Source organism: Microchirus variegatus, assembly GCF_963457635.1.
Source record: "Microchirus variegatus genome assembly, chromosome: 10".
NCBI lineage: Eukaryota > Metazoa > Chordata > Actinopteri > Pleuronectiformes > Soleidae > Microchirus > Microchirus variegatus.
Genome location: NC_139811.1, coordinates 27,422,310 through 27,494,398, shown reverse-complemented (window position 1 = coordinate 27,494,398; position 72,089 = coordinate 27,422,310). Strand labels below are relative to the sequence as shown.

Here is a 72,089-nt window from a genome sequence, read left to right as displayed (position 1 = left end):
TTTATCCATCAGTTTAGAGTATCTAGAGTACCTCCAATATGTCCACGCATCCGGGTTACTGCCCCGAATGTGACGTACGTGAAAACCCTATATGGATTTGTTCTACATTCATTTCAATGTGCAGACATGTAGGGTGTATTATATACAGACCTTTGAATGTGTTCTATAATATCCTTTGAATTTGTGCTTTCTGTCTTGTAGAGACAGAGTTCAGTTTTGAAAGGAGCTTGGATTTATCCTTATTCAATAAAGCAACATCATGTTAATCTTTGATGTGTTTTTATATTTATATGGTGTGTATAAATATAAAATTGATTGGATTGTAATCAATAATCACAAATGTTTAGATAATGACAGGGGGTAAATGAAGTGGGCAGTGGAATAACTATTGGTTTCCATTTGTGGTGACTGCTGGCTGAGTATGGAGGATGAAAAGTGCCAAAATTAAATGTGTGAATTAATTCAATCAATCAATCAATCAATCAATCAATCTTTATTTGTATAGCCCACAGTTTACAAAACATAGTTTGTCTCACGGGACTTCACAGGGTTGTTAACATCCTCTGTCCTTAGACCTTCGACCAGGGTAAGGAAAAACTACCAGGGAAAAAACCCTTATAACAGTAAAAAGGGTAGAAACCTTAGGGAGAACCACAGGTGAGGGAGCCACTCCCTGGACGGACAGACGTGCAGTAGATGTTACCAAAAACATACAATACACAATGACAAGAATAAAAAGTGAAAAAGTCTTTAAATGCCAGGATCATCTGGATCACTGGGTTTGTCACAGTCTGTAGTGAAGACTGTTGTGGTCAGAGACTTGAAAATGACGGAGTCCTCTTTCCTGTCCTGACCTCATGTCGTTCACTGGTGTCAGCAGAACTGTAAGAGATTAAACATCAGTTAGAGATGTGCTACATGTGGATTTATGTGCTACATCTCATGGGGGGACATCGGGTAAGTGGTGAGGGATGAAAAAATCGAGGACGAACGAGAAAGTGCGGCTCGTGCGAAGTCTGAATGCTCATTCTAAGTGCATGATGGGAAATTCCCCCAGCAGTCTAAGCCTATGGCAGAATAAATGTGAAATTAAATGTGTAATTAATTAATGAATTAATTAATTAAATGTGTCAAAATACCAATTTATTTTATGCAATAACATATATAATAATTTCACTATTTCATTGATAGTTTCATGTTCAGAAAGTTCCAAAATTAAATAAATAAATAAATGTGTCATTAATTCATTAAATGTGTCATTAATTCATTAAATGTGTTGTTAAATGTGTCATTGATTAATTAAAATACCAATTCATTATATGTAAAAAATATATATATTTATTTCACTATTTAATTAATTATTTCATGGTCCGTGTTGCAGTCATGGATGTATTATACGAACTGGATAGAGCTCCGCCCCTTCGCTTCCGTTCATTCCAATGAAGCTGCTCACCTAGCGCATATGCCAAAAAAGTTTTTGACTTCCGAGTTTATTTCCAGGTTATGGGGCCCATAGAGCATGTGCAGTAGTGTCACTACCATATAAAGATCTATAAAGGCCCGTGTCCATGTCTCGAGGTGTCCTGTGGACACTTTTACAGGCGTCTCTTTTACTATTGCGGTCAATGGGAAAATTGCTTTTGATCTTTTTTGGGGTTTTCTGTTGCAGTACCCACAGTGGCCACCATGTAAAACTTGTCTTCAAGGCAGAGGGGGCGGTGCTCTATCCAGTTCATATTATACATCCATGGTTGCAGTGCATCATTAATTTATTTTATCTGTCAAACTCAGCCATCAAATTCAGTGGGCGGGTTTCTAACACCTGATTGGTTATGCTGCACATGAAGTCAAGTCAAATCGATTCCAGATAATGTATTGATGTAGAGCTAGTGAACACATTCCTATACACTGGGTGGCGCTAGTCACCTCTACGTTGGTTTCATGGATGTATAATATGAACTGGATGGAGCACCGCCCCTTCGCTTCCGTTCATTCCTATGAAGCCAAGTAGGTCTAACTCCGGGCCGGAGTAACCACGCCATCCGTCCCCTTACCATTACGGGCACTCCCCTTACACGCGGGCACGCCTCCTCAACACTTTTCTTACACGCAGGCACCTCTCCTCTGACGTGATGACGTTTGCTTTTGTCGAAACTTTATTTATACACGCGTATCCCATGCAAACTCATTGACAGAGACTTTTTACCACGGTGTGCGACAATAATAGAGACGAATAAAATACTCGCTGACATTTATGAACACATAAGTGTACTTTGTATGCAATTTATGAATAATTAAAGCCACTTTGTAAACTATTAAATAATATAGCCAAACTGCTAAAATATATAAATGCAGATTATACACATACACATAATTATCACGTTTCTGATATAATGATCACGTTTACAAAATAAAGTATCACATTCATAAAATATAATTATAACGTTTATTAAATATAATGATCACGTTTATAAAATATAATGATCACGTTTATATATTACAGTATCACATTATAACGTGATATTGATCCCCAAAAAACATTTCCACTGTGACAGCAATAGCTTCTGTAAAATGTAACGTTTGTGAGTAATTTAATTTATTTTTGCAAACTTCCATGATCACAGCAAACTGTAGGTTATAAAAAGTTGTGTTTAATAGCCTACACTTTTTGAATGTCTTATTAGTCTGTTTGACATAAAAAGTATTAGAACTATAGAAGTCTACTTGTTCTGTTTTTACACTCCCATGAGGTACAACTACGAAATCACTCAACAAAGCTTTCAACAAAATCAACAATAAACTAAACTATTGCTGATTATGTCATTAAGGAGTTGTTACCTATTTCCAGGTAGATATGTGAAACACTGGTATCTGAATCAAACACAGACATCAGTGGATATTTTGACGAATGAAGTCATACAAAAGCTCTGAAACACTCGATTCTGCACAAAAAGTTGTATAACTTTCAAATCCATGTAATGAATACAAGAAATTAATGATATATTATTTTTATTCGTTCCAGGTTCTCCTGCTTCCTCCCACAGTCCAAAAACATGCAGATTTGGGGATTAGGTGATTTGGCCGTAGGTGTGTGAGTGTGAGTGAACGGTTGTTTGTCTCTATATGTGTCCCTGTGATGAACTGGTGAACTGTTCAGGGTGTGACCCCGCCTATCGCCCTATGACAGCTGAGATAGGCACAGCACCCCCCCGTGACCCTTCAGTGGAGGACAAAGTGGTAGGTAATGGACAGATGGATGGAAAACATTTTGACTCAAATCACAGTCGCTGAAGAAAGTCCTCACTCTCTAAAGCGCTCTGGAATCTGGCCAAGAGGCTTTTCGAGTTTGAGCCTTGCTTCATCCGACAGGCTCTGGCTCTGAAGCTGTTCGCTGAGCAGCGTTATCTCACTGATAAGACAAAATGATACAACAAAATAATGAAGTCATTAATGACGCTCACATACATTTGGGAATATACACTGCTGTGAAAGTTGGTTTAACAGTTTTATAAACTATCTGACTTACCTCGAGTCAAACTTATTTTCACATTTGTACATCTCAGTGGCTTTGTCCAGGGAAATGGAGTGTACAACTGCCAGGGCGAATATTGTTGCCTATGTCATGAAGATTAAGATTTAAGATTGTGTTGGACAGTGATCATGTGTTAAAAGGAGACATATGCAGTTATATAAAATATGTAGTCTTTGAATCAGTGTCTGATATCTCAACTCTGGCAAAAGTACATCCATGACGAAAGCCACTGGAGCAGCGTACTTCTTGTCTGTCTTTGTACAATCAAGTACTCCAGACAAGAAGCTCATCACCTTGTCCACTTGGTCGTCTTCTTCAAAAAGAATGACGACCCTGTCCTCCTTCTTGGCCCAGGGAGACACTGTGCTGCCGCTGATGATTTTCTATAAATATATTATAGGTTTTTAGTTTGGGTATTCATATATAAATACAATAAATAAATAAATCCCAAACAAAATGCTTTTTGACAAACTCACTTGAAGGTGTTGCAGCATGCCTTGATCCTCAGTAATTGCTTGAACTAACAGGCAACTGGACTCACGCCGTTTCTTTTTTGCCTGTTGGGCCCTTTCCTAAAATGAAATTATACAATGCATAAATATGCAACACTGTATATATTCAAGTACTTTGAGTAAGACAATTTCTTTCCCTGATTATTTGCACTTCCTTACGTACCACAAGACTCTTTGTGGATGCATCATCGGAGCTGACCATAGTAACATCACTGCCCTAAATGGATACACAGATAAGTTTGAATGAGACAGAACACATCTGTGTGTTTACTGATGTATGAAAGAAATGCTTAGACTAACCAAGTCTTTTGCAGGAAAGATGTACGGCATCTTGCTGTAAATATGGTCATCTGCATCCGATGGCACCTGTAGACGATCATCATCACAATCAGAATTGTGCCAGCATGTGTCATATGCAAATGTTGCAAATCTTCAAATGGCAAATCGGACACTGAAAAGTGTCTGAGTCACATTGCCTCAGCTCAGGGCCTGCTCCAACAGGAAAGGTCATGTTGCTCTGTAAGATAATTTTAATATTTAATATTTAATTACATTTCTTTTGTATTTTTAATAGGGAACATGTTTCATCGACAATCCAGTAGAAATTAACTGGATTATATTTGCCTATAAGACTTTACCTGTCCTAAAATATATGTAGGCTAACTGAAATGAAATAAATTTAACTGTTGACTGTGATTCAACAGAACTTTTTATCTCTAAACGTGAAATATATTATTCATTATCAAATGTTTCATCTTTACAATTGTAGAACTGAGGTCACGTTTTCAAATTAGCAAAGCTGTGTGCAACTTCAGTCATTTAAAGATTTTAAAAAATGACTAGATACAACTAAATAAAGAGCATGTAGTTTATCGTAAACGTTTCTTAGTGGAAAATGTGACTCACTTTGTCAATGTTATAACCTGTATGAGTAAAGGCATTTAAGAAATCATTAAAACAAACTAGAAAAAAAAATCGCTTCTCTTTCTTACTGATACAGTCGCTACGGTTACAACATGTAGACACGAGTCACGACTGGTTAGCAAACTAAACTTAATTGACTCAATCTATAATGTATAAATAACGACAATAAATACAGTGTTCAATGTCAAACTGTGTATTTATCCATTCTTACCTTTTCTTCCGTCATTTTGAGAACTTGTGTAGTTCTGCAGCTCTCCTCTCTTTCTAACTTCTCGCTTCTCGTCCTTCTTCAAATACGACAACGTCATCACGTCAGACGTGATATCTCACCCAATCAGTGTTGAGGAGGCGTGCCCGCGTGTAAGGGGAGTGCCCGTAATGGGTAAGGGGAGGGCTGGCGTGGGGCCTCCGGCCCGCAGTTAGACCTACTTGCCGGAGACCCTGGCGTGACAATAGTCGACGGGATTTTTTTTTCTAAAAACTTTATTTACACACTTAATATATTGAGTATAAATACCACAAGTATCTCCCCACGGAGCTCCACGTTTATACTTTTTCAACTTTTAACACATTAAACACACTATTTAGATTAATATTAACTATTTTACATTAGTTTAACTTTCCTATTTTCTTCATTTTCACAAATGTCTGTGCCCCACACCCTGGAGCTCCACAGCGGGGACAACGACCACCACCGACCCGCCTCCCTGGAGCCCCAGAGTGGATACAACAAGCACCACATACACACCCCCTGGAGCTCTGTTATACTTTATTTTCTGTTACACATTTTTCACGCTATTAACTAATCAAACCTTGTCAAATATCAAGGTTTCTTCCCTCTACTACTACTCACTTACTGTTTATTTGTAAAACTAACTAAACTAAATCTTAAAAATAAAATTAAAAAAGTCGTCATGTCATACAATAAAGGTTTCTATTTTTTATTGTTTGAACGGTGATTATTGTTGTAAGTTTGTTTGTAAAACTAACTAAACAAAATCTGTCACGCCAGGGTGTTGGTCTCCGGGGCTGCAGCTGGGTACTATTGAAAATTTCTCTCACCAACTCCCGAGAAAGTTCCTCCATTATTTCTCTTTCAAGGCATGCTACTTCAGACCAAAGCAATGGATCAGGCTAGATCAGCGTTAGCCCCGCCCACTGACTTTGATGGCAGAGTTTGACAGATAAAATAAATTAATGATGCACTGCAACACGGACCATGAAATAATTAATTAAATAGTGAAATAAATATATACATTTTTTACATATAATGAATTGGTATTTTAATGAATTTATTACACATTTAACAACACATTTAATTAATTAATGACACATTTATTTATTTATTTAATTTTGGCACTTTCTGAACATGGAACTATTAATGAAATGGTGAAAAAATTATATATGATATTTTAATGAATTAATGACACATTTAATGAATTAATTACACATTTATTTATTTATTTAATTTTGGTACTTTTCATCCTCCAAAGCTGAGATGAGGGATGAGATTTAATAAATCCTGGAATTTAGGCTGGTCTGGAGCAGGCTAACTCCACAGGATAAATCTCCAACTTAGGTAACTTATGTCATAACATATCCTGCTTTCTTCTATCCTGCTTTTGTACAACCGGATCTCAGACAAACCAATAATCCTGTCTTAATCCCTTATCCTAGTTTTGTGCAATGGGCCTCAGCAGGACTTACAGATGCTGGGTCACACCAAGCTTTGTTCTTCAGTTTACATATCCTGTTGAGTCCCTGACCATTGGACTATCGGACTATCGGAATAAAAGTAAACATTTTATTTAGGATATGCAGTGGAGTAAAACTAAAAGTTGTTAGAAATATAAAAAACAAAGTAAAGTACATATATGTGAAAATTCTACTTAAGTACAGATACTTTGTTACTGTACATTACAACACTGTCAGTACTACTACAACCAAGTACTCTGCAGACAAATCAGTACTGATTTGAAGATTTAAAGCTGTAGTGTGTCAGCTCCACCCACCTCTGGAGACACAGAGTGATAATGCGTTTCACATTACTACTGATGGAGGGAAGGCGGAAGCATAGCAACTACGCTAGTGAAGTGAAGCAGCAGCAAACTTTAGGTTACAGAGTTAATCCTGGTTCTCTGAAATGCCCCTCAGCTTGGAACTTCTGACTTCCGACTACAATTGGAATGCTACCTAAGCTACTGGAATGAACTTTGAAAGAGACAGTGGGAATATAGACCGTCTAAGGCCATATCTCTGCTAATAGGGCTGAAGGCTGTTCCACCATGATCTACCCCTACTAATACTAATACTTCTACTTCTACTACTACTACTGACAGTAAACCTAAAAGTCAATCTGATGGCCATTTTATTGTGGTCTTCTACGACTCCAACTATAATACTATTACTATCATAACACCATTATTATGATGATATAAAATGTTACTTATACTTGTTTTACAATACTCAGTGCACGGGGTGTTGAACAAATGTATGTCTGTGAACAAACATCATTGTCACTAAAATATCTGCGAGCTCAAAACTTCAACATTTTAAGAATATCTTGCAGTAGACTGGATTTTCTGACTAACTTTTCTGGTGACACTCTATCCCTTTTGGTGCCTTTTGTGGTGGAATATAAATTGTGCATGGCAGATAGACCTAACACCACTCACCCAACTTATACAACACATTGTTTAGCTCATATTTTGTTCACTCTAAAAAGTGTAACATGCAGTTGTTCATTCAAACTAATAACTGTCATTTAAAACAGGTTAGAATTATTGATTTGATTGTAAAACTCATTCTTTTTGCATTTAGAGACATCAAGTTTGATTTAACCTGAACTAAATATAAATCCAAAGGACCCAAAACAAAGTTTTGGATTTCTCTCAATTTATTTATTTTTGGTTCATGACCTGCAGGTAATATTTTTAGTTTGAGTCAAATGAATTGCACACTGCACACTGCTCAGTCAGAGCACATGTTAAAGGGGAAATAAGTAGTTTATAGTGCCATCTAGAGGAGAGGCTGAAATTTACAACAAAGACCTGCTGCTCTGCTCACCCCCTCCCTTCCCTGAGCGCTACGGTATCCGCAGCTGGTCAAATGTCGTCCTCGTTGTCTTTCTCCGTGTCAGCAGATGAGGTTTGTGAGGCGAGGGAGAGGGCGAGCTACCACGGCCGTAGCAGACGAAGCGGAGAGAGTGGAGGCGGGACTTCCGCTACAAGTAAAGAGAAACATGGCGTCTCGCTGCTAACAGTGGCTATGCAACTGCGGTCCGCAGTCATGTTATTTTACATGACTTTTTGAAACACAACGAAAATGAAACAAAAACTATTATACAGCGACTAGACAATGCAGGAGCATATAATATGTATAAAAAAGTGGATTAAACCCATAAATACTACACATTGTACCTTTAAGTCTGGTAGCTCCCTCTCGGCATGCTGGCCAGACGCCTGACATCTGATATCTTTTACATCCGGGGTGGATTTTTTCCAAAAATAAACATAAGTAGCAAAGCAGTTGCTGATAGTTAATGTTTTGTGTTGTTAAAATAGCAAAGAATAGCCCAATTTAAGTACTTGGCGATAGCTGGCATGATTGTAACGTTAGCTAGCTAGCATTTACCGGAAACGTTATGACCGTGAATAATAATAAATATATTTTCTAACCCTTTACAAGTGTCGGCAATGTAAGCTAGTCAAAACATCCAGCTAGTGTGGCTATTACTCTGCTGCTGAGCTCTGTTGCTGGAGAGAAAACACTGGCTCTCTCCACCCAGAAAGGTTTAGGTTAGCCTGTCATTTTCAGAACGATCTGAGCTACTAAAACACTATCGCATTGACCATCGGTTTCACAGTAGGCGCCGTCCTTACCCATGCATCCATGTTTGTCCATGACTTGGAATGGTCTACAAAAACATCTTACTAGGAATCATCCTTCTCAGGAGTTCACACAAAAGGTCTCCATTCAAGTGTTACATTTGTGACAACAATCAGCTTTCCATGGATTATGATTTTTTTTCTTCATATGGTTGGTTCATATGTTTAAGATTAATAAATACATTTAATGTAATCTGTTGGCCAAGTGTCTTTTTTATGGAGTTTTTAAGAAATATATATAACAAATACTTTTTGGGTCAAATAAAGTCCAATAAAATGTGAAAAATATAGTTTGGATATATGTAAATTAAATAACTTGAGCAAAACTGCCAAAATCACACTACCAAGGTTATATATAAATAAATGCAGATATAGAAAATTAAATGAAATTGAATATACTCAAAAAATCTCGGGTTCTTCATACATTGACAGGCACGGACGGGGTTCGAACCCGCGATCTTCGGTTTACGAGACCGACGCCTTACCACTTGGCCACCGCGCCTGACAGTGCCGAGCCGTCACATTATGGGTACTTAATCTGTCTCTACTTTCCTATTGCTATGTTAAGTGAGCTTGAAAACGTCATTGGAACCTGCCAAATGTCCCGGCCAATTAAAATGCGTACGACAAGCATTGTTTCGTCGATTATATTTTCGACGGTCGCCCAAATTAGACAAACAAATGTCAAAAGTCTAAAGGAGGTTTGGAATGCCTTGGCCACCATACACGGGGAGGAGCGAGGAGGGCACATCCGGAAGCAGCTGAAGCGGTTCTGTTGATGCTGAAACAGAAACATATGAAAGTTTCGCGTTTCGGATGTTTGAAAGTTTGTTCAGACTTCGGGAGGAGAAGCTAATGCTGTAAGTAACACGACAGGCATTTCTTGAGTAATTGCTTGGGTTGTAATTGTTTTTGTTAATGTGAGATAAGTAATAGTGTAGCACTTGCTAGCTCTTGCAAGCACATAATAACATACAGTCTCTTCGATATGTATTGGTTGTAGATAATCCACAACCAACATACATATTACATATTACATATAGATATTACATATTACACATATCATCCGGCAAATGTTACTGCTGTGCTAATTTTAGCTTCCACCGATCTCGGTCCTTCCTGTATTTTTAGTTTAAATGACATGGATTTGATTTCTTGTTAGCCCCAACACCAAATCGTGTTGACAATTCTTTAAACTTGCCAAAATCCGTACACAGAAATTATTTGTTGCTACATATTATCATGAGCCACTTGATCAATTCGGCATATAAGACATGGGATGATGAGATTACATATTATTTTATTCAGGGGTTGATAAAATTATATAAATTTTCTGGACCTAAAACATACTCCCGATCACAAGTCCCTGTGTCACTGACATTTTTTGTTTGTGGGGAATTTAATTTTAAATTTTTCAACTTCTCATTGCTTAATTTAAATCATGACATATTCTTGTTCCAGTTTTTGACAGCACCCGATCTCCAGCTCAGCACCATTGTCTGCTTCATCATGCCACTGGTGGTGGATGCCGTGTGGGCACTGTGGAGCATTGGAGCTGGCATTTATGACTACTTCCACACCAGTGCCATGGAGGAGCGGATCCACATGCTGGAACACGCCCTCTCTATCCACCAGTTTGTGATCACAGCGCTGTCGGCAGGCCTCATCCTGCTCATGATGTACATACTGTGGAGAAAATACTAAAATGTCACCTGAGCTACACCAACCAAGGCCTGGCATCCACAAAATACCTTTTACACAGGATAGTTTCCAGCCAGATGGGAAGACAATTGTTTTGGACAGCAAAAAATATATGCTGCCCATTCATGAAGATTAAACATGTTCAGTGACAGTCAGGAGACTTACAGGCAGCAAAATGGAAGGAAAGCTTGGAAAGAAAAAGCTTCATTAGGACATGTTGTCTCTGAGAACTTGATTTGTTGTGTCTCACTGTGTTTTGGATGTTAAACTGGCCTGAGGTTATCTAAAGACCATTCATCCATTATCAATACCTCAAAGTCTACAAAACCTTTTTCCACAATAACCACAAATCGAGAGGCAATTTTGCACTTTAACATATTTTGGTGACAAGTTTATGTGAATCGATTTTTTTCCCCCACCCCTATTGATAATATTCTGAGGTTATGTCCATAACCTTACCATGCCACTTGTCATGTGTTTGTGAAATCATTGTCAAATTTGATGATGAGTAAATGCTAAAATGCAATAGCAATCTAATCTAAAAAGAAGACAGGTTCTATGCCAAATTATTATATTAATAAAATGAAAGCCAAGTACGTTTTTAAGAATGCAAAGTATAGAGAGTCAGGCTACTAATTGCCATGCAAACAAAATATACAAGTGTACAAACAAGTCAATGCAAAAATTGATTCCCGTAACTTGACATAATTATATCCCTATTATACATTGCAATCATGATTTAATCACCAATGCCCCTGAGATAACAAAGGGCCTTAAACACTCTTCTTTGTTAAGTATCTCCACCTCATTGGTGACTCAATTTTTCAGAGCTGAGAGGAGGAGTCATGTGCTGAGAATGAACTGTAACACTGTAACCTAGATTTTGACTTCAATCAATCAATCAATCAATCTTTATTTATATAGATTGATTGATTGAGCTCTGGATTGAAGTCAATACAGAGACACGTACATAGACAGATACATAGATGGAGTAGTGTCGCAAGAACGCATAACCTCAGTTTTTAATATTACATTAAAACAGTGACACAGTTCTTGAGAAAATGTGTTTTCTTACGACAAAACATGCCATAGTCCTGATTATGAATTTATACAGAAGCTGATGCAACTGCAAAAAGGGACTTGATGTAGTGGAAGATTTCTGTTATTGTGTTCCAGTTGCCTCTAAAGTTGGTACTTTTGACGACGTATGAGGGCACGAGTTTATGTAAATCAGCTACTTGGAATTACAACTTTAGTGAGCACTCTAATTGAACCTTCCTCCTTGTAACTAAAAATCGAGACCTCTAGGTACAACTAGAACGCACTTTTATTCTACAGTCCAGTATGTAAGGACTCCTATGCCCACCTTTTCATTTAGTAAGTCAGGGAACTCTGTGGCCTTTGCATTCCAGAAAGGATATAAACACTGTCCTCATCCTTCATTAATGCATCAGGTCTATGTGGACGTTCTGCTACATTTTCTGTCGCCTCTGGACAATGGTGGCGCCCATTAAGCAAGGCCCTTGCCTTCATATTTGAGGCTTATTTTAAGTCACTGAAAATAACTGTTTTAATTTTAAAGCAATTGCACACTGATGGAAACACATTTATGGGTATGAATTTCTGCCCTTTCTAGACCCTCCTAAATATTACACACTGGACCTTTAATGAAGTGAGCATAGTAAACAAGGTGATAATATTTGTTGGGTTGTGAATAAGTTTGTATACGAACAGTTTTAACTCTAGTTTATGGGTGGATGTGACCAATTGTACTGTTACGGTGAAGCAGAAAAAAAACAGATGCCTTTGTCTGCTGTGGTTTGCACTTATTCTGGTAGCAGGTTGAAAACAGTTATTACATTCAAACATTGAGGTATTCATTCATTCATGTATTGCTTTTTAGTCTCTTTGGGCGAGTGTGTTTATTAGTCTGTAGCTCAAATTTCAAATTAAGTTTTAAATGTGGTCAAGTAATTTAATCAAAGATGTTGGTCACTTTTTGCTCCTGTTGCACTTCATTGTCAGTGCACAGTACCAACCACTAACATGGCTACTACTAAAGGGAATGTGTTCAGAGCTCTGAGCCACTTTGTTTTATAAGTGTACCCTTTTTGTTCACATCATGGTTAATGAGTTGTATTTAAATAGAATAATTTTAAACAACTGGTTTGTTTTTTTCTCCACACAACAAACAGCAATTTCAGAGGGCTTTTATTTTGAAATACCACATCAGAATGGCCTGATATTTTGTTATTGAGTTGGTCTACTATCAGTGTGAAGTGGAATTCGCTTGTGGAAAGTTTGCTTTTTAGGATTTAGGTGGAATTTATTTCAATTGTGCTATTTCAGAGGGCTTTTATTTTTGAAAGTCCACATCCATCGTTTTTTATTTTAAAATGACACGCTCTTTCCGTAATGTCTATTATATAAATGTCATCAATTTTGAGTTGAATCCGATAATCTCTGTGAAAGTTATTCCTGAAATCTTAAAGAAACTGTAATTTTTTGTATTTTCTGCCACCACCAGAAGGCGCTGTCTCAGAACGGCCGTTTTTGCATGGACGACTTCAGCAATTGCCCATTATCTACCATAGCAAGTTTGGTTCGGATCGGACCTTCCATCGCAAAGTGTATAAGAGTTTTGTTGATTATGCCCAAAATGTTTTGATTTTGGCATTTAAAAAACCTTTTAAAGCTCACATAGAGTGGTCCTGTTGCACATATGTTAGTTATGGAGGTCTACTTACATATATGAACTTGTTTTTATGGTCAAAAACCTCCTAGTTGCTGTAAACGAGCCGATTGAAATCCTCTTTTCTGACACTGTTCGTCAGCCGCACGAGCAACAGTGTCTTCTGACTCTGGGTCTGACTCTGGGTCTGACTCCGGGTCAAAGTCATAAAAGGGACTGCGGCGGGGAGTCGTGAAGAAGCTATTTTTAAACACTGTTAAAACAATGTTTTGATAATGAGTAGCAATGCATCCACTGCTCCAGAGAGGGAGCTGCACTTCTGAGAGCTTCCAGATACCTGGCCAATCACAACACAGGTGGGAAGGCTCTACGCTGGCTGGCCAATCACAACACACTCTGTCTTCTCGGGCGAGATTTATGGCTGAAATAGCGCGACTGACGAGCGCTTCGAAAATGACAGATTTCAATCGGCTCGTTTACATCAACTAGGAGGATTTTGACCATAAAAACAACTTAATATATGTAAGTAGACCTCCATAACTCACATATATGTGCAACAGGACCACTCTATGTGACCTTTAAAATCTGTGTTAAAATAGGTCTATGCTGCTTTAAGGAGTGCGTTGACCATTAACTACGTGTCCCACAATGCAGGGCGATTGCATTACCGGGAAAAGTGACGGCGTCCTGCCACTAGATCGCAGTGTATCATTGTATATGCATAATGCGACGAGTGAAATTGAGATTGAGACTGTGATCGCAGCAGAATGTGTTCACAAAAGCCCCAACCAAAAGCAATGTGGCAGTGAAAGCTAGCTTTATTGTTGCTGAAGAAATGGACTGTGCTTCAAAGTCTTTTTCTGAGGGTGTGTTTTTGAAGCAGTGCATGCTGAAGGTGTGTGAGCAGGTCTGCCCTGACCAGATACAGACTCTTAAAACTGTTAGTTTGTCAAGAAACACCATCATGGACCGGGTTACATCTATGATTATAAGTAATAAATACAGAAAGTTATTTAGCAATATGTTACAGAGTAGTTACCTTTATTTGACATTATATTTGTTTACATTTAGTTACATTTTCTGTATGACATTACACCTGGCCCTTTGAGGGTAACCATTGTGGCCCTGAGTAACCTGATGTGGCCCTCAGTGAAAATGAGTTTGACACCCCTGGTTTAGAGTATAGTTCAAGATTGACTTTTATGACCTTCTCAACCTAACAAACACGTGTATCAAGTTTCGTTCATGTACGTTAAACCAGAAGTATTTTGTGCTCGGACCCTAATAATAACTCCTTGAGTTTCAAGGACCCTAATAAATAATGAATGTAATTCTCTTCTATTTTTTCTTAATTGTTCTAGTTTTATTTTGAAAGACAGGTTTCCGGTGTCCTCTGCGTTAATCGCATGTAGCAGCTGTGGGTATTGACATGTCAGTGTCACTTGGTCAGCTGATTGCGGTCGTAAAGCCTCTTGACTAAGCTAAGTTGCTATTCGAGTTAGCCTAGCCTAGCTCGGTGTTTGTTTTGTTCGCGTTACCGCGCAGGCAGTAGCTCCCAACCGTGCGCCAAAGTCTTTTTTACATTTTATTTAATAAATAAATAAAAACAAATTCCGTATCACCTCGACGTGAAAATATCGTGCCGTATACGGTCGCTCGTCGTGCGGTGTGAAGTTACCGTCAGTGAAGCAGCAGTTGCTGTTGGCAAGGGAGGGAAGGGAGTGTGAAGTTACTGTGTTCCGTGTCTCTGCATTGCAGCCCGGTCAGTGCTGCTGCTGCTGCTGATGGAATTCAAACACACAACAATGGCGACTCCCAGTTCCAACAACTCGACGACACCGAGCGGACACAACGGCGCCGGATCTGCTGCATCCCATTACCAGCACCAGCAGTCCCAGTCACAGCACATCACCACGATGAGCGGCATGCAGGGTAAGGGAAGGAGAAGACACGAGCTCCCATTTCTGCTACAGTGAAGGTTAACGTTAGCATGGCTAGCCGTGGGAGGCTGAGGCTGAGGCTACTCCCAGGTCTGAAAATCCCTTCCAAGGGGAACGGACCAGTGTTTGTTGTCCCGAGAGGAACATACTGACTTTGAATTGTCCACATCAAAGGAACATAATTGCTCCTTTGAATTAATCTAATGCTCTCGTTGCAATTTTTGACGTTTTTCTGCCCCGTCACGTTCTGTTCTTTACTCGCCAAACCCTGTTAAAATGCGCAATTTGAAGTCCCCATCGATAGTTACGCATTAAATGCTTGACGGTTAGTTTTTTTCCGATCCAACACGTTTGGCATGAATAGAGTTGCTGCAGTGAATTGTTAACAGAATAAATGTACAAATATAGAGCTGCATCTATAGATTATTTTCTATTATTTTCTCAATCTATGAATGTGTCGATTGTCATATATCTCCATTAATGTATTTGTTTGGTCCATACACGTTGAAAAATGTTAATCGTTTGTTTTTCGGTTTTAATGATTACTTTGTCAAATGGAGCAATGAAACCAGAAAATATTCACATTTAAGAAGTTTAAAACACCGAAAGCTGGTGTCATCAAAATTATGGCTCCAATGATTATTCAAATAATAATCGATTATTACCTTGTGACATACACCAACTATGGTGCAACCTGGACATGTCCTCAGTGATGTTACCTGGTGTTACCTGGTGTTTTTATGAAATTTGGTCAGCCAGTCGTGGTGGTAACTGTGTATTCTGGGGATAATCGTGCATTGGGTAAATCTTAAAATTAAACATGAGTCACTTTATTATACGGTCAAGTTCACCAACACACAGTCCTAGTGATTTATTTAATTTAAATTCCACATATCATTCCAGGACTTCACAGTATACTATGTTGATCTATTGTCCAAATATATTAAGCATAGTTGTACAACTACTGTGAACCACAATTGTTTTCGGCAGTGTATTTTTATATTTGTCCCATGGCTAGTCATGACATATTTGAATCCCAAGTTCCCATGTCATTCATGACTTCTGTTATTTCCAGATTTGTCTCACATTTATACAATTAATTTCCCATTCTGGATTGAGAAGTATGGTACTGTTAAATATGCCAAATTAATAAGACCATCAGATGTGAGACATTATTTGAGGTCTTTTCAAATTGGGTGTGCAGCTGGGAAAATATGAAAAGCTATATTAAATTGCTAAATTTGGCTTTAAGGTTTGTGGATTTGCAGGTGTGTGTTTTCTGTTGTTACAACGGCGGTGATTGAATGCAGTGTCTCAGTTTGGTCTGCACTTGAAAACCTGAAACCTGAGGCTGCTCAGTTGACATAAACCTCTGAACCGGTTACTTTCGTTCCCACCAACACTGAACCAAATGCCCATGACAATGTTGTTGTTTTTGTACAAACAGGGTCTCATTTTAATTTTCAGAGTCCAACACCTGCTGGAGATGTCAGAGTGAAACAGGTAATTGCACACTTCATTTGCCTTGGTAGTGTAGAGGAAAATTAGATTTGATTTTGATATTAGTAAAATTATATAAATATTCATAATATTCTGGACTGATTTTTATTCTACACCAACTCTGACATTTTAGTGACTATGATGTTTGGTTGATTTCTCTTAATTATTTTTTCAAATTGCATTAATGATTTATAATTGAGTTGCATGCATGCAAATGTAAATTCTTAGTGCATATCCTAAGTCACCGAAATAGTAACTTAAACAAACCCAAGACTAGTAAGACTTCAGACTTGAATATTTTGATTTAATAGATTTTTTTTAGAATCATAATCTGCCATTTTTTCCTGTTATGTAATCCTGTTTTCAGTCCTCTCTCCCTGACCATGTGTCAACTTTTACCTTTAATGCTTTTAACTAATGTTTCCCATCTGCTGACATGGTGCTGAATAATGGTGAGCTCTTCCAAGATTAGAAAAACAACTGTTTAGTAATCTGTAATCTGCCTCCCTTGCAAAACCATCTCATGACAACAATTCATGCTCTCTCCTCGTTCCTTTGTTGTCACATCTAGAAATCATTTTGCCTCCTTTAATCTGCTGTTACTCTGACTCATGACACAATTCACTGTACTGATGTGCTTAAAGCTGTCCCAAGAATGCGTGTGCATGCTCATATGCATCAATCTCCTGATGATGCATTAACCACGCAATAGGATGTGTTTGATAACGTAGTAAAACAAGGCCAATTTCTGTGATTACTTGTTGACCATAAAGCTGCAGGATTCCTGTCCTGGACATAAGTGGACAATTATTATTATGTTTTATTCCAGGAAAGGTTTTTTTTTTGTTTTTTTTTAAACTCAAGAGACACAACATAGAAACCTGAGAGTCTTCTAACAGATCAGTCTGTGGAAGATGAAAAACAAGGTGGAAAATTGCAGGGTGAAATGTGAAGAAAATAAAAGCTGTCTTCTCACCTCCAGGGTTTCAGATAAACCTGTCTGGAGCTCCCCCAAGTAAGCCAAACCTCTTTTGCTTCAGCACCAACAGTTCTCATCCCTTTGTTTCCGACTGACAGTCTGGTATGGGGGAGTCTGTCCTGCTCTTCTAATTACAACTAATCCCAGTCAAGACTTTTTATGAGTTCATGTGGGCTTGTGCCGGTAGCTAAAAGAAGAGAGAATGAAGTTGACGTTTGTCACTCAATCTCTCCCCTTTTCTCGTTAAGAGGCCATTTGGCTTTTTTCAAGTGGGAGTTTATGAGGTGTTTTTGCATAAATGGGTGTCGCATAGGGAACATGTACTGTACATGCGAGATGGAGTTTACGAGAATCTGCGTCCAATCTGCTTTTTAATCCACCGATAACCAGCATTTTAGGTGCCCTAAAATGTAATTGGGGAATGTTGCCCTTGTATTTTTGTGTATAGAACCTATACGCAACAACTGGGAAAAACGATGATGTCATCGCTGCACCTCTTTAATCCTTAACCCCTCTTGACGTCATTCTTCTTCCCGTGTTTTAACACAATGCACAAGCTTTAAGCTCTCCATACATGCCTGGTACATATATTACAGTGTTAATATATGTTTGGGGATAATTGTGAGGTGAGATATTTGTTAATTTTTCATGTGACTGGCTTAAAAAATGCTGTGTAGCTCACCAACATGGAGTCCAAGCGATTTGTTTTGAAGCACCACATGGTGATCATCTCTGACCTTATTTAATATTCTTGTTTCACTCTACATTTTTAGACAATGTGAGCATTTACCAAAAAAAAAAGATTTTAAAGCATAGTATGTTATAATTAACACAATACAATTGTGACTCTTGATCATTTTGATCAGGATAATGATATAATGAAGTGTTCATATTGCTGTCTGACAGACATTATGTGAACATCTAATTGCACTCCACAGTGCGACTGCATCGAGGTTGTGTTACGCTAACTCAGATGAACTGCTAGGGTTGCACTTGAGCTGTTTGGGTTGCTGGCGATGCTTAAGTACCTCATACACACCCACTTCAAAAACCCTGGGCTATTTTCTAAAAGATATATATACTCGAGAATTCCTGTGCTGCATAAAAAGACTATGTACTATTTTCTTGGTAATTCAGTAACTTCATTTCAAAAGCATCTGTTCTCATCGGCACAAGCCTAATGTTAAGAGCTTCCATTGATATTTTTTAACCCCACAGTGTGATCGATAAACTCTCCCGACATAAACAAAGAAGAATTTTTTTCCCAAACTCAAACACTGAAATGGAAGCTCTACTTCACTGGTTTATCAGTGTGTCACTAACAAAGCCAAAGTAGTGCCTGTAGTCTTGTCACATAACTCCTATTTTCTTTTTTGGCATGGGTGCACTTGAGCACAAGCACTTGCTTGTCCAGACAAGGTACACACACTCAAAAGTTGTCATTTCGGGGAGATGTTTTCCATTGAAGCCCATTGGAATTCAAACACGCATTCTTGTGGTATTTTGGGTGGAGCGTGTGGGGAACGTTGTCCTATGATTCAAGGTGAAATCAAAGCAGTTGGCCTTGAGAAGCATGTCCTTATCAAGATGTTGATATATATACACAAGTGTTCTCTTACCTTTATGTTGACCTGTCGTGGGTTTGTGTTTGCACTCTACATATCTGTGGTCATTTTACCAGCATGCAACATTTCTTTCCATGTTTCTCCATCCAATATAGGATTCAAATGCAAGTTGCACTCCAAGAAAGTAGATGATAGATGAATATGTTGCTGCAGCAGTTAAATTACAGATTTGTTAGAGGTATTCTTATTTCATTTACACCCAGTTCAGTTCAGCACAGGGGGAATTAACTTTGCCAGTGGCTGTACAAAAACAATAAAACAAATACACAATAACAAAACAAGGTCATTAAGGAATAAAGATGCACACAGCACTGCCAAACTGGACTTGAAGCAAGTGCATGTTTCCTCACCACTCAAATTGAAAACATGTTAAAAGGTTAGTCCAGCTCAATTTCCTCAATGTTGGACTTTCACACCCAGATAATGTGATTGGGAGTGGAATTACATCTGCTTAATAAGCTTCTGTCAGACACAAACTGGCTTGCGCATGCTCCACAGCTCCCACACTTGGGCTTTGATAATAATAATTGAATAATAATTGAAGCTCATTAAAATGCATTGCTCACCATTGGTTAGCTCACAGTATTCAAACTGAAGGAAAATGTTCATTAGTTAGGGAATATTTTTCAGCCACAGGCTAATCCACGTTTGGTGCTTTAGTGAGTATGATTTGGCAGCAAGTCCAGAAGAATAACATAAGTGTTAATTGCTGATTTGGGTACTTTCATGGGATTAGTTGACCATAAGAAACAAATGTCTGCAGCAGATATCCAAGGTTTGTTGGTGAGTATAAAGTTTGACTTTGTAATGTTAAATTTGTTGATGCAAGCGTTTTCATTTGTTGACACTTTTCTATGGAAAGCATGGCATTCATGGATATGAACAAATTTGGATACATGTACTTGTCTCTTAATTTTTTCCATTTGTCCCATTTTATGGTTTGTGTTTTTCCTTTTTATTTAACTCACTCATTGTTCTCTCAACTTTATTCAGCGTAAAATCAGATGACGTTGCCGCTTTCTGTTACCAATCAGGTAAACGCAAAGCCCTGAAGTTGAACTTTGCCAACCCTCCAATCAAACCCACGACTAGATTCACACTGAATACAGCGGGGCCACCGTTTCAGAACCCACACATGTGAGTGAACGAGTTCCACTCACAATCCTGCAAGCGCCATACATAAGCCAACAATTTAATCCTTGTTACCTTATGTGTTTTAACTTGAACTTTACATCCCATGTTCAAAATATATCAAATTTTGAATACAAAGTGACAGCCTTAATCTGTTTGTATTCAACTTAGAGAGAGGCTGAGAACACACAGTATTGAGTCATCGGGAAAGTTGAAGATTTCGCCAGAGCAGCACTGGGACTTCACTGCAGAGGACCTCAAAGATTTGGGCGAGATTGGTCGCGGGGCTTATGGCTCTGTCAACAAGATGGTGCACAAGCCGAGTAACCAAATCATGGCAGTCAAGGTGATCATTCACTCGAGGCTGGACATGTAGAGAAACCTCTAAACTGTTAAGACGGTGGCATTTATAGTTTGTGTTCTGTATTTTTTCTGTAGAGAATTCGGTCAACGGTTGACGAGAAGGAGCAGAAGCAGCTGCTAATGGACCTGGATGTGGTCATGAGGAGTAGTGATTGTCCGTACATCGTGCAGTTTTATGGCGCTCTGTTCCGAGAGGTGAGTTGAGGTTACTTTTCTACTTCTTATGTGTAAAAGTGCTGGGGCCTCATGTACAAAGACTTGCATGGATTTCCTACTAAAACTTGGCGTACGCAAACCCAAACTGTCATACGCACAAATAAATTCAGATGTATCAAAGTGTGCGTATGCATGGATCCAAGCACGTTCCCTTTGTACATCCCATATCAACGTGGAATGAATCGCACATGCAGAGGTGCCAAACTCCTCCCTGTCCACCTCATTTACATGTGCAAATCAATTTAAATAGGCCCTGCGATTCACCTCTTTGATCAAATAACACAATGAACAAAGGAAAGAAAAGGAATTTCACACAGTCTGAGCAAGAGATTCTAGTGAATGAATGAACACGCGCAGGGAGATTTTGTTTGGTACACTGTCAACAGGGATAAATATGACAAAAAAAAGACGTGAGTGGGAGTGTGTGTGTGAGTCTGTAAATGCCGTGGGATCCGATCCATGTTTAATTTTTATTTTATTTCTCACAATTAATGAATGCAGAAGTGCGCCGAGGCTGACATTTCCAACTTACGCCCGCTTTTACTAACATGAATACTGAACACATGGAGACGATCAGGGGAAAGCTCTGTAGCTCTAATTTCATCAGCAGAAAATAAAGAAATGTTAGTAGCTGCATTTGCGCATCACATATGATTTGAACATTGATGGAATGAAAATGTTTCCTATTAACTAGGGCTGTCAAAAGATTTACATTTTTAATCAGATTAATCACAGGGTAGCTGTGGATTAATCACGATTAACTACCATTCGTAAATATGCCAAAAAAAATAAAAATTTCTCTTTATATTGTTGTAGGAACAGAGAGATAAATAAAGTATGTGAAAATATAAATGTAAAGAACAATAAAATACTGTAAATAACTTGTAAAAACCTATCCAAACTTAGTAAAAAATAAACATTACATTGTAAAGAACCCACATTATAAGACAATATTAATAAATAGAAAAAATAAAATGCTGTAAATAACTTTAAAAAAAAACTTTAAAAAAACTATACATTGCACTGTAAATAACTCACATTATAAACAAAATATAAAGTATAGAAGTTAAATAGTTTTCTTGGGGTACTAAACCCACAGCAGGAGAAGCACTGCTTCTACTAGTTAGCGCTAGCGTCAGCTAGAATTCTGACGCTAATGTTAGCTGCAGTCTGTGTCCCCGTTAGTTAGACAATGACTGTTAATGTTATGGTTATATCATTATCTGCACCAGTAGCGCCACTTACAACTGTGTGTCTTCCTTTCTTTTTCTTCATCCTCTCTTTTTTCTTCCTCTTCTAACGACCTGATTGATAAATCCTCTTCATTTTCCTTCAGCTTCACACAGGTTAACGTGAGGAGACGTGGGGCCCCTTTAGGGAGGTCCTACTGAGATGTCATTGCAAATCAACCATTGTTGTTTAAGGGGGACGGGGATGCGGCTGCTCACTGATGCATTTAGGCTCCGAGTGTCGGGTGCCCCCCTATCAGCTCGGGGCCCCAAGCAGTTGTCTGCCTTGCCTGTTCATAAACTGCACGTCTACCCGTAGCGTGATGAAAGTGAGAAAGTGCGTTAATGCGTTAAAAAAATGAACGTGTTGATTCCACAAATTAATCATCTTGCGTTAATTTTGGACAGCCCTAGTATTAACGTATCAACGTTAATAAAGTTGACGCCGCTTTTATAGCAATGTGTTTGCAGTCAATAGCTCCGATTACATGAGGGAAACGGGCTCTCGCTGTAAATTTCGCTTTAATGTTGGTCTGTTTAACAACATTGTATGGGAATTTGATGAACCTGGGTGACATTCGGATGATTCAGTCCCACACAGCTGGCATGGCTCAGCTCAGGGTTGACTGGCTCACTCCTGACCGAAATCGACTTATGAGCCAATTATCATCGTTTGCAAGTAAATCCTCGCTTCCCTAAATATTCACTCACGTCGGATTGCACCATTTGCAAGGTGTTAATTGTTCATAACTGTGTCTCTGATGTGCACATCAATTGATGACTACTTGTTTTCACATTATTAACAGTTTCCCAGCATCACCACTAAGTGTCGCCAAAGGAACAATAGCTGTAGAAACGTGCGTACGCCAGCCATGAAGTTGGCGTGGGCACCGCACATTTCCACGATCATTTCACGTTTCATACATCTGAACGTGAGCGTGGAAAAAGATGTACGCCACGTTTTTGTGCGTACGCAACCTTTGTACATGAGGCCCCTGATCTGTAAGTCTGGAAATGCGCGCAGGCACAGACAAGATGTAGCCAATACATCCCATGCTTTCTTGTCATCGTTCTTGCTAAAACATGCCCCAAATCGCTGGAGATCATTGTCTGTGGTGGAATGAAATTCATTTTTTCCATGACCTGCTAACCTCTGAAAGTTGTCTCTGCATTAGCAGCGCACGCCTCTCCCATGAATGATTGGCTGTGTTCATTAAAGTATTGGAAGGTATATTGGCATGAAGGATTTTATCCTTGTCAGAGAAATTGATGGCCATCAGGACAAGAGGAGGATTTCAGCAGAACAAAAAATAGTTCAGAAACAAATAGCAGAAATCATCTTTAATTATTGTGTACTGTTGATGTACAGTATTTCAACAAGTTTTAAGTCATCATTTGCTTCAAGCTGCTGACTGTGTTTCTTGTGTTTCAGGGTGACTGTTGGATTTGTATGGAACTTATGGCTACCTCGTTAGACAAATTTTACAAATTTGTATATTGCTCATTAGATGACGTGATTCCAGAAGAAATATTAGGAAAAATAACATTAGCTGTAAGTTTCTGTGATGCTCATGTCATTGTGTTTCTCAATATAAATATAAAACACCTTATTATCAGTTGCTGCTACTAAAGAGTGGTTTTGGTGTTTTGCAGACTGTGAAAGCACTTAACCACTTGAAAGAAAACTTGAAAATAATACACAGAGGTAATATTTTTTTTTCATGTCTTGTAATACTTAGTATTATATATAGTATAATTTTTTGTGGGATCATTAACTGAGATGTCTTGTGTTTTTTTTCCTCCTTTAGACATCAAACCATCAAACATCCTCCTGGACAGGAATGGCAACATAAAGTTGTGTGACTTTGGCATTAGTGGTCAGCTGGTGGACTCCATCGCCAAAACCAGAGATGCAGGATGCAGGCCGTACATGGCCGTAAGTACTGCCTTTCAAGTACTTTTTAAAGGGAGATGTAAATTAAGAGATACATAACAGGTTCTGTGATAAGAGCTTCTAAGTACCTTCTTGGTGTCTTTCATCCTCTATGAAAATCTTTGGTTTGTGGACCAAATAAATCATTTTGATTGATTTTTTAATTCAAGCTGATTAATCATGTGAAATCCAAAATAATCCCATTAGTAGATAAAAACCTACAATTCTGAAATTAAAAGCGTACATTGTGGCTACTGAGTGTTGATTAGATGATATTATGTGTGTGTGCCCTAGTACAACGTAACTGAAGAGCGCCAGTGTCAACATCACTTATTTTCCGCCTCTGGCTAACGTCAGAACATCAAAACCCTTTATAACACGGAAAAGAAAAAGGTAGAAACCATAGGGAGAACCACAGGTGGGGGTTCCACTCCCTTGACGGACAGACGTGCAGCAGATGTTACCCAAAACATACAATACACAATTACAAAAAATTAGGGGTAACAAGTCTTTAAATGCAAGGATCCATCTGGATCATTGGGTTTGTCACAGCCTGTAGCAAGACTTGGGGATGAAGGAGTCCTCATTTCCGTCCTGGCTTCATCCTGTTCGCTGGTGGCAGCAGAAATTAGTAGTAGCTTCGAAACTGGATCTGGATCCTGTATTTGCTTTATCCTCCACCGGAGGGTCGCGGAGGTGCTGTGCCTATCTCAGCTGACATAGGGCGATAGGCGGACAGTTTGCCAGTCCATCACAGGGCCATGGTGATTACATGTATGATAATAATAATAATAATAATAGTAGTAGCCTCAAAACAGGATCTGGATCCTGCAACCTGCATGATGAAGACACAGAGAGAAAGAGAGGGAAGTAAGGAAAGACACAAACTAGGGAGAGAAAGAACAAGGTTAATGACAATGGCCGCGTTTCCCAGATTCGATCTTTCTTAAGGACTTAAGAAGGAATGGCTAAGAAGGAGCGCTAAGATACGGGTGTTTCCCAGACGCGTTCTTAACTGCCTTCTTAGGAGAAGAATCAAGATCAAGATCAAGATCAAGCCAAAGAAGCTTCTTAAGAAGCTCTTAACGAGAGCTGTTCACCACGGTGGTGCTGAAACTGAATCAATTGACGCCAGGCAAATCGATCACCCACCGCTTTATCAGCGCATAAGTCACACACAGTGCCCCGTAGTCCCCCCACACAGGTGCAATTAGGCTCAGGGGCGCCTGCAGGAATTGATGCTATGGTACGCACCACCATCAACGTTACACAGCCCTATAAAGGCTAAGTTACCTTTAGATTTGTTCTAGCGTGCCGTTAACGTATGGCGTTTTGACAAGCACACCAGTTGTCTACCTTGTTATTGCCCATCTGGAATAACTCCTCTAGCTTTACTGCATCCATCCTCCATCCTTTCTATTGTCGTTGTTTATAAGAACTTGCGATATCCATGATGAGTACTGAGTTAGTGGATTAGCTTCACAGTATGTGCTGATAACCATATATTTATAAAAGAAAAAGAAAAGAAAAAATAACAAAAAAGAAAACAACAAGTTGCCTATTTGCGTGTCTACGCGCGTCTCTCCCGCACAGACAAAGTGTTTGCACGTGGATATAGCATTAAGTTCATTTTGATAACGTGTGTGTGCCATCAGGTGTATCCAAGTAGTAATCAAGCCCATTAGCGCATGTATACCCCCGTGAATATTGGCACACACATGTGAGAATGGAAGAAATCGGCAGCAAAAAAAACAAGCGGGCACCGTCGTTTACCGCGGAGGAGATGGGCGTGTTGGTGGATGAGGTGTGGGAGCACCGGGAAGTTTTATTTGGTGGAACTAAAGGAAAGAAAAACATCACGGTGAAGAACTGTGTATGGCAGGCTATAGCGGAGAAGATGTCCCCCTTCAGCCCATGTGGCCTGCGTGACTGGGGTGCTGTGAAAGAATCTTACGTTTCCTTCTTAGTGAAAGATCTTCTTAAGCTAAGAGCGACTCTGGGAAACACATTCTTTTTTCATAGCGTTCTTAAGAGCGCTCCAAAGAAGATCTTAGCGTTAAGAGCTTCTTAACGAATCTGGGAAACGCGGCCAATGTCATATTCATACCCCGAGTGTGAGAGAGTGAGTGTGCATGGACCATAGGAATTCTCACAGCAATCTAGGTCTATAGCAGCATAACGAAGAGATGGTCCAGGTTTCCCTGAGCCAGTTCTAACTATAAGCTTTATCAAATAGGAACGTTTTAAGACTAACTTTAAATACAGAGAGAGTGTCTGCCTCCCGAACTATCATTGGGAGCTGGTTCCACAGGAGAGGAGCCTGGTAACTGAAGGCTCTGCCTCTCATTCCGCTCAACACAGACTCCGGGAACCACAAGTAATCCTGAATTTTGGGACCTAAGTGATGTGTTAGGGTGATAAGGTCAAACTAGGTCTTTCAGGTATGAAGGGTCCTGACTATGGGTTGAAATATGTGCCACCAGAAACTGAATTTGAATCATTAGGGGCCTCGCACACAAGGTGGCGAGGAACCTATTGAAATTGCTCAGATTATTATTATTATTTTATATTTGAATTTGAATTGCTAAACTTCAATAATTGCATTAAAAAACTGAATTTGAATCACATAATTTGAAATATAATTCGCATTCAGTTCTCACAATTCAAATTAAGTTCTCGAAATTCAGATTCAGTTCTAAAAATTCAGATTCAAATTACTGTGACAGACATCCTGGTAGTTCAAGGATGAAGGAAGAACAATCGAGCGCAGATACAGGAGAGTCGCTTTTGGTTTTAGCACTGCCACCCGCCATTCAAACAGTACAACATTGAAGTTACGCTGCTGTTCCAATTGAAGAGACGTGTTGAGGGATGTGCCTTAACACTAATCTGTAACCCAGACAGCTTTGGGACACGGCAAGTGTGAAGTCGTTTTTTTTTTTTACATGTGTATTGGTGAATGAATAGTTGAGACGGTGACTGGAGCAGATGGCGAGCGTGTTGAATGTTACTGTGCAATCAGCCAATAAAGCCGAATTCTCTTCAGCAAAAACGGCCTGTCGTGTGTGCCATCAGGAGATAAAGCAGGAAAGGTTAACAGACAAATTAATTAATAATGAACGGCAAACGGCTTCCTTAACCACTGGCTGTAGCTGTATCCTACCAGTAAGTTTCACTTTACGTTAGTTTGTACTTGACTGGGTTTGTTTAGGTGCTACTGGTTAGCAGATGAGAGGCTGACAAACTCCGATCTATCCGGCTGCTTCAGCTAAGGTAATGTAAATGTAGGCTAATGTTAACTTATCAATGAGCCCTGTGGAACTCCACAATTAACTTTTGTTTGTAATTAGTCATTATCATTAACATGAACAAACTGGATTCTATCAGTTAAGTATTATTTAAACCATCAGAGGGCAGTACCTGTGATCCCAAGGGTCTGCTCAAGTCTCTGCAAAAGAATGTCATGATCAATGGTGTCAATTTTTTTTTGAAAGTTTTCAATATAAATACCATAAGCTTCATCCTTAAGGTATTTTGACCAAAGCATGTCACAGACATGATCATTAGGACACCAGGGAACTAGTTTAACTTGTAGAAATAGGGTATACTATGTCTACTTTAATACTAAAATAGTCTTACGTAAGGCAATGGATTGAAACATTATTATCTTCAATAGCAATATATCCATATGATTTGTATGGATTACACAAATACTGTTTGAGATATAATGGAAATAAATATTTTGTGAAATGCTTCTGTGAAATGCTTCTATTTAAAGCTGCCGTAAGCGATGTTGTCTTCTGGCTAACTTCCTGTCTGTTGCTGCCGTTCTGGGATACTCGAGCTTTGCCTACATTTACTTGGTACATTGAATTGAGCCCGTAGCTTGACTATTCTGTATTGTTACAGTATGCAAGTACTACCAGGGAAAATGTTATTGATTTAAAAGTGTGTCCACCTTTGCTACACTAGGTGGCGATATGCCTCTTTTTCAGCTTTTTAGTATCATGCTTTCCCTGGTCATTATGTCGTCCCACAGACAACAGCAACTTCAGCTGCCAATTAGTCGATAGCATGTTGAGCACCATTCCGTGTCATTCCCCTTGTCCAAAAAATGCACTGCTCTTCATTTAGCCATGTTGTCTTTTTCTTCTATTGTTTCCACATGAAAGGTGAAGGGTGGGAACTGTGGAACATGCGTAGACCATCAAATTAGGGCTGCAGCTTGTAAACGAGTATTCGTCCTATTATTTTTCCATTAATTGAGGATGCAAAACGCAAAATTATATATGTATATTTTTTGGAAAAAATAAAATTTTTTGAATGTGTGTTTTTTTGTTAAAGCGGACTTTGGGCCTGATTTACTAAGATTCCAAATAGAGAGCGCTAAATTGCTTGCGCAAGCAGAAAGACTGCGCCTGTTACTGGATTACGTTTTGCAGATGACCTACTAAAATTGCGGCCGCAATTGACTACAGGCGCAGAAGTGACCGCCCTATTTAAATGAGGATTTCGCGCTAGTCAAGAGTTGTCCACATGGAGAAAGAGCAGACTCAACGGAAGCGCAGAATGAAATTTGAAGCCACTGAACAGAAAGCACAGCTGACGTTCTGCGATGAGCAGATAACTGGGATCGAGGCATATATGACGTCCTTGTTCCCCGGGTCCATAGGACCTTTTTGTATTATTATTATTATTTTAATCCTGCGTCCGTTTTTTGGACAGCTCCATCATTACCTGATGTATCAAAACATGGACTATGGATGTTGCCGTAAAAAAAAAAAAAAAAAAGGTGCTGCGCTCTCCTCCTGACTCATCTGCAGCTCACTGACAGCTGCCAGGGGGCGCTCTGCTGTTTCTCTCAAGATTACAATTTCTAATTATTTCTGATTACTAATTTCAATGGATGTGTGACTTTTTTGTCAATAAGTAAATAAATAAATAAAGCGGATCATCACAACGGCTTTTTAGTCCAAGTCCGTCCCTGGTTTCATCTGTGTTCATTCAGTCAGGCTGAGTTTCCATTACGCGTGCCAATAGCCTTTGATCTGACGTCAGAGGCGACGGGACAATCTATATAGATGATATATCTATAGCTGATTCAGATAGTTACATTAAATAGTGATTGTTGTGATTATTTATTGCATTTAAATGTGCCTGGAATTGGAAGGGTTAGGGTTAGGGTAACCTGCCTGTGAGGTTTTGGTGACGTGTGCGCACTGTGCCACCTGCGCTTCGCCGTGCACCGAGAGTAGACCAGGTTAGAGCTGGACCCGTTAAGGTAAAGCGGGGTTCCCCGTTCCTCCGGACTTAACCGGGTAACATAGGTACGACCTCTCCTTGAACCACAAACTGCAGACCAAGGTAAGCCCATACCAGTACAAACACACATTTCTCCTATGGATATCTATATTTAATTTATTTAGATATACCATATAAGAAATGAGTGTGCGTCAACTGTGAACGCATAGTTGAACATGCTCTGGAAAAGAGTAATTTCCTGGTTTACAAATATAATATTACTATAAATAACCGCAGCCATGTGTGCGCACCGCTGTGCCAGTTAAGACCAGCCTTTCAAACGTGCTAAATATAGACACTAAAATAAGCACCGCAATCAGTTTCAGGTTTGATAAATCACTTTGCGCGTGCTAAAATAACATATTTACATTTTCTCCACCCATCACACGCAAAATAGCGTGTAAACGCCCCACATTGCATATTCATTAAGGCAAAAACGCTAAATGGGTTGCGAGTGATATTTTGCCCGTCTGAGGGACGAGCTCCTCGTTGCACCCTGTTAGTAGATCAGCATCAACGCAGATCTGCGTGTGCAATCCAGTTTGCACACGTTTTTGCACGCGCAAAGCTTTAGTAAATCAGGCCCTTAGACCAGAAGTTCCAATTAACGCTGTTTGTTAGTGTGTATCTGCGTCATTACCTTGTTTAAGAAGCCTAAAAACAAGTTAATGTGTGCAAGTAGACCTCCATAACTAACATATATGTGCAACAGGACCACTCTATGTGAGCTTTAATTAAATCCCATTACTCTATTAAATCGAGAAATAATCGGTAGAATACTTTATTATCAATGTTTACGTTTGCATGTGCTGGAAGCGTTAGCAACTGGATGCTTTCAGCTCAGATGCTGAATCATTGAGGACGTGCTGTTGTGGTACGCCAGTTGTAGTTTTCAGTGGTTACACTGCACCTTGTTGGCTTCTTGTTTAAGCATTAAATGGTCCCACACTTTGGACATTTTCTGCCTTTTACTGGCTGTTTCACTCTCCATCTCGGCCATTGCGCCAGCTGAAATCCAGATGTGCGTGATGCGTCTGCGAAAACAGTCCGTGTGGAACAATGATCCAGCCAAAGAGCTTTCCCAAATTTCTTGTGATTGACCAGGTACCTGAAAGTGACGTTATTGGCACGTCAGCTCTATCCACCCACTATGGAGTGGTGGATGCACTGCTACTCATTATCAAAACATGGTTTAACAATGTTTAAAAATGACTCCCTGTTGCGGAGATTATTTGATTATTTGGTGAGTGGACCAAGGATGTTTTCTGATGTCAGAGATGAGTTGAGTTGAAAAGCTTTATTGGAAGCAGCTCAGATCTGAGGAGAGCTGAGACAATGCCATACATAAAACAAGTATGTTAACAGTTGGGCAGCCTCTGTCAGTCTGCCTGTGAGTCCCAGAGTTAGGATACTTAAAGGTGCTTTCTCTGCTGATACATGAAGCTGACCTTGGGGTGGACTGCGCAGTTGCGTTATCAGTCGTCTGCCCCAGTTAGGCTCAGAGAAAATATGAAGAGACAAATTCTGTAGACAAGTGACTGGTGTCAGTGCTACACTGAGGCCACTGTGATTAGATAGTTTAGGCTTGTGCTTAGGAATGGGAGCTGATAACTTTAGAGAAGGCTGAATAATATGTTTTTCCCTTACAATTCCCCCTTTTATTGATTTCTACAATCAATAAACTAAGTATAGGGCTCTTGGTTGTTTACAAACATTGTGCATGCGCGCACAGCGCAGAACAAGGGCAACACTCAGCATTTATATAGCAGTGTTGTCATGAAGTTAGTCGGCTCTCATGTACAAATTCAGACGGCAAAAAAAAAAGGAGATGTTTTCCTCGTACCACGTCAGCTTGTCGCCTAGTGATAAAGCAAGTTATGCTTGGAAATTCACCTTGGTGAATGGGATACAGCTTGAGGACTCATATGTCGCTTTAGACGCCGGTGAGTGGATTAATGACGAGACAAAGTGGCCCCGTCGGCAGTGGCAAGATATCCACTTGCACCTGATCGACACTCCGAATGTATTCCTAGGATAACACAACTCGTCCTACACAACTCTGGATGTTTACGAAAGTGAACTGTTACAGTATTAGCAACACAACTTTGTTACTGGCTGCTTCCTACAGCTCACTAAACTACCCTGGGAAGGACGAGCAGAACAACGGCGGACAACGCGAGTGTCTTTAAGAGGTTTTATTCGACACACAAATTAATAGGTTGTAAACCGACAAAGCAAACAGCTTCTGATGATCAGTTACAGATGAAAAACAGGAAAATATACATGCTCCATACCTGCTGGAAAGTTCTACACAACTAGCAAAACAACCGGAGCAAATTAGCTTCTAAGCTACGGTAGTTTGCTTGTTCCAGTCGCTCCTCCTGATGTCTTGCAACCAAAGACGTCTCCGGTTAGCCTTGAAAGGGGTGCAACTCGGTATCCGGTAAAACTTCAGGCCTTTGTCTTGTTTGTTAAAATGATTAGTGCAACCGACAGCACAATGAGACATGTTGTTGTGTTGCTCACAATAGCGATTTCTGCAACCAACATGCGCAGTAGAGAGGTGGTGACGCGTTTGTCGTAGGCTGCCAAGGGGTCTATAAAGCACAGAGCCTCAACAACCCAATCAATTACATCTAACCATTAATGCACTAAAATACATGTATCAAATACCCTTAACCCATTGACTTCACCTGGCATGAGTGGGGAAAAATCCCTTCTAACAAAAATATGCAATTGATCATAAACATAACATCACCCCTTTTTAGCTCTTCTCTACTATATTTCTCACAAATTCCGCCTTCCAGGTCAACAAGGAAACATTGTAGACAAAATTGTCTTCCCAAGGAAACGCCTATGACACCAGAGCATCACAGTCGCTCACAGTGGAGGTCACAAATCACATGACACATATTATTCTGATCTATAATGGTCAAACCTCAATGTTATGTGCTTCGAATGGAATACAATACCAGAGGTAGCACATCAGGCCATTTCAGAGCTGTACTAATTACTGCTTTGGTTAGCTCTCTTTGATTGTTGCATTCATTCCTTCCACTTGACCTGAACTCGATGGATGGTGGATGATAGGGCATGTGTAGCTGCTATTTAATCCCTTAAATGGCAGAAAGAGTCTGCATTATCTTTGAAATGAACGCAGGTCCCCTATGGCTACATATTCTTTGTGGTACGGCAAACCTCAGAATAATTTCTTTCAACAAGCATTTTGCAACTGTTTTTGCATCTTCTTTGGAAAAGCTTTCCACCCATTTGGAGAAGTGGTCAGTGATTACTAGCATGTATTTGTAACCCTGACAGCTTGGCATATGTACAAAGTCCTTATTATAAGAGCGATTTTGCATAATCACAACATCATTAAAGGAAGTTAAGTCAATTGGTTGCAGCATCAGCTCATGCATTTCCTTGTGTGACAAGGTCAGTACCAGAGGTGTGTGCTGCACATTTGACAATTGCAAGTTGGGATGGCAATAAAATAGCATCTAGCAGGTCATTGACAAGGGCATGATGTTGCAATGGCTTCCCAGAAGATGTTACAAAACCTCTCATTTTTCAACTTTAGCCAAAATCATGCATATTGGGAATCAGTGAAAATGGTTGTAACTTTCCCTGAAGCTAACTGGCATGCTCTGGTGGGTGCATACAATTTGGCAGCTTGCGCTGATGTACTTGGAGACATTGGTCCTGCTTCTATCACTTCCCAATCATTAACAACTGCATAGCCTGCTAAATGAACATGATCAGAAGGTCTGCTAGCTGATCCATCTGTGTAATAGATAAGGATGGGTCCGATCCAGTATCGGTATCGGGTTCCGATACAGACGTAATTCATGGATCAGAAATGTCTGATCAAACTGTAGAGATTCCGATCCGATAAGTCAGTCCTTTAATGTTGTCTGCTGAAATGTGCTGAAGTGATTCCCTGACTGCTCTGCTAGCTGGCTGCAAAAATTGGAATGGATTTTCTGAGTGGAGGCATGTCTCAATGAGATGCGGAGTAATGATGCACACCTCGGTTCAGGAAATCCATTCCACAGTTTACAGCTAGCCAGCAGACGAGCATTATTGACCAAGAGTTAACCAGGAAAATGCCGGCTTTTCTGCGAAAACAATCGCCACCTGCCAAAATGTCCGGTAATGCCAAATAATTAAATCAGCTGTGTTTTAGGACCTGACACTGTATTTTTTTAAATGCCTCCCAGAGCAGGACATTCTCAAAATGCCAGCCTCGTGTTGTTTGACTCCGTTTATGTGTCTGTGACTTTGTGTGTATGCTGCTCTGCGCTCACAGCGCTTGTGTGTGTGAGGGTCTCTCCGCCCACAGTAAATAGAGCTAGATGGATCTCACTCATGTGGCAGAATTGTGCGTTCTTGTAGTATTTAGGTTTATGACAGAGTCACCAGATTTGTCACTGTTTTTAATTATTAAAAAAAATCCCGGGGCACTGTAAAGTCGCTGTAAAGTCGTACATATCATACTTGCCTGTATAAAGAAGTTTATTAAAGCCTTATATGTGTGTCTTGAAAGGCGCCTTCAAATGTAATGCATTATTATTATTATTATTATTATTATTATTATTATTATAATATAAAATCAACAATAATGATGATAATAATATTAAAGTAAACAGAGCACTCTTATCGGAATAGTATCACTATCGGCAGATATACAGGTATTGGATCGAATCGGAAGTGAAGTAAATCAGGATCTGTAAAAGGAAGGACATTGGCAGGGTTTGGGGAACGTTTTACAGTTATATGTGGACTTGTGAGAATGATTGCTTCATAGCCTGAACGAGGCACAGCTTTCATGTGCTGAGTTGCTGATGTACTCAAGACATGAAGAACCGCATGTGGAAGTGCACAACACAGTCATGAGCCAGTACTATTGGAGCTGTTTTGTCAATCATTGCTGCAACTGCAGCTACTGCTCCAAGGCAGCCAGGCATGCCAAGGACCACGTTACCCAGACGACACAAGTAATGTTACAGGGTGGAAATGAGACCCATGTTTCTGTACTAGCATGCCCGTAGCCACGCCCTCCCTTTCATGAACATGGAGGTGGAATGGCTGATGGGTAATCAGGCAGTCCCAGAGCAGGAGCTGAGGTGAGAGCTCCCTTCAAGTTGTTAAACGCACGATACATGTCATCAGTCCATTGCTCCACTATCAAATCAATATGTCTACCTTACCACCATTAACCTGAACAGGTATAATAGGATCTTCTCTGGAATTTTTTGAAATTTGTATTGTGGCTGCTTGTGAGCTCACCAATTTTTCTGATCTTGTTTCCTCTCCTAGGCCTCCTTATTTTTGTTGGTTGAAGGTTGAATGTGAGTTATCAGCAGCTGCAGCAGCTGGGAGTGCAGGATATGGAGAGACGGGAGGGGCTATCTGCAGAGGGCTCTGCGCTTGCTGAAGGCCGTACGCCTGCATTCCTCCACCCCATCCCTCTGGCATAAAACCATGTCCTCCCATCCAAAATAGTGTTTGACCTGGCACTCCTGTCCAGCCCTGCGGCACTTGACCTGGTCCTGCTGACCAGTCTTGTGGCATTTGATCAGTATTAAAAGCATTGTTCTGGGCTCCTTTACCTCTGCTTGCATTGCCCAGTGTCCTGTTTGCTCACATTTAAAACAAACGCCACTATTTGCGGTAGGCCTTTTCTTGGACGAGGAGCTGTGTTGGTTTTATTATTAGGGACCTGTTGCATCAACTGTTGACTAGTTTTTCTGGGCTCGGAGGCAAAAATATAATTTCTATGCATACTGTATAAGGTATCAAGTGTTGTAGCCCATGGTGTTAAAGGCAAATTTGTGTTTGATAGTTAATATGCTTGAGCAATCCAAGGTCTCATGTTAAACAACAGTGTCTGCACAGCCAGAGAGTTACTTTGTTCTCTTTTAATGCCTGCACTTTCATCCCATACTTGAACAAATCGATGTAGGTAGTCGGGTACGCTTTCTTCACTGCCTTGTATACAGTTAACGACTTTAGAGAAGTCGGCACCTTGCTGGGCGCATTTTGTCACAGCTGTTTGTGCTTCAAATTGTTTTCGTGTCTGGCCATTGGCCGTCTTCTGAGTCAGCGAAGTGAAATTCATCTTTACACATTTGGATTGATAAGTAAGTGCTTCACATCAGGTGCCAGACAATTGTACAAATTGTTTGTGTTTTCTTGCCATGCTAGGAACTCAGTAGGCTGTGTGATAGGACATGGAGCGTCCTATGTAAGCTTCTTTTGGTGTCCATGATTTACAAATGGGCACGTCACCAATCATTATTTTTGGGGCACTTAGATGATGAAATCCTCTTCCTATTCTTCCAGCCCTGTGGCCTCCCGTGCGTCTGCTAAGATCACGGTTACGCATGCGTGTTTTTGTGATTTCTTCTTCACGTACGCTGCTTTCGTCAGAGCTTTTGGCATCTGTGTATCAGCCTGCTTCTCTGGGTCTGGGTTCTCTTTAATGAAATCTAGTAGGATCACAGTTACGTGCTCATGCTTGTGCTCGTGTGACTCGGGCTTCCTGTACGCTGCCTTCGTCAGAGCCCTCTGTGTAAAGGCCTGCCCCTGTTTGTCTAGCTTTTCCCCACCCCCCCAAATCTCCTTCACTCTCCACTTCCTCCTCGTCATTTTAAGACCGAGATGTTCTCTGTGAAGTAGAGCCCGATTTGTGTGGTTTTCTACAGTTAATACTTTTTTTCAGGAGTTTTAATTGGGAGAGCTTCCACTCCTCTGACATTAGGTTTTTTTGAATACTACTCTCTCTTCCCTGTCTTCCTCAGCAGCAGCGGCTGGTGCTGCAGACTGTCTGTGTCTGATCTGATTTATAGCAGCAGCTATACTGAGCAGAAAATGTTTGGTCAGATTGTAATTGAGGGCAATTTGTGACAATTTTGATGGTTTCAATTTCAGGCTTTGCTAGTTTCACCTCTTTCAAAATCTTCATTGTTTTATCTCTTAAAGGCATTTTTTTACTGTCTCCTCACCCAACAATAAAGCATTGCTTTTGCTGGGACATTATTTTGATGACGTTTTTCTATAATAGTGATTTCAATTGCTTGCATGTTTAAGATTATTGATAATTTAAGGGCAGATGGCGTGTGCCTATATCATGCGATATCTATTCAATTGCACACTTTATTTCATCAGGCACCGATCACGTTAAGCACGTCAGTTTGTTTTAATTATTTCAGTCGCCAATTCCCTCGTTGCTCTGGACAGTTCGTTCCCCATGATGATACTTACACAATGGCATGGCAAACATGCATGCAAATTCAACTCAGTCTTTTCAATAGCAGACTCCTCACTCCTTTTATTTTCTTTTGTTTCTTGGAGGTGTGGGTTATGAGTGATTATTCTAACACCATGTGCACATGGAATTTTTAGGCGTCCCCCTTTTCCCCCAGGACACAGGGAAGATTCTCGGTCTTGACACCAAATGAGATGGCCTTTTTCATCCCCCCAAAAATAACATTTCCGATGATTTGTTTCTCACGAGGCCCCCTGTGGCGCTGAACCGGAAACAAAACGTCACTTGGTGTGACTAATACTCCATACTACATAACCCCAGCACTCCTCCCCGAAGAAACACATTTGTTCTGCTTTGGAACAAAATCACTCTATTATTATATTTGAATATTTACAAGAATTATTCACACTTTTTAATTGCAAATCAGTCAATAATCAATCCTCTTAATCTACACAGCGCTTTTGATTTTGTCAAACTCGGACATGGTAAGGCAAATTAAGAATGTTGCACTTACCAGTCTGCAGTTTTGTAGAAATCCTGTTCGTGACGCCAATTTGTTTTTGGAAGTGTTGTTCATGTGAGGTATTGTGGTTAGAATCATCATGGCTTTTTCTTAGTGAAAACATGGCTGCCAGAATAAAAATATATTGTCTGGAAATAAAGGTTTGTTTCACTAACTTGCACCAAATTCCATAAAGAAAAATCAGCAATGTTGCATCACAGCACACGAGTTGTTGATCTACTGCTGCCTCCATCAGTAGGTTCATATCTGTTACTTATTGACTTGCATGTTTGAGAGCATTTTATTGGATTTTCCTAACTAGCACAAACTTAGCAGACAAGCAACTCCTGTGATTTTCTGTATGGGCTTTGGTGTGACACAACCAATATTTTCCAATTTTTGCCTCTTTGGCTGTTTATTGGACACAAGTTCAATAAAAAATTTTCACCTCTCAATTTTCAGCCTGAGAGAATAGACCCCAGCGCCTCCAGGCAAGGCTACGACGTCCGCTCTGACGTTTGGAGTTTGGGAATCACACTGGTGAGTTTCAATACGTTGGTGGTAAGGACAAAGAAGGAATTTTGGTTTGTTTTCATTACATTACATGTCATTTAGCAGACGCTTTTATCCAAAGCAACTTACAATTAGTAGTAGAGTATAACCAGCCAGGGGTGGAGTTGAACTTGTGACCATGATGTCTCTGCACACAGGAGTAGTGGTCGTAACCACTGAGCTACTCCACCCCTTTTCAATAGCTTTATTCATTTGTTGTCTTATCTGAGCCTCAGCTGTAAAACTTTCTAATGAAATTTTACACCTCTTCTTTCGTTTGGTGTTAATTCATCATCTGACATCACCCATGAGGTTAAGAGAACTTCCATTTTGAAGCCTTGAGTTTAGTATTTAAAGCACCATGTTGGTTTGTTAGACACCAGATGGAGCTATATCTCAACTCAACTTTATTTATAGAGCGCTTTAATCGTCCATAGCTGAGACAAAGAGCTGAACAATACAAGAAATAAAACATGGCACATAAAAACATAGGAGACAAAATAAAAACAATAAGACAATAAAAAATAATTTAAAACAATAAAAACAATACTTAATACAATAAGAATGTTTAAACAATAAAAACAATACTATAAAAAAATGAACATGTTTAAACAATAAAACACAAACACAAGAGCAGAGTCTCATGCGGAGTTGAATGCAGAAGAATAAAAATGTTTTTTAAGATGAGTTTTAAAAATGGACAGTGAGGGGGCCTGTTTAATATGGAGCGGGAGGGCGTTCCAAAGTTTAGGACCGGCAATAGAGAAACCTCTTTCTCCTCTTAGCTTCCGTTTAGACCTCGGTACCTCCAGGAGCAGCTGGTCAGCTGACCTGAGGCACCGAGCAGGAGCGTATGGAGAAGCTCAGAGAGGTAAGGCGGAGTGAGACCATTTAAAGATTTAAAAACAAATAAAATAATCTTAAAATGGACTCTAAAATGCAAAGGCAGCCAGTGAAGGGAGGCCAGAATGGGAGTAATATGCTCCCTCTTACGTGCTCCAGTTAAGAGGCGAGCAGCAGCGTTCTGGACCAACTGGAGACGTGAGAGGGAGGACTGGCTGACTGGAAGAAACTGGAGTGGAATTGACCAAGAGCTTGTCCACTTCACATCCACATACATGCATAACCATGCTCTCATTGGACTTGACTAGCAGTCAATCCCGGATTAGCTTCCATCTTATTTGTGTCATCTTAAATCAGTTGACACAGTATTGTTAATTTTAAATCCAACTAGAGTTATTGACTGGTGTTTCCTAACAATGGCTAGCCCGACATGGTACGTTTTGTTGTCCCGACTATACATTAAATCCACCGTGAGACCACAAAACCCTGAGGAATGAAGTGAGAATAGTAACAGTGCAGTCGCCCTCTGATGGCCATTCAAGTCAATACAGGTTTTAAGCACATTTTTACTGAATTAACTGTCCACACTCAGAGATGTTTATACACAATCTAGAGGAGGGAAGTTCAAATCCATAGATCCATAAAGAAGGAGAAACAAGCAAACTTCACCCAGAAAGTTCATGTGGGATGTAAACTGAAAACTCCAAATTTTGCTGCAAGGCACCAGGGCTCATTGAAGTTTGTGTGTATGTGACGTGTTTCAGTATGAGCTGGCAACAGGACGGTTTCCCTATCCAAAGTGGAACAGTGTGTTTGACCAGTTGACCCAGGTGGTGAGAGGTGACCCACCACAGCTCAGCAACTCAGAGGAGAGACGCTTCTCCCCCAAATTCATCGCCTTTGTCAACGTGTGGTAAGGAAGGACTGCTGGGAATTACGCAGCTTGTACAAAAATTTCACTGTTACGTGAATAGGCTACGAGCACAATGGAACTTCCGCTGAGCAACCATGGCTTCTGGTACGCTGGGCTGCCTTCCGGTAGATCGTGTTGTCATTGTGATTTCCCGGAGACGCTAGTGAAGTGCTAAGTCGTAGAGTAAATTTTATTCATAAAATTAGCAGATTTCGGATACAAGAGAGACGGTTATCGTGTCAAAAAGTCAAACGGTCAGCCCTACATTGTTGTGTACTCCTTTGTACACAATTTGTCTTGGTACAATAGTACGATAAACTTTCATAGGTTTCCGGTGCATGTGTGTGTGCGAGCCGAATGGATGGTGAGGGTATGGTGGGCCGAGTTTATATGTCCTCGTCCTCAAATTAAACGCTTCTGCTTTTTAAAAGTCGTACCGCTATATAAGTAATTAATTAGCACAATCACAAGACTGAGCGCCACATTTGCTGTTTGCTGTCTCTGCTCCCACACACTCGCCCGCGGCGTTGGGACGACTTAACACAAGTTTGCAGCCGGCATTTCAAAAAGGGACGATTTTGTTGTCATGCTGGGGAAATTGACGAGATTTATGAAAAGTGTCGTTCCTGCTCTTTATACTTGGAATAATTCCCAAGTACCAATACGACTTTTAAAAAGCAGAAATGTTTAATTTGAGGACGAGGACGTATAAACTTGGATGTCCTCGTCCCGCCATACCCTCACCATCCATTCAGCTCGCACACACACATGCACCGGAAACCTATGAAAGTTTATCGTACTATTGTACCAAGACAAATTGTGTACAAAGCGGTACACAGTAATGTAGGGTTGCCGTTCTGACTCTTTGATACAATAACTGTTTCTCGATTTCGTATCCGAAATCCGCTCATTTTATGAATAAAATTGACTCTACGACTTAGCACTTCACTCGGGTCAACACAATCGACCGGAAGCAGCCCAGCGTACTGGAATCTCCGGTTGCTCGGTGGAAGATCCATTGTGCACGTAGCCTATTCTATCATGCTCTAATGTCAGGAAGTTGTCAAGTTGTAGTTAAGGGGCCAGAACATGTCAACTCATTGGAACTTTATTGGACACACACAAAGTTGATGGGTATTTCTGTTTATTGTGATAGCTGCAGGATGTGCAATCATGGAGAGAAAACTGCACCGTAGCTAGTTACCGTTACCAATTCTAATCTGATGTCAAATCTAAACCATTACCCATGAATATAAAATCATTGCAGGATCAGAAATGTTTTGATTCTAGCCCATCTTCACACTCCTGATAATTGTAATATATGCAGATGCAAGCCGCACAGAGCTGTTACCTCATTTCCAGTCATCAGATGTAACTCAAAATGGCTCCAATTAAAGGAATAGTTCACTTTGTTTTTGGAAGTGTTGTTCATGTGAGGTATTGTGGTTAGAATCATCATGGCTTTTTCTTAGTGAAAACATGGCTGCCAGAATAAAAATATATTGGCTGGAAATAAAGATTTGTTTCACTAACTTGCACCAAATTCCATAAAGAAAAATCAGCAATGTTGCATCACAGCACACAAGTTGTTGATCTACTGCTGCCTCCATCAGTAGGTTCATATCTGTTACTTATTGACTTGCATGTTTGAGAGCATTTTATTGGATAACTAGCACAAACTTAGCAGACAAGCAACTCCTGTGATTTTCTGTATGGGCTTTGGTGTGACACAACCAATCTTTTCAGTCAGAAAATGCCAGCTCATGTCTAGATAAAATGGGTAACATTTTCTTAGATGTTTATTTTATAAGGTGAGCCCTTTTACCTGCTGGCATCTGTTTTCACTACGGGTGAGCCTAACTGCCTGGCTCAGGCTGATTCTCACTTAGCACTGTCTCCACATTAACACCAATAAAACCATACCCTGAAAAATCTGGGCTATCTGGGAAAAGTTTTATGTAGTGTTGACAGGCTGTTGGCTCTCCCTGGTGGACACCAGGCTTAAATACAACATTTTAACACTGGTGTCCCTCTTTCTCTTTCTCTATCTTTTCCCTCAAGCCTTACAAAGGATGAGTCAAAAAGGCCAAAGTACAAGGAGCTACTGGTGAGTGTCATGTTGACTAAAGCCATTTCCTTTAGTGCATTGTATTTGTTTCGGAGTTGGATATATTTTTCTTTTTTTTTGTTTATCTTTCAATTTGCAGAGGGACCCTTTCATTCAGATGTACGAGGAGCGTTCAGTTGACGTAGCCAGTTACGTCTGTAAACTCCTGGATCAGATGCCTGCATCTCCCAGTTCCCCTATGTATATGGACTGAAAACAGAAAAAAACATTCACTCATCGCTAAAAAAAAATGCACCAGTCTACATCAATAAAGATATTTGGGGGTTAAAAAAAAAATATGACTACATCAACAAAAGATGTCCTAATGTAAATTTGCCTGGTCCATTTATTGCAGTGTTAAGAGAAATGTAAAGAAAAAAAACCCCACAGTTTTTAATAGAACTGGGGTTCATTTCAGTCATGTCTATATAATATATAAACGTTATCACACCTCTGTTTCTTGCTCACAAACACATTGACGCACAAAGTAAAATAGCAGCAGAATCAGTCAATCATGGATGCATCTTGTTGATTAGTAGTGATTAAATATGATGAGAAAATAACCTGGAACTTGTATTTATAGAACCAAAAATCATTTGGAAGATTCTTCTACATACTGGAATCATGCCCTCTGTGAATCGTCTCTGCCTGTCGGTGTGCGTGAATGAAAGTATTGTTTGGTATCTTAATGGAACTGTGTTTTTCTGGGTTTAGAGCGGTTAAAAGTGTCATGTCAGAACCTACAGTCATGTTAGGGCTCACCGTGCAGTGGACTGTACTGTCTGCTGATGTATGAATAATAATAAAAAAGAGAACGGGAAAAAGTGTATTTGTTGTTTTTTTCAAAGGAGAAGATTAAAAAAAAAAAATGTTCACTATGGAGAGCACTATCAGTACACCACCATGGGTGTTGGGTCGTCTGTCGGTCTGTCGGAGGGATCCTTTTAATCAGGTAAAGAACCTGGGAGACTGAGCTCAATTTTATCCCACACATTAAACACGTAACAAAAACAGGATTTTATCATTTAAAGAACCTCTTTTCTCTCTCGTGCTAACATGGAGACGCTAATGCATGCATTGCTTTTATCTCCAGTCGCATCGACTACTGTAACGCCTGCTTTCTGGTCTTCCAAAAATAACTATCTCAGGTTTACAACTCTTACAAAATTCAGCAGCATGTGTGCTGATGAAGTCCAGAAGGCGGGCACATACAACACCGGTTTTAAAATCACTGCATTGGCGCCCTTTGTGTTTTAGGATTGATTTTAAGCTCCTTTTAATGGTTTTTAAATGTCTTAGGGGTCTTGGACCTTCTTATCTTTTAGAATTTCTTTTGCCATATGAACCCTTGCGGACCCTTAGATCCTCCGGCACTGGCCTTTTAATAATCCTCAAAGCTAGAACACAAAGACCTGAGGGTTGCAGAGAATGTTATATTTTATAAGCAGGCTCAAGACCCACTTATAACCTTATACGCCCGGTTATCAAAGAATAATTCTACTTCAGGGTGATAGTACATGACCCCGTAGTGTGACCCAGTAAGTATCAAGACATTCTGATGTATAGTTTCAGAATAAAAGCCAGTCAAACTGTGGAATATGACACAAATTACATATGAATTTGGATTCAATTTAAAAGGAAACGCCCTGTTATCAAACAATAATTCCACTTCAGGGTGATAGTATATGACCTGATAGCAGGGGTGGACGGTGTATAGGGACGATTTGGGCGACGCCCTCCCAACTAGGAGGAGAAGGAGAAAGAGAATTTTTTTTCCTCAGCAACTCCAAAGATCCTTATTACTAATATTCCTTTCAGGCGTCTCTGCGAGCAAAGGTAGTTATTATCAGTGTTCTAGACATATCTGTCATTGTCCAATCAGATTCGTCAGATTCAAGTCACGTTTTATGTTTCCGCCTCTTCTGGGGCGATTTGACTGACGTGAAGAATCGCCCAGAAATTCTCCCATTGACTCTCATGTTAAAAACTTTTTTTTCGAAAAACATACCTTCCAATGCATTTTTAATGAGGATTTAACGTGCTTACGTCATATGTAAATTGAGCAAAGAGAGGAGGGGATAACTTCTCTTCACTTCACTTCACGTCTCTCGATAAGTTGTTCGCCTCTCTGGTGGCGCCGCTCTGAGCGAAGCGAAGCTCAGCGTTTTAAAAATACACGGAGGATTGTGCTCGTTTAATCGGTCCCAGCACGAACTAGTACACGTAGTTTTACCAGAGCCACGGAGTTCACGCTTTCATACGTGTTAGCTGTTTATGGCTCGTAGCAGCGGACAGCAGTCATTTGAAGCTACGTTCGTTAGCTTGTTTGCTAACATTGTTGATGTTTGTATCACTCAGGGTTTAACTGCAGGTTTAAACTTCACGCAAATCAGACAATCGGACTGTAGCTGCTCCCAAAGCTTTTCTTCGGGTCAGATAAACCACGATTCAACAGATGTTTGACGTTTTATTTTCTTCCACACTAGACATCTCCAAACACCGTGAAAAACTGAAATAAAATAAATATTACATTTTAACATAAATATGGTTTCCCTTCAAAGTATTTCTTTTGCCAACATCAGTTTTATCACAGTCTGTAAATGTTCTTGTGGCCCTCATTAAACTTAAATTACACATATAAAATAAATATAAAATGCACAAAAAATAACACATTCTCATACTGTGTGCACCTTCTGACCGGAAAATCAGGAACTGCTATGTTCGAACTCTGCACACATCTTGCTCCATTAGCACATGGATGTATAATATGAACTGGATAGAGCACCGCCCCCTCTGCATTGAAGACAATTTTTGCATGGTGGCCACTGTGGGTACTGCAACAAAAAATCCCATGGAGCCCAAAAAGCAATTTTCCCATTGACCGCAATAGTAAAAGAGACGCGTGTAAAAGTGTCCACAGAACACCTCGAGACATGGACACGGGCTTTTATAAATCTTTACATTATATTTTTTTAATATATGGAGTTTCATGTTTAAAAAACATTCCTAAAGGCCATATAAAGCCCAGACAAATCTTATTTCTCAGAGTGACGTCACAGCTGTGTACGAGCACAGCCAAGCGCGGTCATGTGGCGTCTCGGGAACAGCTGTTAGTGAACCGTACGACATGAAAACTTCATGAGAAATGTGAATAAATGAAGACAATGAGGGGGTTTTGTTTACATTTTTAAAATATTATGACAAAGCAGGTTTTAGTTGTTTTTCGGCGCTCATTAACATTTATTTTCAAACGTATTATCGATATATTAACGAGCTGTTGTGTGGATTCATTGAGGAGAGGAGACTGACATGCTGCACTTTATCACTGTGTTCAGTCCCGGACATCGTGACACTGATGACGGTGTGGACTGTGGAGCTGTGACCGTGTGATGCACTGAGACCTGCGGTCACTTCACCACTAATTCCCGGGGAGGATGTTTGTCTTATCGTCACTATCGGTTCATAAAGTTATTGTTAAATGTGACGATTACGCGAATTATAGTTGAATATAAACGTGTTGAGTGAAATAATCGGGAGTTAAAAACCTACTTTAACACGTTGTTATTGTTCGTAATAATAATTATACAATTATATAAGGGAAATCAGACAAAAACAACATGATTCCTGTAACACATATAAAGTAATAGTCACGGTCCTAACCCAAATAAACCATGTGTATTGATCGTTTTAATCTTTAACTCCGTCATTGTACTTTTCAGCTTCACTATATTCACTTCGATATCGTTGGTTTTGCATTTATTTACAAATCCATGGTTAAAAGCCGAAGTTAACGTGACGCCGGTATTCATGAAATCCGCTAGCTCACGTCATTAGCATACTCCCATCATGCCTTTCGCTGTTCATGTACGCGCCGAGCATGTCGATAACGCGGACGGCTCGTTCACATAGCCGAGAGGAATGATGGTAGGGACACTACTGCGCATGCTCTATGGGCCCCATAACCCGGAAATAAACGCGGAAGTCAAAAACTTTTTTGGCATATGCGCTGGGTGAGCAGCTTCATAGGAATGAACGGAAGCGGAGGGGCGGTGCTCTATCCAGTTCATATTATACATCCATGCATTAGCACCGTAGCTCCGAAGACAGAACGCATGCCCATTTCCCAGGTACTCATTGCGTTAATCACAAGACTGCGTCCTACTATTCAGTGCAGCCCACCTATACAACCAGTAGGGGTCGTCATTACCACAACTCAGATACAGATTACAATCCACATTCTTAACTAAATTAATTTTAAAATATCCAAATACAAAATTACCAAACCAAAAAAATAAGCAAACTTCTCAGCGACAGTTACACTGCCACCAAAATTACAAAGATTTGTTACCTTTGTTTTAAACCTATGAAATAAATCTCACCTATTTTTGTAAAGCAGTTTAACCCTTAGTATCAGTGCTAAACGCTATTTTGACACTAGCCAATGAATTCTGTTCAACTAGCACCACTAATTTTTGAACTGGACGTTCAAGAAAGGTTGGTTGCGTTAAGCGCTCACCTTGCTTACCTAATTTACTGTGGCCTATTTGAATTTTGACCTTGCGCACCAAACCATCATCCTCCTTCCTTGCTTGACCACTCTGGAAAGTCTCCATGCGTTTCTGGGAACATTTTCCTCCTTGACAATAACTATGTCTCCCACCCTCACATTCCTTCTGGGCACATGCCATTGCTGTCTCAGGCTTATGTTGGCCAGGCATTCTTTACGCCACCTGCTCCAAAATTGCTCCGATAAGTATTGCACTCTACGCCACCGTTTCCTGGCATACAAATCTTCTTTTACAAAATTGCCTGGTGGTGGGATGGGCACAATAGACTTCATTGTGAGCAAATGATTAGGCGTTAAAGGCTCAACACTCTTAGGATCTCTGATCGTGTCCATGGTGAGCGGACGACTATTCACAATTGACATAGCCTCATAGAAAAATGTCCTCAATGAGGTGTAATTAAGTCTTCCATTAGCTTGTGCCAGAACAGTGCTCATGACGCTCCTGACTGTCCTCCCATGTGGCTTGCTTCAGGAACATTCATGAGGAAGTCGCACTGTTTTCTTGCAAGGTAGGTCGCAATCCTGTCCTTGTCTAGAGCCATTAGACCCTTCTTCAACTCATTCTTTGCTCCAAGGAAATTTGTCCCTTGGTCAGAGCGAATCGAATGCTATGAAGCATCTCAAAGCATTTAAAAATGCATCAGTGGTGAGGTCCGCCAACATTTCTATATGGATGGCCCTAGAGCTAAGGCATGTAACCAAGAGACCATACCTCTTACATTCTTTTCGACCCTGTTTGGTGTAGAAAGGGCCAAAACAATCAATCCCTGTGTATGAGAACGGAGGAGAGGGTTCGACTCGATCACTGGGCAGGTCCGCCATACGTTGTGGTTCTGTCGGCCCACGAACCTTTCTGCATGTGACACAGTTCTTATTATGCTTGGCCACTAACTTGCTACCTAATATCCAAAAACCATTGGCTCTGAGCTCATTCAAGGTTTGCCCTCGGCCTTGGTGCTGTGTCTTCTTATGACAATGGTCAAGTTTAAGCTGTGTGACAATGCCTTCCTTAGGTAAGATCACTGGATGCTTCAATTCCAGGGGTGCAGATGACATTCTTAATCTGCCACCTACCCTGAGCAATCCATCCTCAAATATTGGATCAAGTTGATGCATCCTGTGAGTTTTTGGCAACTTCATGGACTTTTGGCCAAACCATTTGAGTTCGACTTTGAAAGCCTCTCTCTGTGCTGCTCTGATGAACACAAGAGTAGCTTCTCTTCGTTCCTCAACACTGATGGGTCCAGTTTTGTCTTTTTGTTCCAGTCTTCGAATCCGTGCAATGACATTTAAGGGCTGTGTTCCAATCAGAAATTCTTGACAGCCTTTGTAAGAAACTTTCCTGTTCAGCAGTATCAGTTTTTAAGACATTTACTTCTGGGTTGCCCACAAGAAGCTCTGGTGCTCTTTGATCTGTAAAAATTTCTGGTTGCCATAAGAACTCTGGTCCTTTCAGCAAACTTGATTCTAAAAGATCTGCCACCTTGAGACCCCTAGATGCATGGTCTGCTTGGTTCTGACCCGTCTCAACATAGAACCATCGACTAGGATCAGTAGAGTCTCTTATCTTCTGAACGCGATTGGCTACAAATACATGAAACCGTCTGGCTTCATTTTTAATGTACCCGAGCACCACCTGTGAATCTGTCCAGAAAAACTCTTGATCTATTTCCAGCTCCAGCTCTTCTCAGAGGGTGTTACTAACAGAAGCAGACACTGTAGCTGCTGTTAGCTCAAGTGCTAATGCTGACAACCCTTATAGGTGCCACTCTGGCCTTAGCCATTACTAATGCACAGTGCACTTGCTCGTCTGCAACGATCCTGATGTATGAGCATTGCCCATAGCCGTTGTTGCTGGCATCTGAAAAATGATGCAGCTCAATTTTTTGGATCATGCCAAAGGTTTCAGGAACGAAGCACCTTGGGATTTACATTTTTTGAAGACTCTTTAAGTCATGGAGCCATGCTTCCCACTTTGGCTTTAGTTCAGGGGGAACAGGTTCATCCCATCCCATACCCTGTTTGCACATCTCTTGAAACACTCTTTTACCATTCAAGAGGTAGGGAGCAAGAAATCCCAGTGGGTCGTAAACACTGGCGACTGATGATAGGATTCCTCTCCGTGTGGCTGCCTTTTCTGTGACGACAACATTGAATGAAAATGCATCCCTTTCAATGTTCCACTTTACTCCAAGTACACTCTGCATTGGAAGCTCACTGTAGTTCAGGTCTACATCTACCACAGTACTAGCATGTTCCCTCTCTGGTATTGCATTCAAAACATCTCTGTTGGAGACAAATTTGTGTAAACGCAGCTGTGCTTTACTACAGAGTTCTCGTGCCTCACTAACGAGCTGGTTTGCTATTTCAACAGAATTGACACTGACCAGCCCGTCGTCTAATTAAAAATTCTTGCAAATGAAACTTGCTGCCAGTGTGTAGCTCTTCTCATATTTTCTGGCAAGGTGTTTCATGCCATAATTAGCACATCCAGGTGATGATGCAGCACCAAATATGTGCACTCGCATGTGGTATTCTTTGGGCTCACTTTCCGTTTTTCCATTGTCCCACCACAGGAACCTCATGAAATCCCGATCTTCTGGGCTGACATGAAAGCGATGAAACATTTTTTCCACATCACAATTGATTGCAATCTTGTGTTGTCAAAATCTACACAGGACTCCATTCAAAGTGTTCGTTAAGTCTGGGCCTGTGAGCAGGTGGTCATTCAGAGATGTGCCCTCGAATTTGGCAGAGCAATCGAATACGACTCTTATTTTTTCAGGCTTCCTAGGATGATACACCCCGTGATGTGGAATGTACCATATGTTGTCTTCTTTAGGGGCCACACTTGTCTCCTCTGCATCACCATCTCTAAAAACATTGTCCATGAATTTAATGTAATCCTCCTTGTATTTAGGATTCTTCTCCAGCTTTCTTTTTAAATGTTTTAGACGCACTGTAGCAAACTGCTTATTGCTTGGAAGCTGAGGGCGTGCTCTAAATGGTAGAGGCATTTCTAGATGTCCCTCTTCATTGTGCTTGACTTTCTCATTCAAAATATGAAGAAATTGAATATCTTCTTGAGATATTGTCTTGTCCTTTGGGTTTGAGTCCAGAAAAACCATCTCTAGTGCCTTAATCACAGAGGTGGGTGTGATGGTCGGTAGTTCTTTCATAGAAATGCGATGGCAGAATCCAGTCTCCTTTCTTATATTAGTGAAAGGCATAGTGGCTCCAACTATACTCCAGCCCAACGCCGTCTTGACTGCGTAGGGTTCATGTTCTTCCCCTGACACCACTTCCTTTGGTTTCAGAGCCCTCGCACAGTCATAGCCAATCAGTAGTTCTACAGGACAATCCAACAAATCTGGCATCTCTTCGGCCACACTGTGAAGGTGAACCAACCTTGATGCTGTTTTTCACGAGTTGGAATACTATTTTTCTCCATTGGGATGTATTCCTGTGTGTAGGCTGGCGGTAGCTCAATGCACTCTTGTGAACAATACCCTCTCACCTTCAATCCAACTGCTCTGTGACAATTCACTATTGAACTTTTGTCAGTCATTGTTGACAGCTTTAATTTGACAGGTTCTGTGTGCGCTTGAATTTTTTGGCAGACATCTTGATCTATGAAAGTATTACTGCTCTGTGTATCTAGTAATGCATATACCAAGATTTCTGAGCTATTCTTAGCTGTGCTAGAAAGCCACACTGGGACAATCATTGAAGTGCGTTCACCACTGTTCTTTCTCACACTACATAAGTTCGTGGAAGAACTTTCCTTTTGCGATGTTACTTCTTGCCATTCACTTGGAGGCCGTTCCTCATGGAGTGGAGATGGGTGATTCCGCCTGCAGATGTTACAAGTAGCCCTCTTTCGACAGTTTTTGGCAACATTACCTACTCTGAGGCAACCGAAGCACATATTGTTACTCATAACAAATGTTTTCCTCTCTTCTAGAGGCATTGCTGCAAATTTTTCATATTTGTAGATAAAGTGATTTTCTTGACAGCAGACACATTCTATGAGCCTTTTGGTTTGAGAGGCAGTAGGGTTGGCTGTATAACCCTCTGATTGGCTTGAGTCCTTCTAAGTGAAGTTTTCCTTCTGGTGCACCTTTGTTGTTGTCACCAGATAGTTGGCCTTGGGACGCTTCTGTTCCTTACCAATTTTCTCATCTATATGTTTCAATGCATGAAGAGATGAGACTGGGTTGCACGCAATACGTGCCTCTTCTGCCACAAAACCTGAAAACTCCTCGAAGCCAGGATATGATTTACCTTCATCTAATGCTTTAGTCACATGCCGGTTCCAGCGGGTTGTTAACCAGTCAGGAAGTTTCTGTAGCAGTTTTTGATTTTCCTCACAATCATCTAACACCCTTAGACCAGCTATGTGAGGCATTGCGTTCTTGCATGAGATGAGGAAATCACTAAATTCTCTCAATTTCAGAGATTCCTTTGGTCCAATGTTAGGCCATTTGCTCAGCTTCCCCCGGAATTCTCTTTGGACAACAAAGGGGTGGCCATGACGTTTGTTCAGGGCATACCAAGCCTGTGTATAAGCTTCTTCATCACTCCGATAGAATGTCCCTTCCAACACACAAAGCGCTTCTCCACTAATGTACTTTTTCAAATAGAAGAGCCTGTGCGCTGGGTTTGAGCAACTTGTTTCAATTAAGGCTTTGAAGCTAGTGCACCACTCAGTGAATTTGAGTGGGTCTCCAGCAAACGTGAATGGCTCTGGTGCTGGAAGTCTAGTCATTACCAGGCACTCTTTTAAGGCTTGAACCAGCGTGGCTTCATTCGATGATGGTGCTACTTTACCTTCAGAGCTTAGCGGGCTTGCGAGAACTTGGGAAGCCTGAATGCATGGAATGTTGTTATGCTGTGGTGAAAGCTGACGGGAAGGCAATGAGAATATTTCTTCTTTCACAGTCTTTGGATCAAACTCTTTATCTGCTTTTGAGTAGCGTATTTTCAGCAGTGCCATTATTTCTGTTGTCACTGAAGTGCAACTATCCATTCTTCTCCTGATATCTGGAGATGGTGCAGTCAGTGCGCGCAAGCTCTCATATTCTTGCTTTAGTATTGGCTCATATTTACTTAAAGCTAGAATCATGTCACCTAATTCTCCTTTAGAGCATTCTTCCTTTAATTTAGTCCTAGTATACTGAACCTCAGCCTTGAAGTTGACATATGTAAACATGAACTTCTTTTCCCTCTTTGAACTCTCATCTTTTGCGTATTCAAGCCCTTTTTCTGTGGGATGCTTCTTTCTTTCAGATCACCTCACTGTTCCTTCAGTCTGAGGTGCTGGATCCTTGAGCCCTATTTTATGGATTTGAAGATCTGTAATAATTTCAACTATGCGTTCTTCAATTGCCTGTTTTTCTGACTCTTCAATTTCAGTTTCCAATTTTTCCTCTAACTCTTCTTTCTCTTTTTCCAGTGCCTCTAGTACTCCCCCTAGTACAGACGTATCTGGTCTGAACTCTTCCATTTTGTTACACTAGTATGATAGTAGCCTACACCAATACAGAACTTGAAAACACTCAATATAAAATGCAAAACAAGTTACATTTCTGCTCAATTTACCTTATGTAATTTTTTTTTCTTTTGCAATTATAACTTCAAGTGCAAAAAATATTCAGTTCAATCAACTAAACACATAGTGGGAAATGTACAGTCTGACCTGTTATCCTTTGCAAAAATATTTGTTTGCTGAATTGTTCATGTGACGCTGCTGTTACCTTGTGTCCTCTTGCAGCATCTGCAGCACCGTCATCTTCTTGCTCGCGCTGATCCGCCGCTCGTGGTGTCGCGCTGGTCTTCAGCTCGCGGTGTCGCGCTGGTTGACCTTTCTGCCGTTATCCACGTTGTTTTCTTTCGTGGACCGTTTCTCCTACTTCCGGGTTTCACTGCATGAACACGATCACTTCGCGTGGACACCTTTCTGCTCAGAGGTGGGTCACGTTTTTCACTCCAAAGTGGGTGACATTTTTCACTGTAGCTGCTCCCAAAGCTTTTCTTCTGGTCAGATAAACCACGATTCAACAGATGTTTGATGTTTTATTTTCTTCCACACTAGACATCTCCAAACACCGTGAATTTTTTTTAACATAAATATGGTTTCCCTTCAAAGTATTTATTTTGCCAACTAGGGATGTCACGGTTAACGGTGTAGCGGTAAACCGCGATAACATTTTTGACGATAATAATTACCGTCTTTATTTCAAAAAAAATTATTATCTTGGTGAATAACCGCGTGGTGTAGGCACCGTGAGCCTTTCCAGCATCTCCGTCTGCTGAAGTTGCCGCGCAGGCCCACTCTGTAGCCTACAACCTGATGTTCAAACTTTATTGAAGCTGGAATCATGGCCGAAGGAGGAGACGACAGCCCTCAGGACATATACGTATATGAAAACTCACCCATAACAGTATAGCGCGGTCCTGGCGTCACGTCATCATCTCAGACAACTACCGTGTGTGTCCTGCTCTCTTTCAGCCGCTGAATAATCATCTGTTTGTTGTTTTTGTGACGATGAAGACTGCTAACACGTTAGCATAAAGATCGCTAGCTTAAAATGCTAACAGTCCACACACCAGCAGTCTCTGTGCTTTCGCTGTCATTGTGAAGATGTTCAGCCACAGACAATTAGTGTCATGTTCTCCTTGTCTTCCTTTGTCAAACAAAGCTATTGTTGATGACTGCTTTGATGACAATCACGCTTTAATTTCGCACTGCACACGCACACACACACACACACACACACTGCACACATAAGCACAGGAAAGTTCTAGGCACTATCTCTCCCCTTTCTCTCACTCTCTCTGAGTGCATATTCATTAGCCATGTGTATTCTCCGTGATCGTCAGCTGATTGGCTGAAAAAGCAACAAAAGCTCTGGAATGTGAGATCGCCACACCCAAACTAGGAATGATTCACAGCGATAAAACAACCTTAATTCAAACACAAGTTTATGGTTTTAAGACCCACAATACTGTGTCAATACTGTGTCAATAATGTTAACATGATAGTACAGCTGCAGCGCCCACCGCCAGCATATTAAAAATGCATAACTTTTAGGACTATCAATGCTTTCTGAACATATTCACACACTTTTTAAAAAACACCGCGATAATACCGAAAACCGAGATAATTTTGGTCACAATAACCGTGAGGTTCAATTTTCATACCGTGACACCCCTATTGCCAACATCAGTTTTATCACAGTCTGTAAATGTTCTTGTGGCCCTCATTAAACTTAAATTACACATATAAAATAAATATAAAATGCACAAAAAAATAACACATTCTCATACTGTGTGCACCTTCTGACCGAAAAATCAGGAACTGCTATGTTCGAACTCTGCACACATCTTGCTCCATTAGCACCGTAGCTCCGAAGACAGAACGCATGCACATTTCCCAGGTACTCATTGCGTTAATCACATGACTGCGTCCTACTATTCAGTGCAGCCCACCTATACAACCAGTAGGGGTCGTCATTACCACAACTCAGATACAGATTACAATCCACATTCTTAACAAAATAAATTTAAAAATATCCAAATACAAAATTACCAAACCAAAGAAATAAGAAAACTTCTCAGCGACAGTTACACGGACTGTTTTGTGTAAGAGAGTATTGTAAGATGCATTTATCAACAATCAAATTCTGCACTTTCCTTTACACTTAATGAATAATTTGACTGCACTATCTTGTCATATGTTTGTTGTATGTATCTGGTTAAAAACAAACTGAATGCCGTCCTTCGGGACTGCAAGAAGGAGTATTATGGAAAAGTACTGGCAGAAAACAGAAATTGCACTAAGAAACTGTGGGAGATTCTGAACAATGTAACTAAGAATAAGAATGTTAAACAGGGCTATCCTGTGTATTTTAATGATAATGGTAAACAAGAAAGCAATATGGGAATCATAAGTCAAGAATTTAATAAGTTCTTTGTAAATGTGGGTGCAGAGTTAGCCAAGGCCATACCAAATTCTCAGCTACCCTGGAATCATTTAGATAAAGAAGCTAACAGGAACGTTAACTCCCTGTTCCTTTCGCCGGTGGACGAGACGGAGATACGACACCTGGTCGCTGGGTGCAAAGACAAAACATCCACTGATGTGAACAACTTCGATATGAAGCTTATCAAGAGAGTATTAGATGGAATAGTGGCTCCTCTAACGTATGTTTGTAATCTCTCCTTTCAAACAGGGAGATTTCCTGACAATATGAAAACTGCAAAAGTTTTGCCCCTGTTCAAAAAAGGTGACGTTCATGAGTTCACAAATTACCGACCAGTCTCAATATTACCACAACTTTCTAAAATTCTAGAGAAACTTTATAACAATAGGTTGGACAAATTCATCAACAAACACGGTCTGTTGGATGACAGCCAATATGGATTCAGAAGCAACCACTCGACTGCTCTGGCCTTGACCGAATCAATGGAAACAGTTACTGAAGCGATTGACCATAAATTGCATACCATAGGGATATTTATTGACCTGAAAAAAGCATTTGATACGATTAACCATGAGATCCTGATGGCAAAACTAGAGAGATATGGTATTAGAGGTATAGCACTAGAGTGGGTTAAGAGCTACTTAAGCAATAGATCCCAATACGTCAAGATAGGTGATGAAGTGTCGGACTGCTTGGACATAGTCTGTGGGGTTCCACAGGGATCAGTTCTGGGCCCAAAACTGTTTATACTATATATAAATGACATATGCAGAGTGTCTAATATTCTGAAATTAATATTGTTCGCTGATGACACAAATATCTTCTGCTCTGGGGATGATCTGAATCAACTAGTGGAAACAGTCAATAATGAAATGGCCAAACTTCAAGAATGGTTCAACATAAATAAATTATCACTGAACTTAGAGAAGACTAAATACATGTTATATGGGAAGAAAGGTCATAAGAAGAGTATCAATATTCATGTTAACGGGGTGGGAATTGAACGAGTTAAGGAACACAAAGTATTGGGCGTGATTATTGATGAAATGTTAAGTTGGAAACCGTATATCAGACAGTTGAAAACTAAACTAGCTAGGAGTGTGTCCATATTATGGAGGGTGCAGAAGCTCCTAAACCGTGATGCTCTCTACTTATTATACTGTACACTGATCTCTCCTCACCTACACTACTGTGCTGAAATTTGGGGTCACACATATAAAACGAGTACGCACCCACTGCTGATACTACAGAAAAGAGCTCTAAGAATTATACATTATGCCGGATACAGAGAACATACAAATCAACTATTTATCGAATCGAAAATACTGAAACTCGATGATATAATACGCTATCGTGATGCTCAGTTTATGTACAGGGCGGCTAACCATGGCCTCCCTCACAACCTTCAGATGCTTCTCCAAACCAGGGAGAGGGGACTCCACCTAAGGGGGAACTTAGTTTTCAGACAGAAAAAAGTGCGGACAACGCTAAGGTCTTTCACAATGTCGGTCTCTGGGGTTAAGCTGTGGAACAATCTTGATGATGAGGTCAAGACCTCAGCTACACTGAGAATGTTTAAAAAAAAGTATGTAAACATGATTGTGGCTGGGTACAGGGCGTCCCAACCAGACTGTGGATGAAGTCATGGTCAAATGTCTGTTGACACTATACTGAGATGTTATGATGAATGCCTTATGTAACTTGTGAAGTATAAAGCTGTGTTCCAAAACCGAACCGTTCAAACATTACAACGCTGCCCTAACTTGCAATGGAACTGCTGAGCTGGTCACTGAACGCAATTGACCGGATTTTTGCTACGCGAAAAGCGGGCTCTGATGAACCTGAATGTCCTGGAGGGACATTCCCGGCTGGTTACACTAGAGATGCATGGGGGAAATGGCAAATCTCATGCCTGGCTGCACTAGACATAGAGGATGTCGAAGATGTGTACATATTCACATTCATGATAATTGGAATGTTATCCTTGGCATGTGGAATGTACATCCAGATTCGGAGGCAGAGGAAGGCCTCCATGGAGCAGCTTGAGACGAGGGTGGACATCGCCACGATTAAGAATGCCGTGATGGGGTTGCGCACCGACAACTCCGCAATTCGAGACTGCGTGGTACAGATGGGAGTGGATGCAGCCAAACGAGATGAGCTGGTGAAACTAAGCGTGGTGAGAGCTATGCGAGAGAGGGATGAATAAATCGGCGGAACCGAGGCAACAACTTGAGACTGTGATCGCTCGTGATGGTTCGACAGGGACACATGTACGGCCGTGCATGTAGTCTGTTGACTGCCTTGAGATGAACTGCAGCCTTATGCTATTGTTGCTGCGACGTCCAAAATGTCGAAAGTTAACATGAAAAAAAAAAGAAAAAAAAAAAAAAAAAGAAAAAGTAATAAAACTGTATGGGTAATGGGGGCGGGACTAGATAAGCTTTGCTTCTCCCGCTGTCCCTTTCGGTCATGTGTATGAATATAAATGATGATGTATGCAGATGTTGATTACTTGTCATGCCCGAAATAAACGATTCATTCATTCATTCATTCATAAGGTTGTGAAAGTTCTTGATCCTTGTCAGTTAATAAATACTTGACTTAATATGCTGCCCCTGTCTTTATGTGGTTGCTGGACACATCTTGTGTCATGTTTAGCTATTTTACATCATACATTAAGATTCATGTAAATAATATTTGTTTATCAAGTTGCCATCTAGTGGACACAAGGAGGACTGTTAATCATCTAACAAATTGATACTGTCTTGCTTTATGCACCTATTGAATGGGTCAGCTTAATCATTATCAGAAAAAATTGCCCCCCCCCTGAATTTTATTCAGGAGCCGCCACTGCCTGATAGTGTGACCCAGTAAGTATCAAGAAATTCTGATGTATAGTTTCAGAATAAAAGCCTGTCAAACTGTCGAATATGACACAAATTACACATGATTTTGGATTCAAATTAAAAGGAAACGCCCTGTTATCAAACAATAATTCCACTTCAGGGTTATAGCACATGGCCCCGTAGTGTGACCCAGTGAGTATCAAGACATTCTGATGTATAGTTTCAGAATAAAAGCCCGTCAAACTGTCGAATATGACACAAATTAATTATGATTTTGGATTCTGGTTATATACATAAAACTGACTGAAAGATCTCAAAAAACATTGTTAAAGTTTGAAAAGAGACAAGGGCTACACACGGAATACAATACCCACTTAGAAAAAATAAAATAAGTCTGTAGGGCTCAAAACTATGGAGGACCATACCTGACATATCAATAAATAAATAAATACAGGAATAAATAAATGCATAAATAAATACACAAATACATGTATACATAAACAAATAAATGCATAAATAAATAAATACAGGAATAAATACATAAATGCACCAATAAATGCATAAATAAATAAATACACAAATACATGCATAAATAAATAAATAAATAAATTTATTTCTACATTTATGTTCACCTACATTTATTTATTTATTTATTTCTGTTCACCTACATTTATTTATTTCCACATTTCTGTTCACCTACATTTATTTATTTCTACATTTCTGTTCACCTACATTTATTTATTTCTGTGTCCATATGTTAATGAGGTAGGAGGTCCTAACCTCAGTCAGACAGCATGAATGGTCAAATCGGAGAGCCAGACAAAAGCAAACGATTCCCATCCCGAGTGTGCTACCTGTTACGTTGCTCCAGTCAGTGCAATGGCCTCGACCGAGAGGTTCAGTTTTTTTAAATAAAAGCAGCTATGATACACAGTAGGGATGGGGCTTGCAGACATTTTTAGAGTCGATTGTCGAGGTACACTGGTCGTTACAGATCACTGGCCACACACTCATCCTACAAAGCAGCCTTTGAGCACCACAGACAGCGGCCAAAGCTCCATAGTAACCTTACTGACCCGCCCTCACCTGTTCCATTCACAAAAACGGGCCGTGACTCGTCCTCCGCAATGCGCGCACCATCATGTGAGAGCGCAGGGAGCCTGGACAGCAGGATCACCTTTTCGTGCACAGCTTCTTTAACACCCCTCCCCTGACCTTGTCCCCACACACACACACACACACACACACACACACACACACACACACACACACACACACACACACACACACACACACACACACACACACACACACACACACACACACACACACACACACACACATCAATGGGGTACAGGCGCAGCACAAACACCAAACACGCACGCGGGGATTGGATTGGAACATAATGGCTACTTGTGAACTTTTAAAATGTTTTTAACTTAAAAAATATATACATTTATATATTACATATTTTATAAAATATAAAATAAAATGCTTGAGGGGCTTAACTGGGGCTACACACCTTGGGCTATAGCACCCCCTAGCCTATGGAGTTAGATTTGTGTCTTTATTAATCTAACTCCATACTAGCCCCGGTGTAGTGCCGTCCCAGCGGAGGCCACTGGCAGATCGGCGGTGAGCTGAGCCAAGTCATTCATTATTCGATCCAGACGAAACTGAACATAATCGTTGGTTGTTGCGTGGTTCTCTAAATCGTTCGCTAAAGATCGTAATTCATTAGCAACCGCTCGTACGAAAAATGCCATCACTAAACCAGAGATTGAGCAGTTGAGTGGGCGGTAGTGTTGTGTCGGTCAGGAGTGATTCGTTAGAAAGTACGAATCATTTGACTGAACAAACTGATTGGGATCACTTCATGAACTGATTCGTTCCATTTTTAGTTCAGTTGAGCTCAGCAGCGAGCGTGGAGGCCTGGAGTGGAACTACCGTGTCCTGTGAATCACTCGTGAAGTCATTCGCCGACGCCGTCGCCGTCACTCACTCGTGAATCTTCGGGAAACTACGCCAGCCAACGTGCGCCCGAGCGCCGAGCGGGGAGGGAGAGGCCGGCCGTGCTACTGTGATTCGTACACTGTCAGTACACTGACTCACTCATGAGTCGCGCGTACAAACGAACTGAGAGACAGAGAGGAGGTGAACTGATGCTGAGAGACGAACTGACACACATCGCTGGTGAACTGACGCTGAGAGACGAACTGACACACAGGGAGGAGGTGAACTGACGCTGAGAGACGAACTGACACACAGCGCTGGTGAACTGACGCTGAGAGACGAACTGACACACAGCGCTGGTGAACTGACGCTGAGAGATGAACTGACACACAGCGCTGGTGAACTGACGCTGAGAGACCAACTGACACACAGAGAGCAGGTGTACTGACGATGAGGACATGAATCTCGTCCGCGCTGTCACTCACTCACTCTATGACCCGCGGCGCGCACGTACTGCACTCAGGGAGGAGGTGAGTCACGTAGCGGGGCACTGGGCTCCTGCTTAGAACTGAACGATTCGGTGAACGAATCTTTTGAACGAATCATTTTAATGAACTGATTCAAGTGATTCAGTACACTCAAGTGAACTGCCAATCCCATCACTAGTGAGCGGGCTGCTTGCTAACTACATTCCTGTACAGAAATCAGCGCCACAAGGCAGAAGTAGTAGACCCGAATTGAGCACACTTCTGTAACCAATCATGCTGTCTGACTGAGGTTAGGACCTCCTACCTCATTAACATATGGACACAGAAATGTAGAAATAAATAAATGTAGGAGAACAGAAATAAATAAATATATATAAGACATTTATTTATTTATGCATTTCTATATTTATTTATGTATTTATTAATTTATTTATTTGTGCATTTATTTGTGTATTTATTTATTTATTTATGCATTTATTGGTGCATTTATTTATTTATTCCTGTATATATTTATTTATGCATTTATTTATGTATTTATTTATTAATTTATTGATATGTCAGGTCTTGTCCTCCATAGGCTATGCGCATGCACATAGGTTTATATCTAGATGTATTATTTCTATGCTGAGAAGGCGAGAGATGTCGGGCCAGTCAGAACACAGGGTTCGTCAAATCCTGCTGTTGCGGCTTTCCAATCCCTTAAAGTCGCTTGAGAGGTAGAGAATAGGTCCTGTATATTTGTATGACGCGCTGCTGCCTAACATAGAAGCACGCTGAGTCCAGGTACGTTTTCACTTGTATTTATTAAACGAAAAGAGATACAGCGGCCTTCCTATTGCACTCGCAAACGTGTACACTGTTGGCGTGTGTATTTAGACAATCATCTTTTGAATTGACGGTCAACAAAAATTACGGCTACCTCCCTTCCTCTCTCCTCTCCCGCTGCAGGTGAATCAGCCCTTCTAAGTAACTTCCCGTGACCATGTGACCCAAACCCCACATATCACCGTGGCAACCAGACCAAACAAATCGAAACCCGAACAATCCTCAGCAAAGCAATGTGGCTCCTACAACACCAGCCCCTAATTATGAAGTTCATCTAAATAATTACTCACATACCAAATAGGACACATAAATGTATGAAAAGACTTTCAACAATAAAGTTCAACAATTAATGTCCATCAATAATCCACACTCAACTCTCGTTCTGCTCCTACAAAGTTCGTTCCATTGTCAGAGCGTAGCTCCCGAACTTGTCCTCTTCTGGCAGTGAAACGCCTGAGTGCGTTAATAAAAGAGTCGGTGTCCAACGATGATGCAACTTCGATGTGAACTGCTCTAACTGCAAGGCAAGTAAATAGAACACCATACCTCTTTACCATGCTCCTTCTACTCTTTACCTCAAAAGGTCCAAACAAGTCAACTCCCACCCGGGTGAAAGGTGGTTCATCTGGAACAATTCTTTCACGAGGCAAATCTGCCATCTGCTGGTGAACTGGCAGAGCGTTTAGACGGCGACAGGTGATACACCTGGCTAGCACTCTCCTGATGGCTGAACCCACACCGCCTATCCAGTATCTCTCTCTCAACTTAGACAACATATGGTTACGACCACCATGTCCCACTTTCTGATGTACATGTCTAAGTAAGAGCTCTGAGATGTGGAGATCTTTTGCTAGGATAATAGGATGTTTCTCTTCCACAGGCATAGACAATCTACTGAGCCGACCACCAACTCTCAGGATTCCGTCTTGCAGCTGTGGACAGAGCTTATGGAGGTGACTGGACTTCTTAACAGGCTGCCCTTTCCCCAAATTGAATAGCTCTTCAGGAAATCTCTTTCTCTGGCAGAACTTGATGACAGCTAGCTCAGCCTGGTCCAGGTCTTTCACTGTTAGACTCCTATGCACCGCTGTCCTCTTAAAATCCTTCATCTGTCTTTTCACAGAGGATGCCTGTTGTTCCTTACTGATGTCAGACTGTGCAAAGGTCAGATGTAGCTGTCTTCTTTTCTTTACACAGGACATGAGCCATCTTCTAATCCTCAAGAGCCATGCCACTGATTTCTTTAGACTTGTCCAGGAGGAAAAGTACTTAATTAGAAGAGTTACAGGTTCTTCCCTGATCTGGACAACATTCACTGCAACTCTTTTGATCTCAAGGTCATCCAGCGAAAGGTGATTGAGGTTTTCCTGCTCAATGAGCCATTCACTCTCGGGCTGCAAAAGAAAGTGAGGCCCTGACACCCATGTAGCATCCGCGATGAACACCTCAACTTTCACACCTCTGGAGGCTATATCTGCTGGATTGCTGCTGGTGTCCACATACCTCCATTGAGCAGAACGGGAAACCTTGAGGATTTGTGAAACCCGGTTTGCTACAAAGACTTTGAACCGTGAAGTCTCGTTCCTGAGATATTTCAGAACAGATGTGCTGTCCGTCCAGAACACAGAGTCCAAAAGATCCATCTGTAATTCCTTCCTCCACAGCATGTCAATGCGGCTGGCCATAGTTGCAGCGACGAGCTCCATCCTGGGGATGGTAACACATTTCAAAGGAGCTACTCGAGCCTTTCCCATCACAAATGCACTATGTACTTCAGAGTTCTTGGTTTTCAACAGTAGGTAAGTCACTGATCCATATCCGTGCTCGCTGGCATCACAGAAGTGATGTAATTGGGCTGAAGTAACTTCTCCAAAGCCTGGTGGCTTCATACATCTGCTAACCTCGAATCTGTCCAACAGGTGCAGCTGCTGCAGCCACTCCAGCCATTTTTTAGAGACTGACTCAGGCACAGTGTCATCCCAGCCTATACCTCTCCTGCATAGGTCTCTCAGCATCTTCTTTGCTGTTAAGACCACAGGGCTCAGCATTCCAAGGGGATCGTAGATGGAACTGACAGTCGAGAGGATTCCTCTTCTGGTAAGTGGTCTATCCTTAAGCACAATCCTGAACTTAAAGGAGTCTGATTTAATGCTCCATTCCACACCCAGCACTCTCTCTACACATAGTGAGTCCAGCTCCATATCCAACCCTTCAATGCCTTTTGCTCTGTGATTCTCTGGGATGACTTCCAGCACTCCAGGCCTGTTACTCATCCACTTTGTGAGAGAAAATCCTCCCTTGGCACACAAAGAGACCAGATTCCTGTAAAGCATCACTGCTTCCTTCTCCGTGGCCACTGACACAAGGCAATCATCCACATAAAAACAGTGCAATAATTTATCCACCGTTTCCTCACTGAAGCGGTTCCCATAGTCCTCTGCACACTTCCTGAGGGCGAAATTGGCACAACTGGGAGATGATGTTGCCCCGAACAAATGCACCTTCATCCGATGCTCCGTGGGTAATTGTTTCATATCCCCCTTTGGCCACCAGAGGAATCTGAGGAGGTCTCTGTCATCAGGAGGGACCTGTACCTGGTGGAACATGGATTCGATGTCAGCCATGATCACAATTGGTTCCTTTCTAAATCGGGTCACCACTCCAATCAGAGAGCTGGTAAGATCAGGGCCCTGCATAAGTTGAGCATTCAGTGATGTTCCTTGATATCTTGCTCCACAGTCAAACACAACTCTGATCTTCCTTTTGGTGGGATGGTAGACTCCATGGTGTGGTATGTACCACACTTTTCCATCTCCACGGTCCAGCTCCTCTTGTGGCACCTTCTCAGCATAGCCTTTAGCCAGAAGGTCATTTATAAAGAGATTGTATTCAGTATGAAAAGTTGAATCCTTCTGAAATCTTCTTTTCAAACAACACAAGCGCTGTTCAACAATTCTCTTATTATTTGGCATGCTGATGTCGATGTTCCTCACAGGTAATGCAATTTGGTAATGCCCATCCACCTGTTTCACTGAGCTAGCGACAAACTCCAGGAACCTTTGATCTTCTTTTGACATCGCTGGTTGCTCATCAATGCTGCTTTCGGGGAAGTCATTCTTGAACTGTTGCTGCCAGAGGTCATCCAGGTTCACGACTGAAACTCTGTTAACAGTTATTTGTGAATGCTCCCAGTTAACAGTGTTGACATGGTTTCCTGTCAGTGGACCATTAACAGTCCAGCCCAGCAAGGTTCGGATAGCATATGGTCCATCATTCACACTACACACCACCTCCAGTGGTTCCAGTGCTTTAGGAACATTTGTTCCTATAAGTAGCTCTATCCCGGCATCAATCTGAGGTAAGTGAATGTGTTTCAGATATGACCATTGTTTAATATCTCTTTCAGTAGGGATATTTCCTCTGTGCACAGGCATAGTCTCTTGTGTGTAAGCTTTTGGCAGCTCGAGGAAATCATCCCCCTCCATTGCATCAACCTCCAGTCCTGACACAATGTTACTGCTTACTACCTTCTCCTGGCCCATAGTTCGAAGGAGAATGCGCCCCTTCCTCCCTGTGAGGTGGAGCTTTCGCATCAAACTATCGGTGCAAAACACTGCAGTACTCCCTTGATCCAAGAAAGCATAAGTGATGATGGTTCTGGTTCCTTTATTGGATTTAACTTTGACCGGAACAATTGGCAGTTTGCAGTCCTGGTCTCCAGCCCCTGTAAGAACACTTGACATCAGTGTGTTGTCGACATGTAGTTCTGGCCTCCTCTCCGTCTGCTCAGAATCATAAACGAGTTCCTTGTGAAGTACAGTGGGATGTTTAAGGCTACACCTTGAGCAGGAAATCCTTTTCCGGCAATCTTTACTGATGTGTCCTGTACACAAGCAGCCAAAACAGATGCCATTTTCCTTTAAGAAGCCTATTTTCCTCTCATGAGGCATCCTTCCCATCTGTACACATACATCTAATGCGTGTTCTCCTCCACAGCAGATGCATGATTTCCTTCCCGTTTGTTTAATTTCCTTTTCTTTCCTTGCAGACTGATGTTTGTTCTCCATAGGGCCTACAGTGGTAGCAAAGCTGCTCCCTCTATTTCCAGGACGAAGCTGTGGCTTGGGTTTAATTGTTCCTCTATTTATGGTTATTGGTTGAGAGTCTTGTATGTTGCCAAACACCGGATCTGTCATGATTTTCACTTGCCTTTCAATTCAAGTCAGCAATATCTGAGAACTTAGCTCTCCGGTTGTGTCGTTCCTGCAACTCACAGGCACGGTTTCTCCATTTGTCTCTGAGCTTGTATGGAAGTTTTTTTATGATGCTCCACATGTTGGAAGGTACATCCATATCCCCAAGATACTGCACCTCCTCCATGGCGTTACAGCAGGCTCTAAGGAACAGACTGTAATCTTGCAGAACCTTTACATCCTCTGCTTTAATTTGGGGCCATGAGAGGGCTTTGTCCATGTAAGCAGAGGTGATCTTGTGTTCGTTCCCGAACTGCTCCTTTAATAAAGCTTTTGCTTTTACATATCCTCGTTGTGGATTTATGTGTTGACAGCTTCTCACAAGCTCTTTGGCATGACCTTTTGTGTGTTGTTCTAAAAAGTATAAACGATCACAGCTGTTAGTTGTGTTCCTTTCAACTCCATTCTCAAACGCTTTCATGAATGTGTGATATTTCAATGGATCACCATCATAAATTGGGATCTCTCTCTTAGGTAGAGCTGAGAGGCATTGCTGTTGCATTAGTAATGTTGTTATTTCGTTTTGTTTTCTCATGAGGCCAAGAACGTCATTTCTGGTTTCAGGATCCACTGTGTTAAGTCCTTGTTGTCCATGTGAATCTTGTGTGTCAAATTGGTTCATATGAAATTGCATTTGGTCTTGTTCATATGAAGTTGTATTTATATTGGTTTCAATTTTACGAATGAATTCGTTGGCATTGACATTGAGTACCTGTTTAGATTGTGCCTTTCCCAAATATGAGTTCATTCCATCCGAGGCTTTTGATGTCCTTTTTCCACTTGTTGTGCTTGTTATCTTGAGAATTTCAAGTTTTGCCATTTTTTCTGCAATTTCAGTGTTCAGTTGGAGCTCTTCTCTTCTTTTGCGCAGGCGTTGCTCCTCTTCTTCCAAAGCATGCTTTTCCTTTAATAATTTGTGCCTCATAGCTAAAGCTGCCAGCTCAGCTTCTGCCTTTAAACGTGCAGAAGAAGTTGAAGAGCATTGTGACTGAGATGTTTTATGGCTTTCAATATTTGAAACACTGTCACTTGGGTTAATGTCGTCCTCAATTTGATTTGCTTCATTAACTTCCACAGAGTGCAATGGGATTTCTGGTGAATCTTGTTGCTCCTTAGAGATGTTTTGTCCAGCTTCAACAATCCATTTTTGAATGTCCCTTTGAAATGTATTGCTGTAGTTCATTACGCTTGAAAACCATTCCTTTTGTTTATTGAGTTCATCCACAGGGAGTAGAGGCAATAATTCATTATGTGCGTTTGTGGCATTTTCACATAATGTGTTTAAATTCTCCAAACATTTTTTCACCTGAGACACATTTTCCCTTTGTTTCATGAGCTCTTTTATTCTTGGTATCAAACTTTTAATTTTATCAACAGCATGTTTGCGTTCACTTTGCAGTTTTTCCATTTTATTCACCAGAGCCTTTTCAGTGAGTTTTCTCTCCCTTTTCCCAGACTCCATGTCAGAGCACGAGGCTGCGTCATTTGTTTGACTCATTTTAACCCCTTTTCATTCAGTTTTCAGTGAACCGCGGCATTTAAATCCATCCTCAAGCACAGCAGCATCAGCATTCCTCCGTAAAGCTTCGCATATACAAGCGACCAAGTGCAGACGTCATTCAGAGCACAGCGCAAACATAAAGCACAGACAATGCATATCCGACCAGCATTCCTTTATTCAAATGTTCCCAACGGAGACAATGCAATCCGGATTCCTTCTCCACACACATACATGAGCAGGTAAGCTTACCTGTCCTCCATGACAGATGTATGGCGTACGCCTTGTCTTACTTTTGCGTGGCACCGCTGCACTTACTGGACGTCTCCGATTCCTTTGCGCTGCGAGCGATCGCTTTCGTTAATGCCTTTTTTTTGTTGACAAATTGTTGCGGCTTTCCAATCCCTTAAAGTCGCTTGAGAGGTAGAGAATAGGTCCTGTATATTTGTATGACGCGCTGCTGCCTAACATAGAAGCACGCTGAGTCCAGGTACGTTTTCACTTGTATTTATTAAACGAAAAGAGCTACAGCGGCCTTCCTATTGCACTCGCAAACGTGTACACTGTTGGCGTGTGTATTTAGACAATCATCTTTTGAATTGACGGTCAACAAAAATTACGGCTACCTCCCTTCCTCTCTCCTCTCCCGCTGCAGGTGAATCAGCCCTTCTAAGTAACTTCCCGTGACCATGTGACCCAAACCCCACATATCACCGTGGCAACCAGACCAAACAAATCGAAACCCGAACAATCCTCAGCAAAGCAATGTGGCTCCTACACCTGCCTCTGTCTGGGCGTGATTGACAGATCACGACGTACCTCCGTGATCGGATGTGTGTGAAAGAGAGGAGACGTACTCGTAGCGAACTGAGCATTATAAAGAGAAGAGAAGAGAATTAGCAAGTTAACTTTGTAGTTGCTAAAACGTATAGTTTGTGCACGCGAGTGAATCAATATAGAAGACAGGCGAACTATCCAGGGACATGTGGAAGTGGAAAGTCCCGATTTTTCCTCGGTCAATCTCAGTCAGGTCTTATGGACGGAGTGAGAGCTTCTTCAGGAGATCCATTCCAACTGATGGCGAGCTTCCCAACGTGATTCTTCTTGAACCCAGAACCGATTCATCGAATACTCCACCTGGTGGTAGAGTGGTGTTACCCTGGATTTCCACTGGACGCGGAACGGCCGCGGAACGGCAGCGGCGCGGTCGCAGTTGCAAATCGCTTCCATTCTAATCAATGAGAGCATTCCCACCGGCCGCGCTGCGGGGCGTCTCAGCAGCGGCCCAGAAGCGGCTCGCCGCGTCGCAGCGCTATCGATAGGAATCAGTTCTATTTTTTCCGTTGCCGCTGCTGAACCTCGTAAATTTCAACGAAGCAGATCGCACAAGACAGGAAGTCCGACACAGAATCAAAGTAAAACATTTCCGCCCCCCTTTCAAAATAAAACACAATACGCAGGTCATATAACCTGTCACAACTTCACATCAACATTACGTCGTCACCGCTGCTACCAGGTAAACAGTCAATTAATCAGAGCGTCTCTGAGAGTTATAATGTACGACGAGAGACTGATTGTTGAAGTGGAGAAACATAAAATCATTTATGACACCAGATCAACAGTTCTTCCACGTCGGAGAATGAAAGAAGCTGTGTTGTTGTTGTTTCCTTTATACACACAGTCTATCGCTGGATCTCGCGAACTCGTGTCCGTTCAAGATTATCGCGCGATCTTCCGTGAATACCGCCGGCTCCCAAGGCTCCGCGCCGCTGCCGTAACGCGCCCGGTGGGGATTGCCGCCGGGCGGAGGACGAAGCAGAACCGCGCCGCTGCCGTTCCGCGGCCGTTCCGCGTCCAGTGGAAATCCAGGGTTAGCCGCCAGCACTGTCACACATACATTCACTCATATCCCAGGAACATTCATAAGAACACTGGACACTTGAATATTAAGGAAACTACAGACGGTGGATGCACTGTGACAGTGATCACAGTGCAGAAAGACTTTTAGACTTACCTAACCTAACCTAACCCTAACCCAGTGCAGAAAGACCCTAACCCTAATGCTTACCCTAACACTTTTTTTGGCTGACCAGGTTTATTATTTTAAAGGTCCATTTGTATTTCATTGTCATTCATCTGTTATTCATGGTGTGTAAATTATCACCTGCAAGTTCATTTCACTAAACATTCAGTAACCTACCTTGTCGTCTGTGTACTTCCTGTGTGGTTATTGTAGTTCTTTCCTCTAGCTCCTTAACCTAGATTGTCAGTGTATTAACCAGGAGTGGGTTACACCAACATCAACTGCTGTGTTAATAGATTTTTTCTAATTAAATATTGTAGTTACTAGTACAGCTCAAATTTCAGGATATAACTATAATATATTTTTTCTGCTTTTACCATATAAATGTTTTTCTTTAGGGAAAGCGAGCAAAGATCAACAAGGCATCAAGACACGTGCTCTTACCCCTGGCATCCAGTTCAAGTTGTGATGATGCAGCATGCATGGGGAGTCCACAACGGCATGACATTGTAAGTCATACTTCTTTCCCAGCTGTTGTGTACTCTCAGACAAAAATCTTTCTTTATTGTATTGCTTTTCACAGCTATTTTCTCTTTCCACTTTTTAAAGTTTCAGGATCATGCCTCAGATGAAGAGTTGGCAAGAACATTTATATTGAATATTATATTATTATGGTAACATTATATTATATTGAATGAATAGGTCAGGCAAAGGTCAGAGATCTTACACCCAACTGCATGGAAAACCTAATCTCACAATTGTTACATATCATATTTTCATGCCAACTAAGCATAATGTATCTCATTTACTTTTATTTAATATATTCAGCAATAGTGGAGATTAGAAGAGTGTCCTTTAAACATACTGTATTTCCATTGAGAAATAAAGTATAGAAGTCTAAAGCATGCGCATGCACACGTGTGTGTGTCTAAAAATATTGTCACTAATAACAGATAAGGGCTTACGTTATTTATATAGTACCTTTTGAACAACATTTATTATAATTATAATCATAAATCTTAATTGACCTACAAAGTGTGCACAGGATTGGATCACAGCCGTCAGATTGCCATTCACAGATCAGTCAGTCAGCATGATCGCTGGACAAACAGTGTTTGTTGTGTTTATTGGGATCCAGAAAAACAAGCATAAAATAATCTCTAGCATCCAAAATGAACACAACATTATATCTGCTGCTATTTCCTCCCACGAGTCCTCACATCAGTGTCTGTAAATATGTAAGTCTATTGTACCTTAATAAAGTTTAGTGTGATTCTGGTCTCTCATTCTCTCTTGGAGAAGCTGACAGATGATAATACTGGCCATGGTACCTGGAATGAATGAAATCATGTCATCCCTTCACGGTGGGTGTTCAGATTGGAATTACAGGGGATGACATGTCAGAACACAGTATGTTTATTAAACAATGATTCAGGCCGTTTCCACATTGTTTAGTGACCTGTACTGAGCTTGTACCATTACTTTTATGAACTAACAAACCAAATGGTTTCCCACTTTTTATTACATTCATCTAGACCTGCCAGAAATTATTAAATTATTGAGGAAGTGTATGGAGTGTGTCCGGGCGTCGTTGTTTAGGGGGACCCCTTCATCTGCAGCGTCATTATCTTCTGTGGACAGTGAAATTGAAATGGTATGTTATAATTGAGGTATGAACATATGAATTAATTATTTGACAGTTATATATTATATATACATATATATATATATATATATATATATATACAGTATGTGTGTATGTATATATGAGTGTGTAAAATTGAATTAACATTTTTGAATGTTTGTTTGATGTTATAATGTTCGTCTGTTCATTCCTCATAAGTAGGGAGAGATAATCTGTCCAATGTATCCTCTCTTTTTCTCCCATGCAGCACACCTTGGCAGGCAGCACAGTGACTGTTTCAAAGAGGGCCTTCCTGCCACCTTCCAAAAACACAGCTTGATGTTGACAAAGTGCAGGCTATTACAGGTATGTAATTGTTTTGAGTTACATGTAGTGTATTTTAAAGCTTCTGTGATTTCAATAGCAGCTAGATCATATGGAAACTGACCACCAGTAATTACTGATGTGATGTGAAAACGTAAGTGAACCCTGAGATGAGGGAAAACTCATGTGTCCTTCACCATTGTAACTGACTCTGGGAACCTAACCTGCTCACTGGCAGGTTTACTTGAAGAAACTGTGAGTCTGACAGAGCTGATTGACAGGGCCTGTCCTTTTCTTCTTAACAGCATCATGATGAAGCAGAAATAATTCACATAGTTTTACAACAGGGGGATTATTTAGATTAATTTAGATAAGCTCTCATTCCCTGAGCTGAACGGTACTTCTCATCAGTCCATAATTTATCTGAACCATATTCTCAGTCCGGCTGCACTTCGAATATCAATATCAGTTCAGGGTTAGGATTCAAATTTGTCGACCCTCCTTTCCGGAATATCCCTTTGATGTACTGTTCAAAATACTATGCATATGCTGTGTGACTTACATTGTCTCTTGTCTATTTGGTCAACAGATGCTGTTCTTCTGGAGTTTCCACAGCCAAGTATCTCTGATGTGCGTGCGGCCATCAGACGAAAGTGTAACAATGAGCAGTTCAGCCAAAAAAAAGGTTTCTGTATGGTGGGAGGGGTAAGGCGTGCAATGATAAGGAATGTTGTTTTACATTCTGCACTATTTCCCAGTTTTCTGTCAAATTTTGAATAATGTTTAGGTCTGCTGCCTTAAATGGACCTATTTCTACAAGGTGTACTAAAGTACCAATATTTGAAAATGTTTAAAAGCCATAATGTTAATGTTCATACATTTGTTGTTTGACTGTGAATAGAGATAGTACAAGTTTTTTGTATTTACAATGTACTATTTTAATTAGGATATATTACAAATATATTAAAGTATATTTTTTCACCTGGAAGTAGTCCCACAAGTCTTTCAGCCTTTATTATACTGGTAATACATTTGCAAATATGTGCAAGGTAGAAAGTTATAGCAAAGTATATGATAAGTGTATTGACTATTAACTGCAAAGTATGCTTTTTTAGTAATGGGAATGAGCCAAAAGTATAATTAAGCATATTATTAGCACAGTAAGTATATATTAAAAGTATACAACTTAAATATTTTTAAGACACTAACAAATAATTTTTAATTTACTTATAATACATACAAAGTACACTTTCATTTTACTAATTAAGCATGTATTAGTACATATAAAGCCATATGCTTAAAGTATACAAAACATTATTTAAGTTGTTCCACTTTAGCACATGAAATGACACTAAATATACTTCAAGTTGAGCTTTTACAATTTAATTACAATTAAAATATAATTAGTACAAAATTAGTTGTTCCAAAATAGCATGCTTCAAGTTAACTAATCATGAACACACTTGAAGTATTATGATGATTAGTTACACACACACACACACACACACACACACACACACACACACACACACACACACACACACACACACACACACACACACACACACACACACACACACACACACACACACACACACACTCTTTCTCTCTCTCTCACTGTGCAGTGGAGAACAAAATGACTCTCCAGAAGTTTTACAGATTTTACAGAACATTTTACTTTAACAAACTCTATTATGTGGGGACCCACATTTTTAATAAATTGGCAAACTATCATGGCCCAAATCAAGAGCAAATGTGTGCACGTAACTCATTTACAGCCAAATCTGTAAAATCTAATATCATTTTGAATTTGAAAACAAATAATTTTTTGTAAATGATTTAATATATATTTTAGAAAACATATTCACATACATTTTGAGTAAAAAGTAAAAATAAATAATAAAATATGTCCCGTGACCCAGTCTTTGTCTTAAATGTTGGACCACAATGTGTATGGAGAAGAAAAAATCACCACACTGTTCAAAGCTGGAATCTTGTCATCGTGACCTATTTAACAAATGTCATTGTGTGTCTCATATCCTGGTTAT

At 40.7% G+C, this 72,089-nt stretch overlaps 1 protein-coding gene across 3 annotated transcripts; it reads left to right on the top strand.

Annotated features, from left to right (window-relative positions):
* Positions 1–14,703: 14,703 nt before the first annotated feature.
* On the top strand, positions 14,704–42,464 carry LOC310932863 (dual specificity mitogen-activated protein kinase kinase 4-like). 3 transcript variants are annotated; one of them, XM_083896243.1, is made up of 13 exons: positions 14,704–15,180; positions 16,656–16,691; positions 17,671–17,703; positions 20,327–20,429; positions 20,595–20,769; positions 20,862–20,981; positions 23,664–23,783; positions 23,885–23,936; positions 24,040–24,167; positions 37,700–37,777; positions 39,397–39,545; positions 41,607–41,652; positions 41,753–42,464. In XM_083896243.1, the coding sequence occupies exons 1-13, from the start codon at positions 15,033–15,035 to the stop codon at positions 41,864–41,866; spliced, it is 1,302 nt and encodes a 433-aa protein (XP_083752369.1). In that variant the 5' UTR covers positions 14,704–15,032; the 3' UTR covers positions 41,867–42,464. The 3 variants fall into 3 exon arrangements, with proteins under 3 accessions (XP_083752369.1, XP_083752370.1, XP_083752371.1); XM_083896244.1 differs by lacking the exon at positions 17,671–17,703; XM_083896245.1 differs by lacking the exon at positions 17,671–17,703 and having other exon boundaries at positions 16,656–16,716; positions 20,286–20,429.
* The last annotated feature ends 29,625 nt before the right edge of the window (positions 42,465–72,089 follow it).

Coding starts and splice junctions, on each gene's coding strand:
- LOC310932863 (XM_083896245.1), top strand. CDS start 15,033: ATGGAATTCAAACACACAACAATGGCGACTCCCAGTTCCAACAACTCG. Junction 23,784..23,884: donor TAGGAAAAATAACATTAGCT/GTAAGTTTCTGT, acceptor GGTGTTTTGCAG/ACTGTGAAAGCACTTAACCA. Junction 23,937..24,039: donor CTTGAAAATAATACACAGAG/GTAATATTTTTT, acceptor TTCCTCCTTTAG/ACATCAAACCATCAAACATC.